General features: G+C 40.5%; 2 protein-coding genes and 1 long non-coding RNA gene across 4 annotated transcripts; 2 read left to right on the top strand and 1 right to left on the bottom strand.

The window, feature by feature from the left end:
- Nucleotides 1-5,623: 5,623 nt before the first annotated feature.
- On the top strand, nt 5,624-6,289 carry LOC128460501 (uncharacterized). The gene is made up of 2 exons (XR_008342218.1): nt 5,624-5,924; nt 6,065-6,289. It is a non-coding gene; the product is annotated as an uncharacterized LOC128460501 (long non-coding RNA).
- Nucleotides 6,290-18,886: 12,597 nt separating this feature from the next.
- ptger2b (prostaglandin E receptor 2b (subtype EP2)) lies at nt 18,887-20,899 on the top strand. Of its 2 annotated transcripts, none has more exons than XM_053445721.1 (2): nt 18,887-19,571; nt 20,395-20,899. In XM_053445721.1, exons 1-2 carry the CDS (start codon nt 18,921-18,923, stop codon nt 20,635-20,637), a joined length of 894 nt encoding a protein of 297 aa, XP_053301696.1. In that variant the 5' UTR covers nt 18,887-18,920; the 3' UTR covers nt 20,638-20,899. The 2 variants fall into 2 exon arrangements, with proteins under 2 accessions (XP_053301696.1, XP_053301695.1); XM_053445720.1 differs by having other exon boundaries at nt 18,887-19,703.
- Nucleotides 20,900-27,947: 7,048 nt separating this feature from the next.
- kcnk10a (potassium channel, subfamily K, member 10a) lies at nt 27,948-55,000 on the bottom strand. The gene is made up of 7 exons (XM_053445709.1): nt 54,946-55,000; nt 51,178-51,563; nt 34,689-34,806; nt 33,582-33,742; nt 32,593-32,785; nt 31,524-31,666; nt 27,948-28,616 (listed from the first exon to the last, which is right to left on the bottom strand). The coding sequence occupies exons 1-7, from the start codon at nt 54,998-55,000 to the stop codon at nt 27,948-27,950; spliced, it is 1,725 nt and encodes a 574-aa protein (XP_053301684.1).
- Between the last annotated feature and the right edge of the window lie 5,948 nt (nt 55,001-60,948).

The following is a 60,948-nucleotide window of genomic DNA, read 5'->3' as shown; positions in this document are numbered from 1 at the left end:
ACCTGCAATCACTCACCCATCATCCACTCCATAAAAGCCTGGTCCCGACTCCACTACTCTGCCAGATAATTCCGTCTTGTTCGGTAGCGTACCCATGACGACCTCTGATTCTCGCCCTTCGTATTTTGTTTCGTATTTAACCATTAGTGTTTTCTTTTGTTACACAGACTCCTCGGTGTGCCTTGTTGCTGCTCCTCGGTTTTTTCGCTTTCCCTCCTGCGTTTTCCCCCCTGGATTATTCGGCCAGCCAGCACCCTGCCTCCACAGCCTGCCTGCTCTGTTTTCTGGTGTTAAAATAAACCTCACTCAACACTAGACTGCTCTCTGTGTCTGCTTTGGGGTCCAACCAAAGAACCATCCGTAACACCTCAACCCCAATGACCCTAATGAATCACACAATAGCAAGGGTGTGTCTACAACTTACAGGTATCAACAGACATTCACACCTTGACTCAGAGGACCCCAATATCGGTACAAACCCACACAGGTTAAATACCTGAAACCTACCATTAGTCAGATATGAAGAAGCCTCTTGGATGAGAGGTGAAATGTCTTCAAGAAAGACAAGCAGGAGCAGTTGCCTATGTATACTTTACTTGTTCAACTTCTGTAGATACAACAACATTTATATTTGTTCGCATCTGTCTTTTTATAGTCATGTAAAGAATACTGTATAAAGCCAGCCACCACAGCCCCCACCTGCTCATCATGCATACTCAAAATAATAACAGCAGCTGATAAAATTCTAGTGTCATCTGCACAAAGCGTGTGTTCACCTTTTCACAATCTATTTCACAGCTTAGTCTTTCATAGTTCTGTTCACTGGATGCTGAGAGACAAAGTCAGAAGTTTTGAATGCCTGAGTGTGTTGTCCAATTAACAAAATTCCTCCCTCCCCTCTCTGAATGCTGTGGCTCTTTCATTGCTGTAAAATAACATGGCTTCTGATTTCTGGATGGCTGAACAGAAGTCCAAATAAACGTAGTGGAGTTGCCGCATTGAATTGAAGGAGCATGTCTTGTCAGTGATGGAGATTATACACTGAGAGTGTAGGCTGAATGAGGTCACGGCCAGGGAGGCCCGAAGCCTTCAGCACTGACTCTTGAGGGCTGTTTAGAAAGCAAAAAACAGAATCATGTGATCAGAGTCAGCTCTGATGCACTATTGGCTGCAAGCCAGTGTTTGGTGAAATATATACATTTTTGTGTATTGTGTAATTTTTGGCGCAAAGCTGAAAATTATAAATACACCTGTTAGAACTCCATGACATGCCCAGAGGGAAAATCTTTTAAATAATTACATTGATTGCACAAATGGCATGTTTCCTTTCATGAAATTTCATGAAAGAAAACAAGAGGAGCAAATATTAAAAAAAACAATAATGGTGTCTGTAGGTATTGAGCATATTTGATAATATGAGTAGCAATGCCATGTTAAATAGCCCATGCCATTGCATGAAAAGAAGAATTTGTGGCAGTTAATGTCGTAGGAAATTCTTGGAGAAATTTCTGTTACCAGTGTCTTGCCGTTTTACAAGCCTGAAAATGTTGGGAGGTGACCCCCCTTCTCCTAAGCCTAGGGGAGGCTTTCACATGCAAATGCCAATGCTCTGCGCTTTTCAAACGCAAATCAGGATAGTTTCCCTCGGAGCAGATAACACCTTTTTCTAAACTATCTGGAGTAAGTACACCAGGCTTAAAATAAATATAAAACCTGAAATTGTAAATTGATCTTAAGTAAGTAAGTGTGCTATAATTAATTAAATTGTATACCACGAGCAAAATCAATGCTATTAAAAAAAACTGAAACAATGCACATTATTTCAGCATTTTATTATTATCCAAAACACAATCCTAAATCTCAACCACTGTACAGAGTGGCATGATTACAGTCATTTTTTCAATTGTGCTGGTTAAATGCACAGTGGATGTGCATTCAACTATGAGGGCAGAAACACAGAACAGCACAAATCAGGTAAGTACAATAACTTAAAATCAGATAGAATAAACGGGTCCTCAGTCACATACTCATCCCATATCAAATTTAAATTTAAAAACTGTTTTAACTGCTGGATCGTGTGAAGTGTGTTCCGTACGAGTGACTCTGTTTTCGGGATAAATAACTTGCTGAAGTCGACACGACACTGTTTCCCTGGAGGAGAAGATGAGTGTTTTGGAAAGCAAAGCTGCGGGCCCGGTCTGGAGTAGTCGAGGCGGAGAAGACAGGCCCACAGTCCCTGAATTAAGGTGAGGCGAAGCTATTGCTAACTGCTAAGCTAACTCTCAGATTTGAAACACATATGAACCACTGGGATTAGCGCGACAGTTGCTAAAAGTAGAATTAAGCATTGAGTGCTTTAGCGGAGTTAGTGCATGATTAAATAGGTATGAACTAATTAAATCGAACAGTTTGTTCTTGGTAAGTTTTTTCAAAAACGTGACTTTTCTCGTTTTTTTATTTTTGTAGGAAGTTTCCGTCTCTTCACAGCTCTGATGAAAATGGCCGGCGGAGCGATGGTATGATTAAAGATGTGCTGTGCTGTTTAAAATACATCCTCCAGCTTTACTGATTCCTGTGCACAATGACTCACTGCACATTACCCTGAGACTCGCTGAAAGTCTGCATTTGCAGTGCGGAAAAACTACGCCATTGTACGTAAGTATCTGTTTAGGATTTTTGCTGTGGATCTTCCAAAGGTGATGCAGCAAGGCTATTTCCGTTTATTAATAATAAACTCATATTACTCATGATGTTTTCCAGCTTCCTGTACTATGACTTACTAAGACCCACTATGAGCCAGTATGAAGGACCTTGCATCAGTATTGAGGAGTTCAGGAGTCGGCAGAGAAGAAAGAGGGTAAGGTTAGATTCATTAAATCATTTTTCAGATACATGTGTAGGTGTATGTTGTCATTGAACTGTGCTAATTGTACTGATTGTGTTTACAGCTGATTGAAGCGGGACAGATGAAATGGATCCATCCTTCCACAGCCAGGAGCTCACCGACCTGTGTGCCACACTTCAAATAAGACTAGAGGCTACACTTGATCTCACAGCTACACACCACAGACGTCTACACACTGGGTTAGATTCGGACAGAGTCCCACAAAGAATATATGATCCAGAGGCTGCAAAGAGACATTTCAAGCTTCACCTGATTTGCTTTTCACTGGCTAGGCTAGTTGTGTTTGTACAATATTTGTGCTGTATGTAAATAAAGTTTGGACTCAACATATACCTTGTTTTTTCTTCCCTGCACAATATGTTCACATATAACATCAAGCATCACATGAATGAATGTGAAGTCTTAATTAACTGCATTGCTTTTGGTAAAGGCTTACTAATAAATAATGATTTATTATATATACAGTTGCAAGCAAAATTATTCAACCCCCATTGCGTATTAGGTTTATTGGCAGATTGTAAAATTTTTCAGCTGTTTGCAATAAACAAAATAGACAAGAACAGTTGAAATAGTTCAATAAAACTAATATTACCATGGTTTTCATCCAAATTCAACACTAAATGCTTCTTTTAAAGACACCCTTTTCAACCCCCTGTCTCAAGCACACCTGGTGCAACTAATCAAGGGCTTCATTAGTTCAGGTGTGCTTGAGATAGAACACATAAATACCTGGACTGGCTAGGGGTTTGTTGAGAGTGGCGTTTTGCTGCATGTTAGAAATATGGCTAAGTCAAAAGAATTGTCCAAAAAGTTCAGAGAAGAGATCATTGCCTTGCACAAACAGGGAAAAGGATACAAAAAGATAGCAAAAGCACTTAATGTCTCTAGAGATACAGTTGGAAGCATAGTTTGCAAGTTCAAAGTTGAAGGAACAGTGGCTACACTACCTGGACGTGGCCGAAAGAGGAAGCTATCAGCGGCTGCCATCAGATTCCTGAGGAGGCAAGTGGTCAAAAACCCTCGAGTGACTGCAAAACACCTGCAGCAAGACTTGGTTGCAGAAGGCACTGAGGTTTCAGTTTCCTCAGTAAGGCGCATACTACACACTGAAGGGTTCCAGCCCCGGACTCCAAGACGTACACCACTACCGACCCAAAAGCCCAAAAAAAGTCGGCTCCAATATGCTGGAAACCATATAAATAAGCCACCAAAGTTTTGGAATTCTGTTCTGTGGACCGACAAACAAATCTGGAACTTTTCGGGCCTATGGATCAGCATTATGTCTGGAGAAAGAAGAATGAAGCATATGCTGAAAAGAACACCCTGCCTACAGTGAAGCATGGCGGTGGCTCGGTGATGCTCTGGGGCTGTTTTGCTGCCTCTGGCACTGTAAACCTGCAGCGTGTGGAGGGCACGATGGATTCTGTCAAGTATCAGGAAATATTACGAAAAAATGTCATGCCGTCTGTGATGAGGCTGAAGCTTGGGCGTCATTGGACCTTCCAACAGGACAATGATCCAAAGCATACCTCAAAGTCCACCAAGGCTTGGTTTCAGAAGAAGAAATGGAAGATTCTAGAATGCCCATCACAGTCGCCTGACTTGAATCCCATCGAAAATCTCTGGTGGGATTTGAAGAAGGCGGTTGCAAAACGCACACCCAAGAATATAACTGAACTTGAGGCCATTGCCCATGAGGAATGGGCTAAGATTCCTCAGGAATTCTGTCAGAAGCTGGTTTCTGGCTATGCATCACGTTTGCATCAGGTCATAACAGCAAAAGGGTGTTCTACTAAGTACTGAAGATGCTTGTCATGAAGGGGTTGAACAATTTTGAGACTGCAGTAGTCATTAAAAGTAGCATTTTGTGTTGAATTTGGATAAAAAAGCTTGTAATATTAGTTTCATTAAACTACTTAAACAATTATTGTGTAATTTGTTTATTGCAAACACTTGAGAAATTGTATATTTTGCCAAAAAACCTAATTTGCAAGGGGGGTTGAATAATTTTGCTTGCAAATGTATATATTAATTTTTATTATTAATATTGTGTGGGAGGGGTTTACCCCACGTGTGTGCTGCAATGATCCAGGGTGACCAATGGCAACACTTCTACCAGCCAATCACGAGTGACTTTCCGGGTTGGTTTCCTCCAATGGGGAATCGGGAGAGGCTCAGCAGCGGCTTCGCCCTGAGTCATATGCTAATTAGATAACACCTTCGCTCCGCGGTCCACAATATACTGAATATCAGCTCTTCCGAAGCGAAACCGAGCATACAGCTCCTCATTAGTATATTTCTGCAGTGGATCTATACGCTCAACATACACCCTTTGACGGTATCTTCTCCTGTGGTGGCGATGGACAACACCTGCCATGTCACTGCCTCTCTGTGACCTTCTCTCTGAGTCCTCTGAGAAAGGCTGAATATACATATGGCTGTGTAAATTGGTCTTCCCAAACACACCTGTTAGCTTAATTGCTTTGGCTTGTGTTCAATTAATGGAATCATACCCAAGGCCTATAAAATTATGCTTGCTACATCAAAGCGGTGGAACCATGGACTCAAAAAGCCAGAATTTCGAAAATCGGAAGCTCTGCATGGGATCCAAGATGTTGCAGAGGATGGCGAGCCTGTGATGACAGCAGAAAGTGAGGCTTCTTCAGAAAAATGTATTCTTAATCTCAGCCCTGTAATCGAGGGAGGAGGTCAATCACAGGTGGAGCCAGAAGGCCTAGTTCCCACAGGACCCCCAGAGAGAGGCTCAAAGCACCCAAAGAAAGATGACGCCTATAAGGTACTTCTGCAAAAAGAGACTGAAAGGGCAGAAGTACAGATCCATCTAGCAGAGGAACAGCTTATTCTTGCCCGACTGCAGCAAACCAAGGCCAGACTTGAGATCCGCCTCCTAAAGGCCAAGCTTGGACAAGCTGGTCTCTCCACAGCAGACGAAGCAGATGATGATGATGAAGAAGAAGGAGAACTCATAAGAAGAACTACTCAAAACAAGAACTAAGAAGTAATTTATTTTGTTAAGTATTGGACATTTAAGCCTTTTTTTATCCAGCTCAATTCAATAAATCTTTGTTTGAAACCTGTTCGAAACATCCATAATGTATTTGTGAGTAAAGTATGTATTTATTTATTTATTTGTTGTAGGTCTCAGATGAGTGGACTGCCTGTTTCCAAGAAATGGACAATGGAGGGGGATGTTTATATTGTTTGTTTGCTGTTCCGTTCAGTCCTATTTTCTGTTCAAATAAAGCATATTGGAGTGACCCCACACTATTCTACCTGTTGTTCTTTACATAGCTACATTGTGATAGTCCCATTTAGACCACAGGTAATCCAGATTTGGTAATCCTGAAAAATTTGAATCCGGATCAGAGTAATCCAATCCCACATTGCTTTGAAAAACCAGCATAAAAATAAAATGGATTACGTGATCCTGGATAGCAGAAAAAGAGATTTCCAAATCTGGATCAGTTTGATCCAGATTAAAACTTTTGAAAAACCGGCCCCAGGGGATCAGGTAACTTCCATAAGATTTCCCATGACACTAATTCTGCCTTTCGCCTAGTGTGCAGTGATGTCACATTAGAACATGTTGTGCCTGCGTGCACTGGGATGCTGTTGTGCGCAGACCAAAGAGACGAAAGTATGCTGTCCTTTTCCCCCCCCTGTGAATATTAGCTACTAGAAGCTACTAACTAACCACTCTGGTGACTGTGATTTCGATCAGTGATGCCGGTAACGCGTTACTATTCTAATCTGACCACTTTTTTCAGTAACTAGTAATCTAACGCGTTACTATTTCCAGACCAGTAATCAGATTAAAGTTACTTGTCCAAATCACTGTGCGTTACTATTTTGTCATTAATAGTAAAATATATATTAGATTTCTTCTTGCGTCTCTGGGAGTGAAGTCATGTAGCCCAGTGATTTTCAACCAGCGTGCCGCGGCACACTAGTGTGCCGTGAGAGATCGTCAGGTGTGCCGTGGGAAATATCTAATATCTAGTGTTGCACCGATGTATCGGCCAAACATCGGTAGCGGCTCCGCCGGTGGCTCGGTGTGTGGCCCGCCTCAACGTTTTTTTTGGGGGGGGGGAGAGGTCCTCGTCCGTGGGGCCGCGGGGCGGTGTCCGTTGGCGGTGCGGAAGGTGGGGACCGGTTGGAGGGGACCGGGTACGGCGGTCGGCTGCAGCGACGCGTGTCGGGCCCTCCTCGCGGATCATCTCAGCTACAGCGCCAGCTGGGGGAACCCTCCGTTCGTGTGGGGGGCCCCCTCCGGCGGTTTCTAATAAAGTGAGTGTTGGCAAAACCAGTTGTCTTTTTTATGTTGAGGCGGCGGGGGTGTTGTCGACAGCTGCTGAATATAACTAATAAAGTAACTTGTAATCTAACTACTTTTAAAATCAAGTAATCTGTAAAGTAACTAAGTTACTTTTTCAAAGTAACTGTGGCAACACTGATAACGATAGACTGCTGCAGAGATGTCTAACGCTACAGGTTATGGTCCTAGTCAATGGGTGGGCAAACTTTTTGACTCGCGGGCCACGAAGGGTTCTAAAATTTGACAGAGGGGCCGGACCAGGTCCAGATGGATGGAGTATTTTTGTGAACTAATATAAACTAACTAATATAACCCTAAAATAGCTAGCTAGCTAGCTAGCTTAGTGTTAACATAGCTCATTACAATATTCCCTTCATTTGCCTCAAGTAAACCTAAATTTAAGCAGATTGCCACATTCTGTAACTACCTGCACTTACAATTTCACTCCGTGCATCATTTACTATGAGCTAAACTCCTTGGCTGTAATCCTCCTGTCTTGATGAGAGACGGTACTTGGCAGAGTGAGAAAGCCACCGCAGCAGCAATGCAGACTCCCCAAGGTCCTAGTGCCCGGTTTTGTATTGTTCAGTATGATGAGAGGCTATTGGATTGTAATTTGAAGGGGGAGAAAACATACAAACCAGAAACGCACACTCACATATGTAGCATGGTAGAGTTATAAATAACTTGTCCATATGTAAAACAATAGTTTATTTAAATTTTTTTTTTTTAATATTCGGAAAAGTTCGGCGGGCCGGATTAAAGAGCCCAACGGGCCGTACTTTGCCCATGTCTGGCCTAGTCATTCAAGCCAGAGGCGGTTCAGACTTATTCGACGGTGATGAGAAAAGTTACGAGCTCTGGGAAACGAGGTTCCTCGCGCATATGGAGTTACGTCGCCTCAGAGAAGTTATCCTGGAGGGCCTGCGGATAGACGAGGAGGACGAAGCAGCTCTCGCTGAAGATGAGGAAAAGAACGGTGAGGCATATGCAGAGGTGGTGCAATGTCTAGACAACAAGAGCTTATCATTGGTAATGAGGGACGCAAAACGTGATGGAAGAAAAGCACTGAATATTCTCCGCTAGCACTACGTGGGAAAGGACAAACCCCGCGTTGTTAGTTTGTATTGTGAACTTTCCTCGCTCCATAAGGCCAGCAATGAAACGGTAACTGACTATATTATTCGAGCAGAGACTATATTCACGTCATTGAGATGAGCTCAAGGGAAACACGTCTACTCCATCTGGTGCTCACTAGCGCCCCTCAGGGTAAACATTTTGAAGGATAACTTCAATACTATAGGTCAAGCAGTCCTGCTGCAATCATAGTCTATGGTCAGCAGCCAGCAAGATAATGATCCATCATCCAAGTCAGATCCACTATAGTCCACAGTCATTGTCCACTGCCGTTTATTAAGATCCATCATCAGGCGCCGCCTCGGTCCTGGTCCACCACCATTATATGTTGCCAACGCGACACAGGATCCGCCATTACCACTACGATGAGCCTGCACGATATTGAATCCGCCATACTGGATCCACCATTGCGACCTCTGATGTGCGGTCCACAAATCATAATCCATGGTGCGGCCACAGCGGGCCCGGATCTGCAGGCGATGAAGCAAAGGGACTCGGGGAAGGGGTCAAGTCAGTAACATGTACTGATGAGATATGACTTACTTCGATGTGATAGGGATGAAGAAGAGGAAGGAGAAGCTGGAAAGAGAAGCTCTGTGTGTAATGTGTCATAAATTACCTTTGCGTCTTAGCGTAAAAAATAATGTGCTCTCTTTTCTTGGTTCTCGTCAGGACACGTGCACCGGCATTTTGGACAAGCTGTAGAGTCTTTAACGACTTATTCTTGGAGCCTGATAATAATGATTTACAATAGTCCAGTCTCGATGTAACAAAGGCATGGACTCGTTTTTCTGCATCTTTTCTGATAGGACATGTCTGACAAATTTCCCCCCCATTTGCATGTCGTGTGTGTGTGCAAGTGTGTGGGACCATAAATGTAATCAAAAAAAAATTAAAAATCCACTTTATCTCTGAATTTATTTACTTATTAAATTAATTTTCCTCTCTTTCTTTTCTTTGTTTTGCAGCATTGTTGTATTTACATGTATTGTTATAATATAATATTCCTATGTACTTGTGTGTGTGTATATATATATATACAGTGCCTTGCATAAGTATTCACCCCCTTTGGACTTTTCTACATTTTGTCATGGTATAACCACAGATTAAAATTTATTTCATCGTGAGTTTATGTAATGGACCAACACAAAATAGTGCATCATTTGGAAGTGGGGGGAAATATTACATGAATTTCACAATTATTTACAAATAAAAATCTGAAAAGTGTTGAGTGCATATGTATTCACCCCCTTTACTGTGAAACCCCTAACAAAGATCTGGTGCGACCAATTGCATTCACAAGTCACATTTGCAAGTCACATAATTAGTAAATAGGGTCCACCTGTCTGCAATTTAATCTCAGTATAAATACACCTGTTCTGTGACGGACTCAGAGTTTGTTGGAGATCATTACTGAACAAACAGCATCATGAAGACCAAGGAGCTCACCAAACAGGTCAGGGATAAAGTTGTGGAGAAATATGAAGCAGGGTTAGGTTATAAAAAAATATCCAGAGCTTTGAACATCTCTCTGAGCACCATAAAATCCATCATAAGAAAATGGAAAGAATATGGCACAACCGCAAACCTACCAAGAGGAGGCCGTCCACCCAAACTGAAGAGTCGGACAAGGAGAAAATTAATCAGAGAAGCAACCAGGAGGCCCATGGTTACTCTGGAGGAGTTGCAGAGATCCACAGCTGAGGTGGGAGAATCTGTCCACAGGACAACTATTAGTCGTCTACTCCACAAATCTGGCCTTTATGGAAGAGTGGCAAGAAGAAAGCCATTGTTGAAAGGGATCCATAAAAAATCCCGTTTGGAGTTTGCCAGAAGCCATGTGGGAGACACAGCAAACATGTGGAAGAAGGTGCTCTGGTCAGATGAGACCAAAATTGAACTTTTTGGCCTCAATGCAAAACGCTATGTGTGGCGAAAACCCAACACTGCCCATCACCCTGAGCACACCATCCCAACAGTGAAACATGGTGGTGGTAGCATCATGCTGTGGGGATGCTTCTCTTCAGCAGGTACAGGGAAACTGGTCAGAATAGAGGGAAAGATGGATGGAGCCAAATACAGGGAAATCCTTGAAGAAAATCTGATGCAGTCTGCAAAAGACTTGAGACTGGGGCGGAGGTTCATCTTCCAGCAGGACAATGACCCTAAACATACAGCCAGAGCTACAAAGGAATGGTTTGGATTAAAGAATGTTAATGTCTTAAAATGGCCCAGTCAAAGCCCAGACCTCAATCCAATAGAGAATCTATGGCAAGACTTGAAGATTGCGGTTCACAGACGGTCTCCATCCAATCTGACTGAGCTTCATCTTTTTTGCCAAGAAGAATGGACAAACCTTTCCATCTCTAGATGTGCAAAGCTGGTAGAGACATACCCCAAAAGACTTGCAGCTGTAATTGCAGCGAAAGGGGGTTCTACCAAGTATTGACACAGGGGGGTGAATACTTATGCACCCAACAGATGTCAACTTTTTTGTTCTCATTATTGTTTGTGTCACAATAAAATGTATTTTGCACCTCCAAAGTACTATGCATGTTTTGTTGATCAAACGGGAAAAAGTTTATTTAAGTCTATTTGAATTCCAGTTAGTAACAGTACATAATGGGAAAAAGTCCAAGGGGGGTGAATACTTATGCAAGGCACTGTAGCTATGGTAGTAAAGGGGCTACCTGGTTCATACAAGCCATTCGTCGTGCACATCATCCAGACAATGACACTGTAACGTTCGGTGAGTTTAAAACAAAACTGCGGAGTTACAAGAGTACTGAAAAAAATGGGAAGAGTGACGTGAATGTTGAAGATGACCACGTGATGAAGATTAGCGGGGCAACAAGGTCACGAGGAAGAGGAAAGAAAATGGACCGGGCTGATGTTGAGTGTTACACATGCGGTAAAAAGGGACACATGGCCAGGACATGTCCTGACGAATATCAGGTAAGAAGAGAGGAACGAAGCCGTGACCATGTGAAGAAAGCTGATGGAGAGATGGAGGCAGAGCCTACACCTTTTTGTTTCTTCAGAATGAGTGACTGTCCCACACAGAGGAAACAAGAAGGGTCTCATGGTCGACTGCGGCGCAACAACACACATGATAAACGACGCCACAAAGTTCAAAACAGTTGACAAGAGCTTCAGACCCGAGGACCACATGATCGAGCTTGCCGACGGATCAAAGGTGAGCGGGATGGCGAAGATGAGGGGAGACGCCAAAGTCTGCTTGCTGGACATCGAGGGACGACCAGTGAAAACGAGGCTAAAGCAAGCACTCTACAACCCCTCGTTTCCACAAAACATCTTTTCAGTCAAAGATAGATAGATATATAGATAGATAGATTACTTTATTCATCCCCGAAGGGAAATTAAGTCGTCATAGCAGCCGGTACATTTTAATACAATAAAATACAATACAATAGAATAAAATAAAAAATATTGAGGTAGAAAGAATAAAAAACAGAAACACAAGATAAATAGGTAGATAAGGTGCAGTGGCAGATGATGGTAATAGTACTGATGATATGATGGTAATGTTATTGTTAGACAGTATATAAAAAATAGTACAGTATATATAGTATATAATATAAGATAATATATATTTATATATGATAGTAATTATACCAATATAATAGCAGTATATAGTAATAATAATAGTAAATATAATAATGATAACATGTACACATGTATAAATATGTGTATATAGACTTATATATACAAAGAATATACAAAGAGTATGATATAATATATGATATATAGTACGGGTATAAATATAAGTATTTGACGATACAATAGATAATATAATATACTATGAGTGTAAGAATATGCAGACAGAGTGTGCATAAGACAGTATTATTGTATAAAGCCTGATGTCCCCTTTAAGGACGGTAATGACTGGCTGGTCCACAAGGAAGGTACCAAGTTTAAAATGGACGTGTATGGTAGGTTGTTTTACCTTAGCACATTAGAGGATGAACATGTTGATGAAGTGTATGGTTGTCATGACATTCAAACGTGGCATAGGATACTTGGTCATTGGAATTTTGATGATGTTGCAAAATTAGAAAAGGTTGTTGAAGGGATATCTATAAAAGGGAAACATGACAACACTACGGTGACCCTGAGAGCTCAACCAACAGCAACTTAAGAAAACACATGCAAGTTAAGAAAACACATGCAAGTTGACAAAACACAGGCAAAGTAACAAAACATCTTCATCAAGTTCACAACACAACACAACACATTACAGAAACGTGCAGCAAATAGACACACGCGCTGCAAATAGACAAACGCGCTGCAAATAGTGAAACGCGCTGCAAATAGTGAAACGCACTGCAAATAGAGAAGAAACGACAATGGAAGTGTTTCCAGAGGACAGCTAAAAGTGATGGACACTGCTGCCACAACAGACACAAAAACGTCTAATACACCGTACAAATTCGATTCCACACAGGGGTCTGAAACCCGCGGATCTGGAGCCGAATGCGGCTCTTCAGCCCCTCTGTGTGTGTGTGTGTGTGTGTGTGTGTGTGTGTGTGTGTGTGTGCGAGGTCTGGAAATGTCTCGATTCTTAGATGCATCACGATGTGGACTCTGCATCGATGAAGAGACTGATCTCAATGACTCATGAGGTGCTGTCATTTGCCAGCACCTTGGCACACAAAACACACTGAGGACGTTGCTCAGTCGTGCCAGTGACGGTGAAACCAAAGTGCAAATAGCTCTCGTCATATTTGCAAAGCTTTGGCTTCTTCGCAACTGGCGCATCGGTTGCCTGACTTTTACGAATCAGAAACTTGTCCATGGTTGTGTTTGTTTGCTGTGTGATGTTAATAAAGTTGTAATTGCAACGTTGTGGTCTTGTGAGTGTGTTTGTATGTGTGGCTGGGAGCGACTTGCACATGAATAATGAATAAGGCTCAGTGTTGCCAATTCCTCAGTAAGGAAAGTAGCTATTGGCTGCCCTAAAAGTCGCAAAATGTCGCTAAATGACGTCATCGCCTAATTTGCATAATGTAATGGACTCACAGAAAGTGTGAAAAAAACACCCTAAATATGTTTAGAAGCTTTCTTCTACAGAAGCGTATTACATTCACTTCACAAAAAAAGTATCTGTTCTTCTGGGATAATTATCTCGGAAATTCCGAGATAAATGCCCCAAAAAATTCAAAACAAAAGCGAATGCAACACGCTCCCGTATTCTTCTGTTTGTTGTTATTTTTTTTTATCTTGCCATTGAAATAGGCCATCACATCTCAAAATAACTTCATGACTTTAATGCTGTATCTAGACCCAAATACATAAATCGATTTTGTCCTGTATTGTTAAATGTTAGAATATCAAATTTAATCAAAAGGTTGTTATGTGGGGTGGAACTTCTAGCTCTAGGTCCAACCCTCCTCCTTTATCCGGGCTTGGGACCGGCAAAATGATCCAAAAGAGATACTCTGGCAGAGCAAGTTATTTTTTTTTCTTCTTAAGTTTTGGTTTCGTTTTCAGGGCCCTGAAAGGGTTCAGTTTCACCTCGTTCCACACGGGAGATGTGGACTCTGCATCGATGAAGAGACTGATTTCAATGACTCATGACTCATGTTTTCCAGTGACAGTGAAGATACATTGACACTTACATCCCGCTATGTAAGCCAGGGCAGGATCAGCGATGGCTTTGCGCATGCGCAATTCATTTGCAGTCTGGAGGACGCAGAGTGTGGGTCTCCTCTCTGCTCTGACTGCAGGACTCCTGCGTAAGGCTACTGGGAAACTGACCGCCTGTGAGTGCGTTGGGACGGCGGAGGGACTCACGCCAGCACCCGCTGCTCGTTGAGGACAGTAACTGCAGAACGATACGTGCTTTCACGTCAGTCTCCAAAACAACAGAAAGTCTCCAATATCACCAGAAAAAGTCGCTAGATTTGTCGCTAGTAGCTTTTGACATAAAAAGTCGCCATGAGGGTTTGGAAAGTCACTAAGTTGGCAACACTGGTCTCTCCGAGCGAGTGGGCGGGGTCGGAGCGCCGGGACACACACACACACACACACACACACACACACACACACACGCAAACACACACAAACACACTCGCCCGCTCCTGGTATTTCATGATGGCCTGATACGATGATGATTTAAAAAATGAACGTGACGTTCACTCACGTTCATCATTACGTTCACGTTAATAATATGAAAACTGATTCGTTAAGTTCAGCGTTGGCGAAAAAATATGCACAACACTGTACAGTACAGCCACTGCGGAGGGGCTGAAGAGCCGCATTCGGCTTCAGAGCCGCGGGTGGCCGACCCCTGTGTGGAACCGAATTTGTATGGTGTATTGGACGTTTTTGTGTCTGCTGTTTTTGTGTCTGCTGTGGCAGCAATGTCCATCACTTTTAGCTGTCCTCTGGAAACACTTCCGTTGGACTCTAGATGCGAAAAGGGGATCCTTGTAGGCTATGACAAATACAGTCCAGCATATAACGTGTATTATCCCGAGACAGGAAAAGTCCTAAAACATAGGCTGGTGAAATTCATCACCAAAGGTAACGCAGATAGCCAGACTCAGACAGATTGTGACATGGGGAAAGACATTGAGAGTTATGGAGACACACCACCACAGATAGTCAACCAGGGTCAGGGACAGCCTAAGGAGAGTAAAGAGACCAAAGTTACAGTACAAAAGAGTGTAATGATGAGGAATGGGAAAATGTAGATTATTTCTACAGAGTGGCTTATGATTTACCTAAAACACTGAAAGAGGCAAGGGACTCTAAGAAGTCAAAAATATTGGCTGACGCGATGAAAGAGGAGATGAACTCTTTGACAAAGAATGACACTTTCACTCTGACCCCACTGCCAAGAGGCAAACAAGCAGTGGGAGGTCGCTGGGTATGTGCAGTGAAAGAGAGCCCAGATGGATCTGAGACTTGTAAAGCCAGATATGTCGCAAAGGGGTATGGTCAAGTGGAAGGGATCGACTATAAAGAGACCCTTTCACGTACAGCCAACATGACCTCTGTACGAGCAATAATGCAGGTGGCTGTACAGGAGGATCTTACTCTACACCAAATGGATGTGAAAACTGCTTACCTCCATGCTCCTTGGACTGTGAAGTATATATGGAGCAACCGGAAGGTTTGAGATGAACTCAAAAACAGGAGAACACTTAAGCCTGAAACATGCTTCTGCGACCTGGTCTGCGTCTTTTCACGCCGCTGTGGCACAAGACTCGTTGTCATTCATGCTTCCCCAACCGTTGCGCGTCTTACAAAGCAATTCCGCGCCAGAACACTAGGTGGAGTAATGCTTTTTGTCGAAGACGACCTGAGAGACGCCTTCTTTCTTCTTCATCGATTGTTTATTTACATAGCTACTGCGGCTCCTTGTAGCCTTTTTCAGGCGGACAAATACGCCAGTCAGTGACGGGTTATACAAGTGGACATACTTTCGGATCTCTTCTGCCAAACGCTCTTCTATTTGGTCCATATTCATTCTTCTAAATCTCCCGTTGTTTCTGCCTGTATTATGGAGCATGAAACCGGAAATACAGCTCCAGAAGGGATGTAGAGCAGACCAATCAAAGCCTTGCGGGCTGAGTGAGCTTGCGGAGCTTTGCCTTAAATTTTAGAAAAGTGGGGCGACGCCCGTCAGCACGTAAGAAGGGATACATAAGCACGTAAGGGACCCGGAAGGGCTCTTGTGCTTACGGGCCCGTGAAAACGCAGAAGCATGTTTCAGGCTTTAGTGTGTAAACTCAACAAGTCATTGTATGGTTTAAAACAGTCTGGGCGTAACTGGAACATGTTACTGCATTATTACCTTACAGTGAAAAATGATGCTGATCATTGTGTCTACAGCAGAAAATCTGAGCACCAGAAAGTGATTCTGTTAGTATGGGTAGTTGACCTAATCATAGCAGCGAGTAACAACACCTTACTCAATGATGTTAAAGAAATGTTGAAGAGAAGGTTTAAGATGAAAGATATGGGTCCACTTAAACACTTCCTGGGTATCGTTTTCATACAGAGTGACGGAGAGATCAAAATGACTCAAAAGAGACACATAGAGAAGATATTAACGAAATTTGTAATGTCCGAATGCAAACCGAGATCCACCCCATGTAAGCAAAAGTGAAACTTTGACAGTGAGGGTGAAGTTATTGATTCAACAGGATATAGAGAGATAATAGGTAGCTTAATATAAATTATGACATGTATCAGACCTGACCTGAGCTGGGCTGTTAGTAAATTATCTCAATACCTAGCAGAACCAAAGCAACAGCATTGGGCTACAGCAAAACATCTACTGAGGTACTTAAAGGATACTATAGATAAACAACTACACTACCAGAAATGTGAGGAAAACCTACTACAGCTGGAGGGATATAGTGATGCTGATTGGGCAGCCGATAGGGATGATAGGAGGAGCACAAGTGGATACTGTTTCAGCTTAACTGAGAATGGTCCAGTTATATCGTGGAAGAGTAGAAAACAGCCAATGGTGGCATTATCCACCTGCGAAGCTGAGTATATGGCAATAGCAGCTTCTACTGAAGAGAGTATGTACCTTGTACAACTACTTAGAGGAATAGATAGTGGTAACCAGCGTGTACCAATCAAGATATATGAGGACAACCAGGGGGCGATAGCTTCATCTAAGAACGCAGTATGCAGACAGAGAAGCAAACACATAGATATAAAGTATCACTTTGTACGGTCTGCACACGCAGAAGGAAAAATATCTATAGAATACTGTCCTACTGCAAACATGGTAGCTGATGTCCTTACCAAGCCAGTGACAAAGGCTAAGTTTGAGAGTTTCAAGGGGTATTTGTTTGGAGAGTAATGTGAACTGGCAGATGTAAATATTTTGAAGTTTTTATAACACTGTCAGTATGCCCAATGTTTTATTTTGGAGTTATGTATTTTTGGTTTTTATTTACCACTATAGAGAGCTATACACATGTCTTTGAGTGGGAGTGATGAGCATATTTGATAATATGAGTAGCAATGCCATGTTAAATAGCCCATGCAGTGATGTCACATTAGAACATGTTGTGCCCGCGTGCACTGGGATGCTGTTGTGCACATGCGCGGAATAAACGCTGTGAATATTAGCTACTAGAAGATACTAGCTAACCACTCTGGTGACTGTGATAACGATAGACTGCTGCAGAGATGTCTAACGCTACAGTAGGGTTATTTTTTTTTCAATTAAAAAAACAATATAACTAAATTCCAACAAAAAAATGTAATTTGCAAAAATGCGATTCAGTCCAAAGCATGATTTATCTGTACTGGTATACATCTATTTCGGTTTTGATTTACATGTGACAAGACTTTCCATTTTAGAAAGAAAATCTTTCCCCTTTTTTAATTAAACTTTACATTTTTACTGCACAAAAAATTAAACTTATTTATTGTGTCATGCTTGTGTCAGTATCCTCAGGGGCCTTTAATTATCATCAATGAAAGTCATTCAGCAGCATGTATCATTAACAGTACAAGACTTAGTTCAGCTTTTTAGCTTACAACACAAACGTATTGTACTACATTGGGTGAAACAAAAATCGTGGTCAACGGCGCCATCCAAAGGACATAGTGTGCCACAAACAAACCAAGCAATCACATTTTCCCCCTGCAAATTAAAATGCAGCTCATATCCAAAACTGACACGAACAGACAGAACTGACATCTTCAGACATCACAGTGAATAGTAGCTTTTTCCATATACTTGAATATTAGAACAAAGGATTTATTGCAGAGGTTTTTTAGAAACGTAATCCCATCAAGGTGATTTAAAAGCCAACTATTATGTAAGAGCATAGACTTCCACCTTAATAATTTGAGGTATCTAACTACCAGAGTTGTTGATGCCAGAACACACTGATTCATTAATGTGAGATTGGAAATGACCCCGCACGTACAGGTACAGCTGCAGTGTCAGATCTGCAGAGGAGTTCTCAGTGCATGATGGGAGTTCCCCCCAGCAATCTTGGCCTATTGCTGCATATCTAAGGGATGCTTCTGGAATCAACTGAGCCAGCCTCCACCATTAGCTTGATTGGGAGATTCAGGTTTTAAGCCTTACCTAAGAGATGGAGTCTATCACCTGAAGCCAAACTGCAAACTGGTTCTAAAGGAGAAGAGCCGGAAGCTTTCCTCTACGTTTTCCATTCCAGTCAGTTCTTACCCTGCATTGATAATTTCTCCTTTCAAGGCAATTGCATTCAAATGTGCAGAGAGATGAAACAAAATTGCCTGATGACCAATAAAATATACTTCTGAGTTCTCACTACATTGTCCCCTATCAGCAGCCTAGAATACACAGTGCAGTTACCGTAAAGGCTCTTCAGTGAGCTACATTTCAACATTGTCAAAATACAGTTTAAAATTACATTGCTTTTGGTTTAGATTATGTCTGAGTGATGCGCGTGTGTGAGATCGGATAAGGGGCGGGGCGCGAACTTAGTAGTTGCAACATGTGCACTGACTTTCAGCACACTACCACTGAACACTCGCTTTACTTGTGTACTCTAAATGTCTGTGGGAAATAACTCTAAGGGGAACAACGAGTGCCAGGACATTGACTTCGTGAACTCTGGACAGCCCTATATTTCGGCGGTGATGTTCTCTGCCGGTGTGTTCGGCAATATCGTGGCACTGCTCCTGTTAAAAGTCCGCCGCGGGAGGACCAACCGGTCCCTTTACCAGATCCTGGTCACTGCGCTTCTCCTGACGGACCTACTTGGCTCCCTGTCTGTCAGCCCTGCTGTGCTGGCCGCTTATTTTCACAACAAAACACTGGTGGCGATGAGTTCGAACAAAGAGGTGTGTTCCTACTTCGGCTTCAGTATGACCTTCCTGAGCCTATCCACACTGGGCATCCTATGCGTAATAGCGCTCGAGCGTTACTTCTCCATTGGCCACCCTTACATGTACGAGCAGCACTTAAGCACACGCTGTGCTTACGTTGTCATTACGCTCGTCTACACGGGCAGCATCCTTTTCTGCATCCCTCCTTTCATGGGTTTTGGTGACTACGTGCAGTACTGCCCGGGGACCTGGTGTTTTCTGCAGATGGCTCACACGGAGAGAAACGATACAGTTTACACCGTTTTTTACGCTTCTCTCATCCTCATCATGAGCTCTACGACAGTGGTGTGCAACGTATCTGTCATTTATCTATTGGTAAGGATGCACGGGAGGGGTAAGGTCCGCCGTCTCTTCCGGCACCACAGGTCCATGACAGAGGAGGTGGCTCATCTCCTGCCACTAGCTTTCATCACTGTTGTCTTCATCTGCTGCACCTTCCCCTTAGTGGTAAGAGCTCTAATGGTTAAAATTTTACAACAATGTGGTTCATCCAGAGGTATCAACAAGAAACCATTACAACACAGACGGTTCTTTCTGGTATAGAGTATCAGAGTATATTGCCATAGGAAACAAAAGAAACACAGACATCTCTGTTCAATCTTTTCCAGGTTGATATGCCGCTGTATTAGCCTTTTATGCTTCATCACTCCAGCTCACAAAGAAATGTTGTGCTCTGAACTACAACAATTATTTTACTGATATAATTATTTGTTTTTGTATATATATACTGCTTAATACTGCACATAAAATGGAAATAATATTATAATACAGTATCCCTCAGAATTTAACACTGCACTCTCCACAAATTTGCACGTTGCTCTGTTTGCTGGATTTCTATCACACCTGAGGGGAACTGCATTGTAAACATTATAGGCTCTGAGTATACAGTATACTGTCCTTGCAGTAAAGCCTTGTTGTTATGCATTGTTGAACAGTATTCACTTGTACATGGTTGCTATCGTGATGCAAGGTTAGGCCTAATGATTATATTATGTTGTAATTATGTATTTCCTTTTCTTTCCCATTCCCATTCCCAACACACACACACACACACACACACACACACACACACACACACACACACACACACACACACACACACACACACACAAACGTACACACACGCACACCTCCAAAGCTCAGAGTGTACATAAACCTAACAGGCAACCCGGATAAGCATTACACAGATGATCTACAAGCTCTCCGTTTGCTTTCATTCCACTCCATCATTAACCCATGGGTTTTCATCATCCTCCGCCCCTCTGCTCTGAAAATTATTTGGAAGAAGTTGCAGAAACCACAGAAGTCCAAACACGTGGCAGGAGGCCATGCATTACAGCTCAAGAAACAGGAAAATGAGGACAATATTGGACATGGATGAGTTGCACTAGGCCTCTAGGCCTGTTGCAGATTCTCTGTCTAAGGGTAGGTGAAGTGAACTGAAGAAAGGCTAAAACCAAACAGAGCCAATGTTGCCACATCTCATACAGCAGACACCAGGAAGCTCTCTAGATGATGTTGGAGTGTGAGGACATGTTATTTAGGCAGCTGTTTGGAGTGGGCCTGTCTCTTCTGTTAATCTATCAATCGTTGGGTCATTATGCACAGGTTTTGTTGCTAATAAATACAGAAATCTCTGTTTATCTGTGTGTCTGACTCTCTGATTTTCTGAACAATCACTCATCCCATCGACCCTAAGGAGCATGTGTTACTGAGGATTTCGGAGAGTGCAGAGTCAATTGAAGAGTTTTGGTGTGTTTGTATGTAATATTTCACATATGAAGGACAGTTTGTTGGCAGAGGGAAGGGACCCAGTTCCTTCAGCAGCAGCTGAACACAAGCAGTTCCAAAAAGGAACTGGTACCACTCCAGAGGTGTGTGGTGGAAATTTGGTCAACAAACGAGGTTCTGAGACAAGTTTTATTTGTGGTTTTATTTGTAAAAGATATCTGCAGAAAGGATCACACAGGCAAGGTGGGGGCTGCAAGTGAGATGAAATGTGAAGTGTCTGTGTTCATATTTAAGTGTTTTCTGTGTGGGTTACCTCCTGACCCCAAAGCACGCCTGATAGGTTCAATCTTTGATGAAGGTGAGATAAAAATGACAATCGGCTGCAGTAAGTGAAGGAGAGTTTACAATCTGGTTTAAACTGTGGAGGTTAGCTGGAGAAATACAGGTCCTTTGCTTCCTTTACCTTGCAGTTGTTTAAAGTAAGTATTTCTTTCAACAGTGAAAAATGTACCTACAATTTGTGAGAAGTTCACCTGTGTTCAGCTTTCTAATATGTGCAGGCTATATTATCTCCTCCATCCATGAAGAAGTTTTGACAGATATCTTTTTTTTCTCAGGAACAACAATGTTCAGTGTCGATAAGAACTATTTATTGAAGGCCTAGTCATTTGTATAAGAACAAATTAGCAAAAAATAGGGTAACACATATAAAAACTGGGTTTGGTGGCTTGCCAATGTGAAATTTAAGAACCACAGAGACCAAGAGTTCTGAACATTAATAAAGAAACTGTTCAACAATACAGACAACTGGAGTGAGATATGGACCTCAAAGCTAGCTAAATTTTGAACAAATATATGGCGACACTTATTTTCAGAAAATGATGGCAAGGCATACTTCAAGACCAATTGCCCTAGGTGAGCTTTTTTGAGATCACGTAGCTGCTCTGGACCATAATTCAAGGTAACAAAATCATTCAAAATAAAAGTTTTGTTCTCTACTCCTAGTAAATCATAGTTTTGATGGTTAGACCTGGGTTTCTTTAATGATTCAATCACAGCGGCAAAGTTTTACAGTGGAGAAGTATTTTTAGTCATCACACATGGATGTTATGTAACATGGATGTGAGGATGCAGATTTATGCAAACTACTTTTCTCTTTAGCTAACTGTAGGCTGCACAGTGGAGTTGAGGCCAATTTACATTTTTCTCCAAAGCTCGAGTGTTTTTGTTTCCTACATATGATTCCCGTCCTGTAGGCCATATGACCTACAGAGCACAAGCAGTGCATGTCAGTCACCTCTTGTCCTCAATAGTTTCTCATTCAATTCTTTTTTACAGCATAGAGGTGGAAATGGGCTTCCATAGCAGGACGATTGAAATAATCCAAAAGCTGCATCTTGATTCTTCATGCCAAGTGGCCACTACAGACAGTAGTAAATATTAGACTCGTTGATGCTCAGTCGTATTGTTCAATATGAATTTCTTGCCATTGTTCAATATTTATTCCTTTTTTTTTTTTACATTTCTGTAATGAGATGGCTCCATAATATATATAGAGAAAAGGCTGTGTCATTACGAACCACAATTTTGATTACGTAATTCATGCATTAGGCCTGTTTAGGATCATTATTATTTGCAAATTAATATTCATTTTATTATGATCGCACATGCTGGCCTATACTATCAACTGTTCAAAGTGACGGTTTACAAAATTAACACACTACTTGTCAGATGAGAGTGGATGAAATGAGGAATAGTTGTCTCACCCTAAAGAATGTGGGCCATTATTGATACAAAATCTAAATCTGCATCACAAATTAAATGAAAATGTGTTAATGACATTGCCCCATTATTGGGTGAACTAAACATGAAAGAGTAGACTTAGATTTCCCTGTTCATAACACATGTCTATCTTTTGCAGGACAGGCATACGTATGCGTAACATATGACAAAAAAGTTGTGGCATACATTAAGAATACACCCACCTCTCCCGGCACAACTCCACCCCTGGTAACTGCTGATGCTGTAACATTGTTGATGTTATCCTGTTCACCCAGTTGCCTATTTACATATTCAGCAGACAGAACAACATGACAACATATTGATCACAATTACAGCTCTGGGCTCTACAGAGGACAAGTTCCCATCACTTCAAGATCTTCAGTGGTGTCAAATAAGCAACAAAAGTATTTTCTAATCAATGTCAATGTCAATGTCAATTTTATTTATATAGCACATTTGAAACAACTTGGATGACCAAAGTGCAGTACAGGTGGAGTGGTACGACCAAAGGACAGTAAAACGTAATACATAAAATTTCAAGTAATACATTAAACATACATTAAAGTTCAAGTAATACAAATAAAATACAATTAATAATGTAAAATAAAAAATATAAAAAATATTAATACAAATAATAAAATAAAATATAAGAAATACGATAAGAAAATTAAAACAACGCACTCAACTGAAAGCCTGTGAGAACAGGGGCGTTTTTAATAGTGATTTAAATAGTGTTAAAGACGGGGCAGATCTAATGTGAAGTGGTAGGTTGTTCCACAGGTTTGGTGCGGCCACTGCGATTGCGTGATCTCCTCTCGTTAGTAGTCTTGTGTGAGGTTTTTCGAGTGTGCCTAATAAGAAGTTCTGATAAATAAGACGGCGCCAGTCCGTTAAGAGATTTAAAAGACAAACAGGAAGCCAGTTTAGGAGGCGCAACATGGGTGTGATATGGTCTCTTTTTTTTGTCCTAGTCAGCAGGCGAGAATCAGTTGTTTCTTTTCTAGCAAAACTTTACTGCTGATGCTTCCTCATTTGCAAAACATTACTGCTGATGATTCCTCATTTGCAACCTCACACACTTATCCAACAGAAGCTGAAGCTGCTCAGTACCACCACTTTACCACTGCTGCACATCCAGCTGTTCTAATCCAGTAAAGTCACAAATTCACCAAAAGTAGCTGTTCACAGTTTTGTCATTCAGGCTCCTTTAGCACAAGCTGTTCTCAGTCCCTGTGTCTGCGACATTTTGATGAGTAGTCTGACTTGTGGCAGATCCTGTATTGTGTTGGGATCCGATCTTTATGGTGGATCATGATCCTGGTGGCTGCTGACCATGGACTATGATTACAACAAGACTGCTTGATATACAATATGTCTACTCAGATTCTCTCCTATTACTGACAATAATCCATCAATTAATTTACCTTCCATTATGATACAAAGTGTTTATTCTAATCAATGCTACAAATACCTTTATCTTTCTAATGTTTTCCATTACACGTTACATCTATTGCACTTCTGTCCGTCCTGGGAGAGGGATACCTCCATGTGGCTCTCTCTGAGTTTGTAGTTTTTCCTTCACTCTTGTTGAGGGTTAAGGGCAGAGGATGTTACACCTTGTTAAAGCCCTATGACACAAATTGTGATTCGTGAATAAGGGCTGGACAAATGAAATTGCTCCACGTCAATATTCCCCAAATGTATTAATATGGTGCATGTAGAAGAACTACGGTAGCATAAACCTTGTAGAAATAAAATTGTGTTTTCCCGACTGAATACAATGCTCAGCTTATGTTGTGTTGACTCTTTTCAGCCAATGGGGAATTTGAATACCACACATAGTCAAATAGTGGGTCTGCAGGCAAGGTTGTACACATCTTCCCATAAGTATTCAGAGGCAAACATATAAAATAATATCCGGAAATCCAGGGATAATGTCAGTGACCAGAGGTCCCAGTCTGTGACTGTGAAAGTGATCTATCCTCCTCTCACTGCCCTGATGAAAGCCCCTGATAGTTGCTGTGAAAGAAGCACAAGAGACTCAGAGCCACCTTTGAGACCTGGAAATGTACTTCTCCAAACTCAGAAACAGCACTTTATTCAGTAATATTTATTTGCAAAATGCAATCAGTACAGTTAATGTAATGGTTGCAGGAGAAATACTGTGAGCAACGTTCAAGTACAGAGCACTAGCATCTTGTGCATCTTAACACAGGCAGTTACATAAAAATACTAAATGTGTCAGTAAGCATCATCCTGTGAAGCAAATAGTGGTATACAATCAACACCATATACATTGTAATATATTTTTGCAACATAGCATGCCTTTTTTGTTCCATGTCTTGGTTTTCTTTTTAAACGTAGACAGTTTGGTAGCTCTTAGAAGCGTTTTAAAACACATGTTAGTGATGATAGTCTTTGCTTTCGCTGCATTCAAACTAGCCTAGAGCTTCACTTAGTAATGTGAACAGTAGGATCACACAGATATGTGCATACACATATAGCGAGTACATTAACATGAATTTAAGAGAGGTTAAAAAGTGAATGGGATTTTATCACAGTAAGTGACATATTTTTATGCATTTGGTGTCATTTCCCTCAATGGTACATTATGTGAATGACAATGTTCTTAATTTCATGGGAAGAACATAGTTAGCTTATACAGCCACCACCATTTCTGCAGACGAAGATGCAGTACCCTTAATGGCCCTTGATGCTGGCTGTGAAATTTTTTCGACTGCATAGAATTCCATCAAAAATGTCCCAAATGTAATAAAACTGTTTTCTGCAGAATACGTGGTTATCACATGAAATTTGGGTCTACAGAGCTACTCTTCCTTCCTCTGTGACATCATGGTGAGTATGACAATTTACCAAAGCGGTATTAAGGCTTTTACAGGAGTATATAATGTGGTATGTTTGCTTGATTGACGGCCTTTCAAGTGTGTTAGCGATGGTGGTTGCTACTTGCTTATCCCAGCTTAACTCCATCAATGCTCCTTATACTTTGTTCATAATAACATTTTCAATTAAGATTCCACTGAGGGGTAAACCCAAATCCATGCTCCAGAAAGTCCCTTCAGGCACTTTCCGGCTGACTCTTACTTGTCTGTTGATATGTTTGACTCAAGTCCAATGAAAAGTACACAGTGCATGCTCACAGTGCTCTTCATAATCTCAAACCATTGCTTAACTGGTATTCCATGTACAGTATGGACCAGTCCCTCCTCTTGCATTATGGCTTATCTTCCATTCTGTTGTCACTCATTTTCATGGAGCATCGGTGCAGTCATTGTTCCGTCATCCTCTCAAAGTGTGAATGCAGCACTTTTCAAACAGTGTCATCAACAGACATTAGGACAACAAGCCCTGAGATAGTGTTCTAAGAGGTCATCATCCAATGGACAAGGTACAGAGAAAACAGCTTAGCTTAGGGACCATGCACAGAGAATGTGTGGCGTTTTCTCAGACATTTAAATCCAAGTTCTATCAACTCAGTTTTAGCATAGTGGAATTGTTACATTTAGATCAAGCCTCTCTTGTTTTACTATTTTACTCCTTGAAATGAGCTTTTTTGGGTCATGATCGTTTTTGTCTTTTACTTGTGTTCTGACTTTAGCCACATATGGAGTCACAGCACCGAGTTGGAGGTCCATAGTGTGTGAGACCTTATTTAAAATATTTACAATTATCTCATTGCCATCCATTAAATTTGAGATTAACACTTTGAGAACACACCCTATTTCTGTCCAGCCTTGTCTGATTTTATTTGAGTCTAACACCATGCTGACAGTGACATCATCTTGGATGTGACAAGCATCCTCTAGTTCTGTGTTAAAGGATTTTCCAGATTTATTCAAACACGATACAAGCTTTTAAGAAAGTGGTCATTGCCGTTTTGGCCATCATTTCTATCAGTGATGATGATAACAATGCACTCACCAAGTGAAATATTCAAATCTGGGACCATATCATCAAGTCTGATAACGAGAGAAGAAGTATGTCAGACATTAGGGAAGAGGTATTCTATTCAGCTTTGCTACCCAAATAGACAGCCCGACTTCATCTAGGAGGGACCAGTAACCCGATGTTTAAGTAAGGGTCCTATTTTCTCCTGAAAGTTAAATATAGTACTGGCCCAAGTTTTGGAAAAAATACCTAATATTTCCTTTCAAAATTGTAATTGTTACCTCTTTAACGAGGGGCGAACAGGTCCAGAGAGGATAACCAGTAGCTACATGTTGAATGTAAAGTAAAACACAAAACATTGAGGTATGTATACAAAATCAATGAATAAGTCAGTGCACACACAACTTTCTAAAGTGCAAGAAGGTCTGCATTTACCTCAACAAAATAAATATAACCTGGTTAATCAAAACGTAGACATCTTTGTGAAATATTCACCCATTGTTGAACCCCAGATCATTCTCCAGATAATAAAGGAAAACACCTGTCAAGATGTTTATCATGGACAGCAGACAATCCCACATTTTAATACCACACGCTGGATCTTCCTGTTTGTTGCCATGTACAGCTGTGCATACATTTTGGGCTGCATGTATACAGTCCAGACTCTTGAGGCTACACAGATAAACAAGGTATATTGTATGCTTGAATTAACAACAGCTGTCATAAAGGTAGCTTTATCATTTATTATACACGTGAACCAACAAGGGTGTGAACAAACAGCAAGTGTCATCTTCGTTTAATCACTATTTACGCATGATACAGACAATTCAAAACTGACCTTAAACTTTGGCAAGGGCTCATAAGACAGGCGCTGTTGTGTTCATTGTTGCTGGTTGACGTACACATGTGAGTGCGTCGTACTGAGATAACATTAGCTCAGTACAGTGTCAGCCTAACTGAGAGAAATGATGGCCACAGTTGCAAGGCTCTGACTTAAGTTATTTATCATTTAAACACCTATTAGCTGATGACTTTTTTTAATATGACCACCATTTGGCATAGCACAATTGCAGAGACCCCACCACGTCTCACATTTATAAAACACAATATGTGTCCATCAGATCCATAGGGCACAGTGAATTCTGTGAACATTACAATATGTAACACAATGGGACAAGTATAGTCCCTACTTAAGAACACACAGGAATAAGGGAGACCTAAGGCACTACCGGTGTTTTTTAAATCTCCTCTTGTAGAAGTACATTCTGTCTATGGGCCCATCTCAGTAAGCAACTCTCTTGCTTCAAGGGTTTCATTCTCTTTGGTCTGCTCTGATAAAAACCCATTCTTTGGCTTACAAACTTCAACAAACAGTGGAAAATCTGACAAGCTAGTATTGCACTCCTTGTCTTCATTTTCGTCCTCTTCTTCGTCCTTCCTTATTCCTTCATCTGCAAAGGGTATGCTGCAGTCAAAGGTGGGTGTGCTGCAGCCATAGGCCTCACTGTGAGGCCGGCGACCCTCATCTGGGATGTTCTTCTTCAGGTCACGATTCCTGTTGCGCTTGGCCAGCTTTGTGACAGAGCCCAGGCGGTTGAAAATGTTGTCCTCGGATGTAGTTTGGTGGTTGTTGTGCCGGTCGCACTGCTCGGCTCCGCGTAACCGGAGGTTGTTCAGCTTGGTGTCAATGCTCTCCTGCGAAGAAGTTTTATAGTTGTTGGTGTCCAGACTGTTAAAGATAGCACGGCGCTCTGGGGAAAGCATGTCTAGAGACACTGCACGCTGGTCTAGGCCCAACTGACGTCTCTCCATGCTTCGGATGGTGGCGGCTCGCTGCAGCTTGTCATGGACCTCCACACTCATACGTCGACGCGTCTCCCGGAACTCTGCTCGCACATTTGCTTTCCACTCTGCTGCGTGAGCCTTGATCCCTCCAACCTTAGCCAAACAAGGAGGAAAAAAGTTATTATAAAAATAATGCTGCAGTCCAATCAGGTGATTTTCGAAATGAATAACTACACATTTAGTATCTATGACATTTCATTAACCTTTACACTCACTAAAATTTTCTGCAACAGTTTAATTATTTACTTTGCTAACTATTAACAGCTCATAGGGGAGAGCGGGGTAATGTGGGACATTTTTTACATTTGCTCCCCTCTAGGCGAGTTAAAATGAATCAGTAAAATTTACACATTTCCCATTAATTCAGGATGTTTTCTAGAAGTGGAAATGATCAGAATGTCTTCGGGACAAAGGGCAGTGAAAATATGATTGTTTTAAAAAAAGTGGTCTTGTGTCCCACTTTACCCCAGCTACGGGGTAAAGTTGTCCACTTACTTTTTCCACTTTAAAACTACCAGAACAACACATGTTGTAATAGTTAAATCCCGACAGCTAGATTGACAACCACTAATATCGGACTAGTAACAGAATCATGGGGATTGGTCAATTAAGCCCATTTATGATTATTATGATTCATGTGATCTCTTGCACACCCTAGCTTACCGACACATTGTTTCTCTGTCCAATTGGCAGGGACAGGGATATTGTTTTTCTCTGCATATTCAAATGCCAGTTCACGGCACTTAACTGGAGCAAGGCCATGGAACTGGTCAGCTAGTTGTTTCAAGTGTTTGGCAAGCCCTGTCCTCCATCTCATCTGTGAATATTCTATTTGCCTCAGCTACTGCACCCCAGGCTACTGATTTTACTTTCCCTTTCTCTTTTTTCTTTATGAATCTTTTGAGGAGGACTTTTTTCCTTGCTTGACCTCAGCGGCTGCACTCTCCATCTCTGCGAGGGGTGTTTAGCCCCAGGTTGTCCTCCTGGTGTATAGTTTCTTGGCATGATGGCTTTTCTACAATGTTTATGACATTAAAAATAAAACATATATAATGTAATATAACACTAAAAATATATTTAAGACTAAACTTAACTTGTGCTTCATTTGTCCCACTTTACCCCACAGCCACCATTTTTGAAAAAACAACATCTCTTAGCAATTCAGGCTAATCTTCAGCTAGCATCAATCACATGGTTTTATATGTTTGAAATTCAATTGGTTTTGACACAACAGTTGATTAAGTTCAAAGCAAGAAAATTTACTTTTACATGGATAAAACACATTTTTGTGAAAAAACATACTTTCCACAGCACCAGCACCAACTTCTCCTTCATGGCAAGGGGGGAATGGGAGGGGCTTGAAAACATAAATGTGTTCCGTTGCCTAGATACAGGGGGTGTCTCACATTACCCGATGTCCCACATTACCCCGCTCTCCCCTAATCATACAGTTTTCAGTAATGGGTCATAGAGAAATGTTTTAGATTGTATAATGGAAAAAACAATAAATTCCCCAGTAAAATTACAAAGCATTTCCAACTAATAAGCTCAAATCCCTTTTTAATTGTGCCTAATTCAAGATAATGAGTGCATAATTTAATAAGTCTGTTTATTCTTACACTATAGTAACTGACAAGATTGACAGACCATTTATTATTTCAAACATTTAAATGTATTTTTTTTTTTTTATAATTCATTATCATAATGTATATCAATAATCTATGGCCATGTTCAGACCTGGTATTAACATCCGTCCTGACATATCAGATCACATGTGGACCTCAGTAGGTCAGTTCACACCTGGCATCAGAATGTGTCTCCACAATGGTCTCCCACTTTGATCAGATTTCACTTGTGTGTGAGTGAGGAAGAGAAATTGAGTAAAAAAAAGGATAATCATTATGTAGTGGTCAACGTATATATTGCGGCACAAATAAATCTAAAAGTGGGCCGCGGACCCGTTTTCACTGGGCATTTGCCTGGGCAAAAACAAATTGTGAGTTTGTGGATAAAAGCTGCTACTCAAAACACTGAATTTGTTCCATAGTGCACTGTTGGTTGTCAGAGATTCAGTGAGTGAGTAATCTCAGCTAAAGCTACATAATTTGAGTCTTTTTTAAATGACTTCTCAGTAGTTGGACTTATTTATTTCATGTTTGTGCATGAAAGCACTGTTGAGTCTGTTAAAAAATGCTGATGTTACTAAATTGTTATGTATGTTGTATAACCTTGTGTCCTTAAGATGCACATTTTGGTTTTTAATTAAAATGCAACTAATTGAATGTAAAAGGGACTATTTCCCTCTCTAGCATCGCCCCCTTCTGGTCGTTTTGGTTTATCATTTGAGAAGTTAAACATTTCCCCGATTTTGGTCACGGCTTGTCATTAAGGGGTGATGGTGGTTCCCGAAGCCAGACCAGTTGAGAACCACTGGGTCAGAGGACATCAGTTGAGGTGGAATTTGTGTTTACAATGCCAAAAGAAAGTGGCGACATGTGTTATGGGTGATTGGATATGTGATGCCTCCTCAATGGGTGAGTTCACAGCTGTACTTAGAGCTGTCCACTTGTGAGCAGAGCACTAGAGATGGATGTAAATACCAGGTCTGAGCATGGTAGGCCAGGCTGGCATACTCTTCGACAAACAGTGTCTCAGTGGGATAATCTCAAGAATTCCACTGCAAGGTGGAGGTCATGCGACAGTAAGAGTCATCTAGAGGCAACAGTTTATGGAGTGCTACTCTTATTCCGAAAATGAGATGAGACTCTTATTCCAGAACTTCTTGAATAACTTTGGTGATAAAAAATTCCAATAGAATATGATTAAAATAGAATCACAGGATAGATTATTCATCATTTAATTAACATAATAATATATAAATCATGAATTATGCAGTCACAATATCGCCATTTTAATAAATCAGAGGATGTCAAAGCCTGTGCCGTCCTGGTCAGAAATGTAGCATGGTGTCGGTATTAATCATTTCTTATGTGAGCATACCTCTTCTTTTGTCTTTTTGGACAGTACCCTCAGCCAGTCACCAATCATGTTCAGCACAGCAGCAAAGTAGGCTAAACCCCCCAGGATCCAGAACCACACCAATGGTCTGTACCACTTCCGGTATTCAATCCTCCGGTCTCCCCCTAATAAGACAACAAGGTATGAATACATAAAGAAGAAGATATCACTTCACAGGTGAATCTCAAAGAAACTTAAACAGTCACAAAATCACACAAAAGTTCATGGTAGCTGGTAGAATAGTCGTATTTGTGGCAATCCTCACACATGGCATCTCCATCAACAGAGTGGAGCCTGTCTCATTCCACTCATTCTCCTTTCTCTCCAAGTCAAACCCATGTCAGGCTATAGATAAAAGGCTAACCCGCAGCACATTTATAGATAAAGGGCCAACCAGCAGTACATTGTAGCGTCTATGCTCAGGGACTTTCATATCTAATCCAGATGCTGCTGTATAAAATGAATGCATTGCCAAATAAGCTGATACTAACACAAAGGGTGTATTGATGATTTACCAAATCTTTAAAAAAAAACGGAGGAGTTAGAACTAAGCAATCCACACATGCTTGTGAGGTTTCATCCTTGTCATGGTATTTGAAGGCAGGGGCGTTGCCTGGATTACAATTCATAGTGCACAAAACAACCTTCCACTTGTAACGTCGTCTCAACCTGCTCACACGAGCACTTATCAAGCAAGTGAACAAGCAAGACCGATTGATTCCATTTATGAGCTTATTTTCCATCTTGTTTACTGTGACTTAGCTCAGGGGTGGGTGCCTGAAGAACACAGCTTACAATAATGTACAATTAGTCACGTTAATGGACTGCAAATAATTGAATTGTTTAACACAAAACTCGCAATTGCATCTCTATCATTCTAAACTATATCAAATATTTTAATTCGATCTGTTAGTTTTTTCTCCCGTTTTAGTCAAATCAAATATTTTTGAAATAAATGAATCATAAATCAAGTTTAAAATCTGTAATCAGGAACTTCGAGGTCTGACATGTCAATTCAAGAATACAACGACAATGACAGACCAGTCCTTACCTGCCACATAGTCTCCTATTCCAACTGTTGTCAAAGTAATGACCACGAAGTATGTGGACTCCAAGGCTGTCCAGCCCTCGATGTGTTTGAAGATCACTGCAGGGATGGTGACGAAAAGGATGCAACCAGCCAGGATGAAGAGGAGGGTGGAGGTCACACGGATTTTAGTCTGACTGATCTGGTTGTGTTTATTCTATCAGAGAGAGTCAGATACAAATGTAAAGCAGTGTAAGCCATGACATCAGTCTCATTTTCAGCAGCTCTCAGATTGTACTCCTTTGTGAATGTCACAGAGCCTGAGAGAGGACAGTGATGCATCAGTCCCGGCAGCTTTATTATCCATTCAGCATGACACTGTGTTATCTGTAAATGTCTCTCAGTAGGATGAGAGTCATTAGTTTAACAGGAGATTTTATTTATGTTTAGCTGTTCTGTGTTGGAAATGTATTCATTTTTGTGTGTTCTGTTTGTGCTGGATGTAAAATGAGATTCTGAAACTAAAGACACAGATCATACACTTTTGTTTTTGTGTAATTGTCATCTAGCTGTCTCTGTGGCAGGAGAGATTCGGTTTGAATCAACACAGCTGGCTGCATACTCCATTTGTTAGTTCAGCTTCACATCAATCTTTTTCTGATGCAATCTCTTTGCCCATGACTTAGAACAGCTGTGAACTGCTTCACTGTGCAGAGTGCAAATGGAACAGTATCTGCCACCTTAAGAGTGAAACTTAATTCACATCTTTGCCAGGTTCATTATTTTGTCTTTCATATGTTCCCTTTGCAGCTGATCACTTCAAACTAAAATAATATGTACAGTGTAAGTAGCCTGCAGAGACTTCTGAGCAGATTGTGCTTTGTGTGTCTCACTAGTAAAATATTACCTCTTGTGTGTTACTGTCCCCCAAACGGATAGACCAAATTCAAAATGTCCATATACTTTCAAGAAAGCTGAGTCATAGATCAAAGGACCTTTACAGTGTGACTCACCCGGAACATCTTTTCCACCTTGGCAATGCTTTTGACAAATATGGTACCGAGCTGGTCCCCAACCCCGGCCAGCAGGAATCCAAACAGTGGGATGCCAAATATTGCATACAGAATGCAGAAGATCTTCCCTCCCTCAGTGCTTGGGGCAATGTTACCATAACCTGGATGACCAACAGGAGACAAAAAGTAGTTTTATAACATTTACTTTTTATAATGGATGTTCTGTACAAGATGCATGCAAGTTTTTAATTCTAATAACATTTCACAGACTATTCTGTTCATCTATTATTATGAATGACACAGGGTGTAGATCACATCTGCAAAATAAAGAAAGTCTGTTGTCAAATTAAAAACCTCATCAGCTGCTCTGCTGTGAGTCCTCTAGAGGTGTAAACCACTGGCTCTGATTTTCAAGCTTTCTTTAGCTCGATAAAAACAACTGGGAAATAATGTTAAAAAGTGAACTGACATCCTTGGTCTATTCTGAAAAGAAAATAATGGACTTTTCTAGTCTTAGTGACCACTCAAAGCCCTTTACAGTACAGTTTTACATTCTCCTACTCACATCACACACTGCATCTAATTGCAGATTAAGTTCAGTATTTTGCCAAGAACACTTTGGCATGAGGAATGGGGAAGACTGGGACTGAACCATCGACCCTACTGGGTACCTCTAACCCCTGTGCCACAGATGCTCCCTAAATAAGGATTCTAGGTAGGGCGTTAATGTTCATGATAAGACTGTGAACATATTATATACAGATTATGTTGTTTTACTTGGTGAATATGAAAAAGATTTGTAGACTCAATTGAGTATTGCTGCAAAATTTTGCTGGAAGTAAAGATAAAACACAAATCGTCGGGTTATTATATACTGTTCAGTGCAAATATTGAGCATTAACACTGAGCATATGAAAGAGGCCGTAGATGTCTGATCAAAGTTGAAAAGTAAAGTTGAAAGAACAGACGTAACTTGTTTTTCAGCGCACTAACCTTTTCTGTTGTGTCCCACATATAGATAAGATTGGTTTGTTTATATATGGTTTAAGCAAAAAAAAAAAAAAAAAAAAAAATATATATTATAAATATATAATATAATTACTGTACCGATGGTTGTGATGACAGTTCCAGCGAAGAAGAAGGCACTACCCAGGTCCCAGTGACTGGAGTTGTAAGACGTGTCACCAATGGGACTCACTCCGGCGTTCACAGCCTCCACAGAGTGCTGGGAGGAAAATCAGAGACAGAGCAACATAAGAAAATCTTGGTCCCACTCAGGTGTCTTTGGATGATGTTAGATTTACCGTGTCTCCACTCCTAGGTGTCTTTTAGGCTCTCTTTGCTGCTGTGATTGTTGCTACTGCTTCTGTTTTGTATATGTGCGTAGTGTTAACTAATACTGACATATCTTCAATCACACTATCAAATTGATCAATCAATCCAAATACATTTATATAGCCTATATTAAAAAATGCCTAATAGGGCTCAACAATGTGCGCCTCTGCCTTTAAAACTCAAACTGCAATAGAAACAACACATCATTCTCAGCTGTGTGACTCCTTACATTCAGTCATAACTGATCACACTCATCAATGTGGTTGCTTCTGACACACACCATGCTTCCTGTTCCGGATGACTTTATTAAGGAGTAAATAATATCAGGGAGCAGCTGGCGTCACCACTGTCTGGGTTGATAAAAACAGCTGGCCGTTCAGATGCTGTAGGACAGAAGCCAAAGAAGATTACTCACTGAATTTCAACTCCCCATCTCCCTATGAGTTTCTGCTGCTGTGCTGCTCATACTCTCATTGATTGATGGTGACATAGCATTTTCTTTCTCAGTCATTTTAGTGTTCCCATGGCAATGCAAAGGAGCTAGAGACGACTACAATCTCAGGTCGGTTTTGCTGCTGTGCTGTCACTGGTCCACAATCAGGATGTGATGAGTATGAATTATAGGCATTGATTTTTTTCTGCCTGCCTACAGGTAATGCTGTTCTGCTGGCCAATTAGTTTGCTGTGCTGCTAAATCTCTAACCAACAGGAAACAAATCTGTATGGGCTTAATTGATTTGACCTTTTACTCCTGTGGTGGTTTAAAGTTGTTTTGAGTGTTTTCTTACAGCTCATGCGGTCTCAAACTGATAATTACAGAATACTTTCGACACACTTTGATAACAGCTGCTGTTTGTATTGAAATACTTATTGCATGTGGTTAGCTAGAGAGGAGGTCTGCCTTGTAAGAGTTTCTCTGCATAACCTAAGTCCATTTATACTCACCTTGCTGCATTCTCACATGAGATTAACCTACAGAGATGAATCTAGGAGTTTGACGGCATTCAAAGGCAATCAGAACATTGTTGTGAACTAGATTCCAGATTTTGTTTTGGAGTTTTTGGTGAGCTTATTCAACAGAAGTCTTGTCACAGTTCAGATTCATTAAGGCTTTGCTCATACTAATAAGTGAATACTATCTCTAACAAGTCGAGCATTTCAACTCTGAATGAGACATAATCTCCTTCCATAATGACACAGCTGAAAACACATATCACATAATGGGATTGCTTGATAACAAAACATAATATGAATCAGGATGAGCTATGCTGAAAAAGTAAGAGCAGGGATATCTTCAATCAACTGTTACAGACAGTAAGTGGGGCTGCTGTGGCTGAGGGGTAGAGTAGTCGTCCTCCAACCTGAAGGTCGGCGGTTTGACTCCCAGTCTGACCTATCTGCATGCAGAAGAGTCCTTGGGCAAGATGCTGAACCCCGAATGGCCCCCCATAGAATAACAAAGTGCTGTGATTAGATGCACTTTATGAATGTGTGTGTGAATGGGTGAATGTAAAACTGTACTGTAAAGCACTTTGAGTGTTCATCAAGACTAGAAAAGCGCTATATAAATACAAAACAAATATCTTCATGAGAAATTCTCAAATACGAGGGGTCAAATCTAACCGCACAACCAGTTGTTATAAGGGTTGATTCCTTCGCTGATTTATCTCCAGCTGAAATAATACTTTCTTTCCGACGTACAGCCCAATGTCAGAAATTATTATACTAATGAGATTTGAAGAGGAAAGCTCTTTTTTTCATTTAGTTCATATTATTTTATCTCATTGATGACCGACCAAACCTCAGTTTTGTTTATTTATTACAACTCTGTTAACCCGCAAAATATTTGTATAAGATATATTTAACATATGACGACTTTGATAACAATTGGGCAGGTTCTAGGCTTGGATTGGGCCACTCTGTCTTTGTCCAATCCTGTCTTCAATTGTTTGAGATGTAAAAGCTACTTAATGCCAGCTCTTTAGGTTTAGTTGAGGTGTGGTGAGGAGATGCAGAGTCGAAAACATCAGTGATATCACACCCAGTACCATTCTGCTCTGCAAGTGTCCATCCGAGCAGATGGAGACTCAGTGTGATGAGTCCCACTCAACGTGTGGCAGATAGCTGTTTGGCTGGCTGAAGGGCAAATACACAAGGACAACTGAGTTGCTTCATTCACTGAAAGTCAGCCTCTGATCAAAAGTTCTACTTGGTTAAGTGTGTAGATCAGGCCCCCTGATAAAGTAAAGGCTATTATCAGAGTTTTTAAGTCTTAGCTGCTACGCACACAAGCCTCAGTCCATCACTTTGGAGATCATCAAAATAATTGCAATAAGAGTTTCACTGCTTTGACAAACGGCTAAATGTAAGGCCCTAGACAGTGGTGCATGGGTTGCTTCAAGCTTGCCGATGGAGGGAGGACAGTGCTTTTGGTCCAGTATTCATGATTAGTCCTAGTCCCTCTGTACAATGTTAAATTTTGTGATGTTTGCCAATTATTGATGACATTGGAAAAGAGACAAAGCATTTTCTCCATCAGGGAAAATGAAATGGTTTCTGTTTGCTAAAGAAATGAATAATTGAACTGTCTGACATTTCTGTTTGTATAACCTAATGAGTATTTACTTTAATAAATCGGGTTGATCTGATGGATTATAGAAGATATGACATTTCATTATATTATAAGAATCTTTATATGTTATTGTCTCACCTTGAGAGTGCATATGTGTGTGTGTGTGTGTGTGTGTGTGTGTGTGTGTGTGTTTGTGTGTGTTTACAAGATACAGTCGAAACTTGTCAGGTTAACAGGTGTGTAACTGAGATGACTACTAAGTGCCAATTTAGTACAGTAACTGAGTGTATTGATATATGATGGGTCACTGGCTAGTTTGTGAAAAAGTGATGACAGGAAAGAAATGTGTGAAATTCACCAGGGAGGCCTTCAGGTTCCAGTGCTTTGTTGACATGTTGTAAATTTCACTGCAATTCTCTGCTAATGAAAAAACATAATAACCCATTTTAGTACTTTAAGAATTACAGTCTTTGAAGAAGACATATATTGTCTGTTAGTTGTTTCTTTTAATCATGACTACCATTGTCCTATTTTTGGCACAGACAAATGATGGGATACAGCTGATAGACAGCAAGGATCTGACTGAGCTGTGAATGGACTGTGCTCTGAATCAGAGTATATTTAGTAAATGGTCTGTACTTACTGTATATAGCTCTTTTCTAATCCTGATGACCACCTAAAGTTCTTAACAGTACAGTTTTCCATTCACCCATTCATTGATGTGCTTTAAAAAAAAATACTCACTGCTAAATACTTTCTTGAAATGCTATGATCTAGTTCATTTTCTAAATTTTAAAGGACTGACATCTATATTTTGGAGTTAAAGACATTTTACATTTGGAGTAATAAGAATCCATCAGTGAAAGGGAATGTTGATTTTGACCATTTGGAAAAAACTTAAAGTCAACAACAGCACCGAATAAAACCGTTAATATGTTTTGGGCATCCCAGACTTTTAACCCAAATAATTTATTAAGATTTATTAATAAATACATGCACATGCACACTCGTAGGGAAATTTAACCTCTGTTTTTAACCCATCTGGTGCAGGACACACAGAGCAGCGAGCAGCCATGTACGGTGCACGGGGAGCAGATGTTGGGGGAGTAAGGTGCCTTGCTCAGGGGCTCTAGACAGGGTAGGGAGAATCCTCTTGGATTTTTGGACAGATCAATCCAGGTTCATCTTTATGTTGTTTCTCCGTGGAGTCGAACCAGAGACGAACCAGAGACCTTTTCTGCCCATAGTCCAAGTTTCTGCCACTAGTCCACCGCCTCTCCTTTAGGATCCCCATCCCAAACAGAAATAGTTCTTGCATGCAGACCATTCCTAAAATATATTTTGCAAGTGCATTGCTCTCAGCAAATATGTCCTGGAATGGATTTTTTTTTTTTACAGTTCTTACAAATCTCAAATGCTATGCATGATAGGAGTATATATCTAGACAAGTGTACTGTCTAGATATAGACAAGTGTACTATATACTCCTATCATGCACCCTATTCACCGTCTGCACACAGCATGCAAGCCGCTAGTATTCAGTATTCAACAATACATCAGGAGGACACAGCTGGATGTTGCTTCACATTAGCATCTGATGTAAACACAGAGTAGCAGAAAGTGTATGGCTCTATTATGCAGGTCAAGAGAATATAAACTGAAAATAATGAATCATCAACATCATTGCATAGTCCCAAGGGAAACAGTGTGATGCAAACTAACAGTAAATACAAGAGGAACTTGCAGACGCCTGTGATGGCCAGAGATCGATTAGCTAAGCTATTTTTAGGCCCTTTGAATTCTGCCAAATTTTAGGCAGTCAACCCAGACCGTCCCTTTTCCATAGTAATATATTTCTATAATGCAGCCAAAATACACAATCCCTAAAAGACAGCTACACTGTTCATTAAAAATGTTAAATAAAAATAATATAGTTCATCGCATTTTAAGCACGTTCATTTGACCTTTAACAAATTTCCTGAATATTGGTGCAGAATTTCAGACGAGGAAATTGTCACCAGGATTTCATGTTCTTTAACATATTATCAAATTCAAAATGAAAAGGATTCCTAATTACAGTTTTTTCCTATCGTTTTAGGCAATTTACCTAAACCATGTTCACATTCCCTAAACACTTCACACAGTGAGCATACCAGTAGACCATGTGAACCAAACTGTGGTTACTTGCCCCTATGCTAAGATACAAATGCTGGCAATGACGCCTTCTTCCAAATTTCATGGATACCTGCCCCAGTCAATGTTCACTACCGGCAAAACGCTGTGGAACTACAGCATATTTTACCAATGTTTAGATACTCTGTTCAAAACAGTGAACTTTCTGTTCAAAACCTAACTTATCAGTAATTTAGATCACTGTAGATGGAAAGATGCTGCATTTGGACAGACAAATGAAGTTACATGTTTGAATAAGAAAAAATATTTAGTTTATAGTTTATTTATTTTATTTTACAGTAATTTAGATTTTTTTCCCCCTGTGCACCATAGTTCTTGGTGAATTGGCATGGAATTACTTTTTTTACGTAAAAGCAACACTACATACAATGATCTGTACAAAACACAGAGGATAAGTTTTGCAATGCAAAACACCTGGTGGTCATTTCAGCTAAAGACCTACTCAGCTAAAGACCTACTCAGGTGTTTTACATGTAATTTGTGCCTCGTTGAAAAAGGGCCTTCTTTGGCATTTGCTTTGGACTTCTTTACGTAGTTGGTATAGGAAAATGGATGCAGCAAGAGCAAGAGCAAGAGGCAGAGGCAGAGGAAGAGGCAGAGGAGGAGGTGGAGGTGAAGGTGAAGGTGGAGGTGGAGGTGGAGGTGGAGGTGAAGGTGAAGGTGAAGGTGGAGGTGGAGGTGAAGGTGGAGGTGGAGGTGGAGGTGGAGTAGGAGGAAGAGGAAGAGGTAGAGGAAGAGGAAGAGGTAGAGGAAGAGGGAGAGGTAGAGGAAGATTTCTGGATCATATATTACGTACTTACTGTATGTAATTTGCATTACAAAAACTGAAAATTGTTATTCTCAGTTTCTCATAAAACACTTACAGTATTTACTGTATTTACAATTACAGTACATTTACCACACTCAATTGTGACATCTTTTGTGGGAGATAAAACCGACATATGAACACTGTCAGCAGATACTTGGCTTGGATTGTCATACTGTAATATTACAAACTTTATTACTGTAGTCCAAAGAAGTGTTTGTCTTTGTGTTTTTTCTCTTTTTTTCAATGCAACACTACAGGAAATCTATGCCAAACTGGAGGACACAGCAACATTTTATATATGCAATTGGCAATGCTTCAAGATGTTAGTGTTTTTTAGGTCATAGTGTTCTGAGAGGAAACATGTGTTAAGTTATGGCAGCATTGTTTGTGGTGTGGTTGTTGTAGTGCATTTTGCACCAAAGGTTAACAGATATGCAGAGGTGTGTGTCTCTAAAGCCCACTGTGTTAAGTGATAGGGAAAAGTGACCATAGTATGGGTACATGACCGAAAACGATAGGAAAAAACTGTAAAACAGTAAAAACAACTTTATAATTGACAATACTCTTCGAGGCTGTGGTCTTCTGCACGCGTTCCTTCATTAAATATTTTCTTCCGCCGGGTTCACACCGGACGCGGAAGCGACGCCGAAGCGTGGCGTAAGCGCAGCGCCAAGCCTTAAAAAACAGATGGCTCCCATCCACTCCTATGTTAAACCGTTGTGCTGGCCACACTGGAGGCTGAAGCGCCGTGCCGTGCCGCGGCTGCCTAGCACCATGAAGCGATCGTTTCGGCATCGAGTCTATTTTTTCCGCTTGACGCGAGCGTATTGCGACAGGAAACACACTGAAAAATGATTTTAAACGATATTGATGAAATTTTTTATATGATATAAATGATCAAATATGCATCCCATACTTTGTATTCACTTACTTAGCCAGTGAGAGCTCAACCTGAGCATGACTGCCAGCCATAACCTGTTTCTGTTTAGCCATATAGAAAGGCAAGAAACCGATCGGAAATGGTTCAATTACAAATGCATCTGATAAAATGGTAAGGAATCAAAACAAATTTAGAAAGATTTATAAACATGCTAAATGTTTGTTTTAAGGCTTTTTGTTTAGTGTTTTGTTATATATATATATATATGTTATATATACCTTTATTAGCCATTATCACTAACAATAGGATTCATCATGTTGAGACTTAAAAGAAGACGAAGAAAGAGTTTTTGGAAAAGATTGGGGGAACAGTATGATGCAGGAAGGACGAGTTTGTGGCAGCAGCCTTTGTAGCACCCAATCTATACAGAATATAAAAAACACTTTAGACGTATATTATCTAGTTTACTTCAAGCATAGTGAAAGCCCCATATTTCAAGTAAAACCTGCTTTTTGGGTGCAAGCACTCTTATTTTTTAGGGTATTTCTACAGTTGTTGCTATTACCACTGGACCACATAATAAATTATTAATAATGTGGCAAAAGCTTCATAACCTGAAGGCTTGATTTTGCCGCTTTGAGCTAAATATTTTACAATTATCACTCGATATGTCACATGTATTGTTTGCAGGCCTTAGGCACCACAGCAACAGCGTGAGTGCTCTCTCTAAGATTAAGATAAGAGCTGGGCGTAAATGAGGTGGTGCACAGAGAATGTTGTTGTCCCAGAGATACAGTATATGGAGCAAAAAAAACTGTACTGCAGCATGCACACGACATACGAGATATGGCGGCCCTTAAAACTAAAAGCTTCTTGTTTTAAATCTGTTTTACTGCAAGAGCATGCTTGTTAGGTAGCAGCATCACACCTCCCAGCATGATTATATGAAATCAGTGAGCCTTAGCAGCTGCACTCAGCCTGTTTCCCTGCAGGCTGTAGCCGTTAGCTCATTCCCCAACTCATCTTCTCTCTCAAGGGAATTGATCTGATAACTGATAGCTCTCTGGTTTTAAGCCATTTTCTTACTTCGTCTAAACAAGATTAATGACCACGTCAGTGTTTGCTTTTAGAATCAACATGCAATTGCAGAACTGACACTAACTGCGGTATATGTGAGATGGTGCTAGCTTGTCAGCTATTTTTAGATTCAGGTTAGAGTAAAAAAAGACAATGGAAAGGGAGATGACAATCTGATTGTTTTTGTAACCAAATTAACAAATGCAATCTAAATCATGCACTATGGCTAAATTAGATGGATGGAAAAAGAAAAGCCTTAACAGTCAAAAGTTGAGTAGGGGAGAGCGGGGTAATGTGGGACATTGGGTGATGTAAAACACCCCCTGTATCTAGGCAATTGAACACATTTGTGGTCATGTGACTATTATGTTTAAAAGCCACTCTCATTCCCCCCTTGCAATGAAGGAGAAGTTGGTGCCAGTGCTGTGGAAAGTATGTTTTTGTAAAAGTAAATTTTCTTGCTTTGAACTTAATCAACTGTTGTGTCAAAACAAATTGAATCAGGTAGAAAAACTTATATCATACATGTTGGTGAACTTCCAACATATAAAACCATGTGATTGATGCTAGCTGAAGATTAGCCTGAATTGATAAGAGATGTTGTTTTTCTAAAATTGTGGTTTCGGGGTAAAGTGGGACAGTGTCTCACTTTACCCCACCATGAAGCACAAGTTAAGTTTAGTCTTAAACATATTTTAGTGTTATATTACATTTTATATGTTTTATTTTTAATGTCATAAACATTGTAGAAAAGCCATCATGCCAAGAAACTACACCAGGAAGACAACCTGGGGCCAAACACCCCTCGCAGAGATGGAGAGTGCAGCCGCTGAGGTCATGCAAGGAAAGAAGTCCTTAAGAAAAGCTGGAAGGGATAGAAATATTGATAAGACAACCCTCAAAAGATTCATAAAGATAAAAGAGAAAGGGAAAGTAAAACCAGTAGCCTGGGGTGCAGTAGCTGAGGTAAAGAGAATATTCACAGATTAGATGGCAGAGAATTGCCAAACACTTGAAACAACTAGCTGACCAGTTCCATGGCCTTGCTCCAGTTAAGTGCCGTGAACTGGCATTTGAATACGCAGAGAAAAACAATAACCCTGTCCCTGCCAATTGGACAGAGAAACAATGTGGAGGTAAGCTAGGGTGTGCAAGAGATCACATGAATCATAATAATCATAAATGTGCTTAATTGACCAATCCCCATGATTCTGTTACTAGTCCGATATTAGTGGTTGTCAATCTAGCTGTCGGGATTTTAACTATGGTAGTTTTAAAGTGGAAAAAGTAAGTGGACCACTTTACCCCGGGGTAAAGTGGGACACAAGACCACTTTTTTAAAAACAATCATATTTTCACTGCCCTTTGTCCTGAAGACATTCTGATCATTTCCATTTCTAGAAAACATCCTGAATTAATGGGAAATGTGTACATTTTACTGATATATCAGTTTAGCTCGCCTAGAGGGGAGCAAATGTAAAAAATGTCCAACATTACCCCGCTCTCCCCTACTTAGCTAGGTCCTTTGAAGCAGTGCTGTCAGTGCGCTCATCGTGGGACTGCTGGTGTGCAGTATCACCAGAAAGATAGTTCAAGGGCACAGGAACAGAAATGTGCAGTGTAGCCATAGTTAGTGTTGTAAATGGGAATGTTTACAATGCAGTTCTCTGAGCCCATGAGTGTGTAAGGCAGTTGAATAAAGCTGGCACTGATCCACAGCAGCTTTCTACTTTCAGCTGCAGTGGTTGTGCTCTGCATTATCCTGTCCATTATCATACATGGTTTCACTATTGCTGAGGCCAATAACAACCCAGGAAAAACAGCTGGCTGTTACTATGCTGCTTTACAAGTGGCTGTGAGCATTTGGCCATGAAAAACCTTGGTGTTAGCAGAAGAGTGTTGTCACAACAGGGGGAAACTAGTTTTGATAGTTGTCTTTGAGATTTATTTTCTTTTGCATAAGGCATCAAAACAAGTAGGGATGGGATATACGAGGATATATCTTGCTTAAAATGTAATTTACACTTTCTATTCTTTGTATTTCTTTAATCAAGCATATTTCTTTGTTTTGACAGACAGTTGTTGACTACACACAGATTTAGAGTCATCTAATTGAATACTCCTGCCTTATAGCGGTGTGGCTGCAAGGACACACGCACACTTTCTGCAGAGCCTCACATCGACCCTTTTTGCGCCATGGGGACCCTTGTATATGTCAGGGCTGGCAGAATGGCAGGCGTGAACCCAAAAGCAACGACAATGAGGCAGAGTGGGAATAAGCAATGTTCGTGGTTTATTGGAACGTAGCAGGGGTCAGATACCAGGTAGTCAGTCCGATGCAAACAAATCCAATAAGGAGCAGGCCAGAGATAATCCAGGGTAGACAGAGCAGGGGTCAGGAGCCAGGTAGTCAGTCCGAAGCAAACAAAACCGACAAGGAGCAGGCAGAAGAGGAATCCAGGTGAAAAGCAGACAGGTCACGGTGGAGATCAGGCAGGCAAGGAATCAGGAGGTAAACGCTGGAAGGACACACTAAACGATCTGGCAGAGGACAAGGGGAACAGGCATGCAGATATAGAGGGGAGACTAATGAGATAATGGAAGACAGTGGCAATCTGTATACGTCACCTGTCCTCCATTTGAAACAGAGGTTCTTACTTGGTTTGGATCACAGCAAAACTAGGATTCATCTTCATAGCATTTTGGAAATCTAATTTTAAACAAGAGCTGCTCTTAGTTGTTGGTGAATGAAGTCAAGGACCTATAAAGTTGACAATGCTACTGCGCTGTCAGACCCATTTGCTCACACTCTTAGAGCTGTGGAATGGGATGCCATGTTGGCAAGCTGATCTCCCCCGAGTAGAAATAGTCCTCTATCTTTACCACAGCTCTCTATTACTTTGTTTGAATTTCATGCAGCCAATATCACACACCCTGTGCTACTTAATTGTTATCTTTTATGTGCATCAAACTCCCTCCTTTGGTTTCCTGCAGACTTGCTCTTTACCTTTCCTTTTCGGTGAGATATGGTAAATTCTGAATAAATTCGCAGGTCAAATCTCTGCAGTGTTCACGCAATTTTATCGGCTCTGGCTCCAGTGATCGTGATATAAGTATGACACTGTGTGTGTTTGAACTGTGTTTCACTGCATTTAATATCTCTCCATTACACTGCTCATAAACTGAAAACACCACAATAACACCTTATTTTGATACAGTGTATAGACTACACACAGCATGTTATGGCAAATGTAACAACCACATACCAACTAGCTGCCATGCAAGTGCCACTGATCCATTTTTCAAGCCTGCTTGTTAGCTAGCTGCTCATTGATGAACATATTGTTGAGGATGTGAATAAAAGCGATTTTAAAAACTATTAAAACCCTTATGCTGGAATTCAGTGATGAATCTACTCGAGCAGTCACAAACGTCACAAGTAAAGGCCGGCGCATGCTTCTGCGTTTTCACGGGCCCGCAAGAGCCCTTCCGGACCCCTTACGTGCTTATGTATCTCTTCTTACGTGCGTAGCCCCCTTTTTCTAACTATACATATGCATGTGAATACAGTTGGATAACTATAGCCTGTGCTTGAACTTAAAACCCTTCATTGTTTATTATATAATCATTAATATTAAATATTGAGATTATTAATTTAACTTTTATAAACTGAGACTGATCTTTACCACTTGACTTGTTGGTCCCTGTAACCAGGGTGGTGCCCTGCGACGATAAGTAATAATTACAGATTGTATTATTCTTAATGGATAATTTTATTGTTTTCGTTAATTATTTTACTATTCTTAATTGATAAGGGTATAATTTCTAATTAATTATTTAACTATTCTTAATTGATAGCTTTATCATTTTTAATAAATAATTTTTATTATTTTAATAATCATTTTTCATGATTATTAATAATAAGCCAACGTCAAGTCTACTACAATTGCACAACACACAGTTTATGTAATTGAAAAGTGTGTTTGACCCTAACATGATTGAACTGAACCTAGAACATTTTCCTAAGAATACAGAAGAATTGCCAGTTTTTTTGCACATTTACTTTTTGTCATATAATAAATCAAACAGGACACTTTGTTGAATTCATGTTTTCCACATAAGGAAAGTATTGACTAATATCTTTCTCAATTGCCAATGCTTAATTAGTTAAAAACTAAAAAGTCTTCTTAAAGGCTTGATTAATTCCAAACTCTGACAACACGTCCATCAATGTGTTCTTCTATGATACTGTACATGTTGCTGCTGTTACTTTAGACAAGATGTGATCCCTAAAATTATGATTTAAGCCAAGAGTTTCATACATAACTTTATTACAAATTGACTAGGTTATTTATTTACAATCAACCAACAAAAAATGAGGATCAAGGTAAACATTATCTTAATTATCAAAAGAAGATTAATCTCTAGTGCTTAATATTTAGTGAGTAGAAATGTTACAATTTAGAAAGAACAATAGTACGGTCGTACTTCATATAAACCTTACAGTACTTGGTGCAGTAGTCTCATCACTGTAAGAGTTAGGTCCAAAGCCTGGGGGGAGGAACAGAAGCTGCTCTTTCATTTAAAATGAGCAACAGCATGTAGTTAGACTGTAATGATGGTGATAGCTGCTCTGACGTCTGTTCATGTTCTGCAGATTAAAACACTGTTGGCAATATTTTCCACACTAACACTAACACTTTTACCATTGATATAAGCATTTACCATGCCTGTTTCCAAAGTGTAATGTTTAAATGCATCAAAACTTACTATGTCAGTGAGCATATCACTGTCACCTTTGCCCAGGTGCAACAGGGAGATGTTAGCTTCAATCTGTATCCTGTCCGTTAAGTGGATGGTGCTTTGCCCCTGTTGAATAAACTATAAAAACAGGAAGAAAATAAAGCTTATTGGGACTGATGAGTGTAATAGGAAGGACAATGGTTGGGGTGTTTTCAATGAAGACAGGAGGGAGGGAAGATGACTGAGAACCTGCACAGACTTTGGGCCTCATTCACCAATACCTTGTAAGGTTTATAGAAAAATTGTTCTTGAGAATGTTTCTAAGAAAAATCTATGTTAGATTCATAAAGTGTTCTTAAACTGCAGAATTGTTTGCACCTGCACCCTTGAACTGATAATTAGCATAGGATAACGCCCACAATGCCCACAAAAGGGCATGAAATGAGCGTGCACAAAATAACTTTAAAAAAACGCTACGAGGGATACAGTAACATGTTGACTGAAAGCTGTCTGGAGAAAGACAGCTGAAGTAAAAGAATACTTTGATCTCAAATCTGAGGTCAAAAGAAATATTGTCAAACACTGAAGAGAATGGAGGACAGGCTGCAGCGGCAACCGAAATGGTGGACCTCCACATGCGCAGAAGCACCTCAGCAGGAACATGTGTAACACAGACCTTCGCGCTTGACAGGAAATAATGCGATTGTAGCAAAAGATGATTGTCTTCTTCTGTGGTTTTCTCTCCCGTGAAGTGAGGGTTCAGCTGCAGCTATACTTCTGTTGACACCAGTCATTCAGTTTTCAGTGAGAACACCTTTAAAATGACAGAAAAACAATTTAGTCAAGACATGATGGATCACAATGAAGGAATCATCTGAATTGAATGTAGTAAACTTAGTGTCTGGTGTTATCCCTACATAGTCAGTACAATCTGACAGATACACTAAATAACTAAATTGACTTACACATGACCTTTTTTCACCCGCTTAACTTTAGAAATACTGCAGGTAATTACACGACCAGGACAAAACACAGACAGTTAATGCTAAAGTTTAACAACATTTAAAACGATACCTACACATTATAAGCTTGTTATGTTAAACTGAACAAAACAAGCTTTGTAATCTTAACGTTGGTTAAATCAAGTTTAACTTTAATAACTGGTTAACACAGGTAAGCAGCCCTGAGGGAACTGCTATAGCAATGCTATCATCTTACTAGCTAGCTTGGATGGCATCATGTTTCACATTCATTGTGACAGTTATTAGCATGCTAACAGTTTCACCTTCTCCGGTCAGAACACATAGAAAAAAACAGCTTTTGTGAAGCATAGTGAAAACATGTTAAGATAACAGGAGTTCACTCACCAAACAAACTGGATATCAGCTCCTCTGTAATTATTGGTCCCTCTCCATGCAAACGTAAAGGTAGCTTTTGCAAATGCTCTTACGGAGGCGTCTATTGTGTCTATTGCACATGCTGATGCGGAGATCCGCCATTATGTCTGCATCCAGGTCCCTCTCTGCTGCACAGCTATCTGAACTGGAGCAGCACATCATTGGTTTTATGGCACTGCATCTGCACATTTTGTCTGAGCCCTGTCCATGTACCGTCAGAAATGTTTTAAATAATGGGAAAACAAGCTATAGCCTTTGTCAGGGAGAGAGGAACACAAACTCACTGCAGCCCTAACCCTAACCCTAACCCTTACATTATCTGCACCAGGCACGGGTCAGACACAGGTTCATTTCAGACTCAGCACACATTGAGCCCACTGCCCACATGCACCCAGCCTCTCCTAAGCATCTCCCATCTCAGGGTCAGAAAGTCAGCTGGTTTTTCAGAATCAACATGCAAAAATTGGACGGAACATTTGAACTAAAAGCTGTAAAACCATGAAACATTTGATACAAAACTATGTGTAAAACTTAATGACTTTTTTTGAGTTTTCCCCTTCATATCCATGTGTCTGACATCTCTGAGACACTTTGCAAGAGTAATAATATGCACTGAAGTCTTTTTTAGAGATAAAAATGATTAAATATGATGATAAATTAAATCTTATCATACAACTGCAGAATAAAAACATGATTATTTTGCACAAGAATCTCAATAGTCAAGTGTACAAAAGAGTAATCTTGAGTATTGCGTACATTCGGTTCTTACATAAGAACAAATCCTAGATAAGAAAACATTGATGAATGTCCAAATCTTCTTAAAAAATGTTGGTTTTAAGAAGACATTTTGGTGAATGAAGCCCTTTGTTGCCATCTTTTTAATTTAGTGATGGGTAACAGGATACGTTTGACAGGTGCCACATTTGGCCTTTGCTGGTTTTATAAATGACTAAGACAATACAATGAAGAGGCAACAAAGGAAAAAAAACTACTACTGAAGACCAGACTAGAATTTGGTTTACAAATAATTTTACAAAAATTGCTCTTAATTTTTGTTTGCAAGACAAAATATAAACTTTTCTTTTCAGTGCAGCAGTTCCTTCTCCTGTGCTGCAGCCTGCAGCTATCTACCTGTCCGGTGTTATGTCACAGAGTTTCATTGTCATAGTATTTTGCTACTGTAGATTTGTAAACCCCACAGTCCTGAGCATTGTTAAAGTAGAATTTATTGTAGGGTTATTGTCCAAGGTTCTTTTGTTTCCTCTGGATTCTCGGGGTTTCTTTTATCTTACAAATATCAATGGTTGACTCATGTTGCAAGAGTTTGATTGAATTTGATTTTCTATTGTCGTTGCTTCTATCCCGACCTCACCTCGTGTCGAGATGTATTGCTTGAATATACAACATCCAACTGGACACATTCTTATTCATACGTCCTGTCTGTTTTTGCATTTCTTTCCGCCAAAATGTATTTGATGAAGTTTGCTTGACTGGAATGCTCATTCTCGTCTCCACCAAAACTGGAATAAAATCTCACTTTTTATCAACTAATCTTTACTAAGTAATTGAAACGTAAAAAAGTGTGGTTGACTAAATGTTAATAGAACCAACATTAACTTTTATTAAATCTCAGGAAAATCTCTTTGTTCAACCAGCAAACCAAAACCTACAGTTCATCAGTTGATCAACTTGTCATTATAAAATAAGTTTACATGGACACCAATATCTCGATATCAACCTGATCGAGATAATAGTCTGAATAAGAAACTGCCTTGAAAATAGCAATTTTTGATGACATTAAACTGAATAAGGTTATAGTAGGAATGAGAAACAATAAAATTTAGACATGTGGAGTATTCTGATCTAAGGGCCATTATGTGTATGTCTTAATGATATTATGATATCCTATCTAAGTTTTCAATGCATTTGCAACATCGACAACAGCAGTTAACAACTGCTTGATGACTCATACCCTGGATAGAAAAAAAGATGGAAAAAAAAAAAAAGTTGAAGCTTTTGCAAACTTAGAAAGAAAACATCTAAAATAGTTAACGGTAGCATAGTGCACTCTTTCAGGTTAAGGTTTTTAAAGTGGCAAGACAACGTTGGACGTTAAGGTGTAGTGGACAGAATGATGTGAGTCATCATCGGCCTAACTCTGTAACATGTAAACGGGAATGAACAGAATATTGTATTACTAACTCTATAAGTGTAAAAAACTATAATTGAAATAACGTCTTATTCTGAATAAGTTCAATAGTTGGAATATTGATGTCCATGGAAACATGTCTATAGACTCAACAGAGCAGAAGTTAAGTTTTTTACCCACACAAAAACATCTCAGGGAATATTACACCAAGGAGTTTCAAGGATGTATGGGAGCCATTAATACATTGAGACGTTTGTATATACGGGACAGTTCAGTGTGGTTTGTATCCAGTTCCAGGGTGTCTGGCCGAGTGTGGAGTGAGCGTGGAGCTTGAATGGCGTCTGATCAATGTGAAGCTCAGGTTGCAGATTACCTGAGTCCCCACTGGGGACCACATCCAGGCCTTAGGAAAGGCTGGGGTATCGACCGCCAGATGCTCTTACCTTGATGATAGCCTCCAGCTCATCTGGGGACACACATAAGTGTTTCTGCAGGAAGGATGCTTTCTCTGCTGTGATGGTGATCTTCTGGTTGTTTTCAAAGGGCTGCTCCATAGCTTGGAACACCAGGCCCCCTGCCACCAAGTAGGCCACCACCACCACAAACACAGCCAGCACCGTCTTCAGTTTCATCATGGTGAATGGGGCTGAGCCATCAGCCAATGCCTCCATGCTAACCACCATGCTGGCAGGGCGGGACGAGACAGAAAGCCTCGGCACTGCGCAGCCCATTGGGTTCTGCATGGTGGCCAAGCTGGCGTGCACCAGGCTGGACTGCAGCATGCCTGGCTGCACCTTCTTCGGGGGGACCAGGTTGGTCTGTACTTCCACTGAAACAAAGGACAGTAATATGTGTGTTACATAGTGATGTTACCTGCTGGTGAACAGCCTAAGGGAAATAATTGGTAATGAGAATCTTAGCTGCTTTCGTTAAAAATATCAGAGATGGACTGAATTCATCTATACAGACAGTGAGAATTTAACAAAGCTTATCAATCTACTTATTCCAGACATTTCTGTCTATCTGTCCATCTGTCTATCTGTATATGGAATGCATTTCTTGAGAACCATTAATCTTATCAGCTTCAGACACATGTTTTTTTAGGGGACCAAGAAAGTGCACTATCAAATTTGGGGCAATTTTGACATGACTGTTCAGTAATAACAAGCTTTACATATACAGGTGAGCGGCACTCTAGCAGAGGCAGCTTAGAGTCATCAGTAAAGTGACATTGTCGATCATGACAACAGGCAGTTTGAAGACAAAGGCTGATTCTTCACATCTGGGTTTTTGCGTAAAGTCATACTACTGCAGGTAATTTCAAAAGTTTTAGAAAGAAGGCTGCAACTTGTATTCCTACAGGTATGCTTGAATTTGACACTGCACTAACTACATGTAATCTCAAAAAGCCATTTCTCCCCAGGAATATGATTTGCCCGATTGATGTCTGTCTCTTCCAAAACTGATGGAACTAAAGAGCAGACAGGCAGTAGATGGAAGACTCTAATGTGATTCAAATTTGTTTTACCAACAGCTATTAATCACAGCCTTATGGTGAAGGGATGTGACTCACATTAAACACATGTAGATGTTTCTCTCTATCTAAGCCTGTATCATGATGAAGTGACAGAAATTATGAATTTAATAAAAAACACATTTATTTCCCAGATCACTTCATCCCAGATACCTTTGCCCTTTCCTCTGAATGAGACCTGCTCTGTATGCAACGGGTGTCAATTTGTTTTAAATCATGGGCGCAACGTGATGAAGTTGTTGTGTGTTGCACTCAAATGTCAGGATATCTTGCCTCTGCAGGCTCGTTTTTTTTTTACATCTTTCTTGCAAGTTTATACAAGCGCTCTACTTAATCAACAGTGGAGAGATCCCTGGGGTGGCAGTGGCTCAGGAGTCCCAGCAGGGCATCCACTAAACGGGAGACATGGAACTCCAAACTGCCCCTGATGGCTGTCCCTTCAGTGTGAGTAGAATTTGTGAGTGAGACAGAAATGTTGTATATGGAAGTGGTGTGTGTCAATGCAACTTCAAGTGCTTTGAGTGTTAGGAATAGAACAGTGCTATGCAGTCCATTTAACCCTGTAATCAACAGAATCACCATCACAACAAATACCCAAAGACCCTGGAATAACAAATCAACAATCTCTATGTTTTTGACTGGTGATCAATCAATCAATAAAATTGGCTAAGCTTTTGGGTTCCTTTGAGCTTGGGCACATCAATCAATCAATTGAAATTGTATTTGTATAGCCCATATTCACAAATTACAATTCGTCTCATAGGGCTTTAACAGGGTGTGACATCCTCTGTCCTTAACCCTCAGCAAGAGTAAGGAAAAACTACTAAAAACCCTTTTAACAGGGTAAAAATACGTAGAAAGCTCAGAGAGAGCCACATGTGAGGGATCCCTCTCCCAGGATGGACAGAAGTGCAATAGATGCCACGTGTAGGAGAACATCATCAAGATTAAAGTCTTCAAGATTAAAGATTAAAGTCTCTAGCAGCATTTGATGAGGGTAAATATCCCGAAGGACAACCCCAACATGACATGCCAAGCAGTCCCGCTGCGATCACAGTCCATGGTCAGCAACCAGCAGGACCACGATCCATCATCCAGACCAGAACGCCACTCCAATCCTCAGTCACCGTCCACCGCCACCCACCACGAGCCGCCGCCGCGGTCCTGGTCCAATGCCCGTACCCGATGCCAACGCGACACAGGGTCCGCCACCACCACCTCAATCAGCCCACACGACACAGAATCCGCCACACTGGGTCCACCACCACGACCCCCGGTGCGCGATCAACAAACCGCAATCCATGGTGCGGCCACAGAGGCCCTGGACAAAATAAACATACTGAAGAAGTCACCTTGGGCCTAAACTATTTTCTGACATTTTATAAATTAAAGGACTCATGGGTTGATCAAATAAAGTGATGGAACGGTCAAAAATCAAACCGCGCAGTAAAGTACAATTATAGAAACATTTTATATAGGTTTTCTAGGCAGACAATCTCACCTCAGTGACTACTAACTAGCTTTAATCTGAAATTGTACAGCATCTCTTAATCTCCATCAACAGATGAAGACCAAACAGAAATTCCTTTCAGGTGAAATAAAAGCTGGCTAGATTGAGAGATGCAGTTGAAAGCTCCGGACAAAGCATCCTTGATTTGATAATTACTCTAATAGAAATGGCTTATATCTCACTGGTGTACCTGTTTAAAAGTGTTCATCTCCAAAAGATATTGCTACATATCACATCTTTTCCTGTGAGGCTGCTAATGATCAATACATGTGTTAAACTCGAGTAAGTGTTGATTGGGTCCCAGAGGGACTGACGGCCCAAAACACATGGTACTTTTTATCATCTGCTCACTAAATAATGTTATGTAACAACAGGCTGGGGAATCGTGACTGTTGGGTCTCATCCTGAGGACACTTGTAAACCAGTGGAGTGCTTTGAATGTGTCTTTGCTAGCATGCAGGTGAGGTGATGAACGGTGGGCTTCAGAGTTGACACGATGAATGGTCTGAATATCACACATGTCTCCACACGGCCATGTGCTGACCGTGTAAATCACCCACAGACTGTAACGCCCGGGCTAACATGTGCTGAGGCCAACGCGCTGGGAGGACGTGATATACATGTAGGATTTGTGGGCATCTGCCCGCCGCTGAATGAGGTAATGTTTCACTCAGACCCTGTGTGCACCCCCACCCCCCACTGCATCACACTGAAGCATGTGGTGACTATAAGGTCTATGGTGGTGACTGACAGCTCCAATTCACGTTTTCCAATGTAGTGTCGTTGTGGCCATGATTTACTAATGTAAATTCCTCGTAGTGTGTCCCCGTGTCAGCAAAAGTTCCCCCATCCTCCTGAATAAAACTTCAGCATCAGCCTCTGCTGTGCCGTTTTTTTCTGGAAAGTCAAACTGTGTTCAGCATGAATTTTCTAAGCCTGCTGGAGATGCATGGAAGGCTACAGGGAGAGCCCGTGCGGCAGCAGGTAGTTTGACAGACTGCAGCATTTCATTTCAAAACACACATAATGAGATCATGTGGAAATGAATTGTCGCCATATATATTGCACTGTAGAATCTAATCGGGAATTCAGCTGGAGCCTCGGTCCTTTACCGTACAGCAGCCTCTGCAAAAAACAATGCACTATTACAGTAATTGATGGTCTAACCTGGCGGAGGGTTTATGTTCCCTGGTTTTCTTGGATTCTCAGTCGGAAATTTCATCTTGTTTCTCTGGCTATTGCTGCTGCTGCCGAGGGAAATAGATGTCTTCAGTCTCTCAGGTTCCCATCAGTCGACTTTAACCGAGAGAGGATGGAAAACGGCAGGGTGTAAAAACACATCCTCAGCGGCATGTGCTGCTGCTGTAATGTCTGTCAGGCTGGCTGGATGCAGCTCCTCTTCTGTCTTCAGGAGCTCACACCCTCTGATCGCCGCATCCCAGTCTGCATTGTGGAGTAGTAAACACCGTGGGCGCGCGCAGCTCGAGACCTTCTCCATTGAAGAATGCAACGTTTACATGGTGCTAGATTTAGTTTTCGTCTTGTATTTACTTCAGTATGCCTGAGCGGCGACTCTATACTGCCAGTTAAAAAGATCGGGCATCCACGCCACGCACCACCGGTTACCAGGCTGCTGCGCACTATCGCGTCAGTTCAATGGAAAGGAAGGAGAGGAAAGAACCAGTTCAAACCTTAAATTAAATGCACCCATTAATCTAAGCGTTGTGCGTTTACAATATTCTTAAAAAATACAATGAGCAAATTCTCCATAAATCGATGGCTGTTTAGGGTTAAGGTTTTATTAGTGTATCTGTGTAACCATGCATTCCAGCAAATGTGTGTGTGTGTGTGTAGGATTATCCAAATTCTACCACATTGAAATAAATTGGTAGATTGGTAGAGTTAAGGTTCAGTTACACATCAAATATTTTGAAATCCCATTCCAATTTAAGACATGTTAGATATCTTTTTCTTTTTATCCTGATCTACGCTTTTAGTATCATATCTTGTGTGTATCCTGTATCATATTTTAAAGCCCCTACAATTTTTTTTTAACTGGGTATAAAACGGTCTAATTTTAGTATTGCTGCCTCTTTATGACCTACCAACAGCAAATGAGAAAATCAGGGAGAAAATTGGCTTTTTCTATAAACTATTCTCAATGTCTGTTGCCGGCTGTAAGCTATAGGCTAACCCTTGCAGCCAGCATGCCACTCCTCGCCAACTCCACGTCTCTTACAAAGAAGATGGATACGATCAGAATTAGAATTACAATACATTATATCATCGCTACGCATCCTGCAAAGAAATGTGTGTAATGGGAGTTTCCATTTGCCCACATTAAGAGGAGGGGAGAGTATAACTTTCTTGTATCTGTATTAATTTAATGTCAATTGTTATGTTAAATCAGTTCTAATAATGTTAGCAGATTGTCTTACTGACAAATGGGTTTATATGTTATGTAAATTTATTTTATATGAATATGTTGTTTATTTTGATCTTTGAACCCACTACCTGTGGCGATTTGGTATTTGCCAAGGAATCGCTCTCTCAATCTGCTGAGAGAGACAGTGGTCTGGGAAAAGGATGTAAACTGATGCATTCCTTGTTTCATGTTATATCATGACAGTTAAATCAATCTAAACATAGCTGTGGTGTCGCAGTGTTTTCATGGAGTGTGTCTGGAACTCGCTACATCTGTGTCTTTTTTTCATTCCTTTTTTCACAGCAAGGAAACCACTTTTGTCTTCCAGTGCTTCAAAGAATTACAATATTGCTATATAAAGTGTATTATAATTTGTATGAACTGAGCACTTCTCTATCTCCCATATATCACATTACTACATATCTTTAACTTTGCATTTTCTCTTTCCCATATTTTGTGCTTTGCCTCTAATTATCCTATTACAACAACCAGTCTAACAATTCTAAAAAAAAACTACTCTTGGTCTCTCTCTCTTCTCTTTACATTCTCCCCAATGTTCCCCTGACCCAGCCAAGGAGTGTCATTCATCTGGAGTCTGTTTCTGTTGGAGTTTTCCCTATTAAGTTTTCTTTCTCCACAGTTGCCAGAATCAAATGAATATTTAAAGTAAAATAGTTTAGAATCAAATAGGAGACGAACACATATATCAATATCACATATGTGACACAGGAATAGTTAAAAAGTAGAGCCAAGGTTGCAGGTTAAAAGATCAAACCTGTTACAGTGACAATGAAGTGCATGCAGATAGGAAACTATATACAATTACTGTGTGGTTCATGATCAAGTCTCAAGAGCATAGAGGAGATACAAGGAGACCGGCTGGTACACAAGGAGAGCTTGACAGGGCCGTAGAAGGGCATCAACTCAGCAGCAGGACCGGTATCTGCTCCTTTTGCGAGCAGGAACAGGAGGAGCACTGCCAGAGCCCTACATAATAACCTCCAGCAGGCTACTGGTGTGCATGTTTCCGTCCTGGGAGAGGGATCACTCAGATGTAAATGGTCTGTATTTATATGGCACTTTTTTAGTCTTGATGACGACTCAAAGTGCCACACCATATTAAGCCCTATGAGACAAATTGTGATTTGTGAATATGAACTATACAAATAATATTTGATTTGAAAATTAAATGATGAACAAAAGACAAAGGAGCACATTGTAGAATTTATTAGGATTTCTTTGAGGAAATGGGATATATTTCATGTACTAGTAACTGTGTAACAACCCTAAGTTTAAAATCCATCACGTTTAGATTTATCCTTATATATATATATATATATACTGTGTCTCAGGGGTTAGAGTGGTTGTCCTCTAGCCAGAAGGCTGGCGGTTTGATCCTAGTCTTCCCCATTCTGAATGGCGAAGTGTCCTGGGGCAAGATACTGATTCCCAAATCCTTATTCTGATTTTCCCTTTGTTACCTTTTGAATAAAAATCATTTTTGTACCACTACCGTTCTAATGAACAACATGACCCTTATTCATTACCTACATTATTTAATGCATTTGCTATATCAATTAAATAAAAGTATATTATCTCTTGTTTTTAATATCCTGTTTTCGATTACCACTAATCATTATTTAAAATGTTTCCTTTCTTACTTTAGGAAAAAACATACATTTTATATTTCTACATCACGTTTAAACACATACATACAGTATGTATTCACTATAGAATACCTGCCATTTATTTCACACTTCTGCTTTTGCACTTCTGATGCATGTAAGTCTTTTTTTACAATTCATTACTGGTAAGAAAGAGAAAAATGTACAATACTAGCTAGCTGTTATTTGACTTACCAATACTGTTACTAGTCTTTTATAGCTGGCTAACCATATAAAAATTAACAAAATAAAACTCGGAATAGAACAGTACATACTAAATAGACTGATATGTGCATTTGAAAATATTCTTGGCTTTTTATATTCTTTATTCAGAATGTTAGAATGGATGGTCGCAATTGACGAACAGGATGAGGAAGATGAGGATCAAATTCCTGGTCTTGATTCTGTGTCTAAAATCTCTGATGGTGTTTACCTATACTATGTTCCACAGGATCAAGCTGGAGTTGTGGGTGTGTCTTGGAATTCCGCTCACCAAAATGAAGAAGGCTCCTTTGATGACATAGAAGACTCATCTGATGTTCTCTGAAGAGGAAACTCAGACCCAGTCCAATAGATTGAGTAAAATGGGTCTTACTAGAACGAGCGTCCCTCCACTTAGGGAAGAACAAGAAAGCCACAGCATCTGTGTGAAATGTATGGCAGGTGTTCTGTAGTGAATACAGACTGTATGGGTAATTTTTGACCCATGTACGTAAAATTGATGTAGAAATAAAGTAATTAAAATACTGATTTGTGGAAATCCACTTAACTAGTACATGAAGTTATAAAATACATTTATTTCAAAGATAAAGCAGAGCCATGCATGAAATAACATGGGTAATGTATGTTCCACATGCACTGGTAGTGTTCCGGTAAACCCCTCACCTGTCTCACTTGACCTTAAAGGGGACATATTATGAAAATTCCACTTTTTTAGTGCTTCTACACGTTCATTTGAGTATCTGGCATGTCTACCGACCCAAAAACTCTGGAAAAAACAACTCCCGCGATTTGTTATGGTTCCTCTAAGTCAGAAACGTCTTGCTTGAGTGACTGCAAATGAGCTTCCGTATCATTCTCTCGTCACAATGAAATGGGACTCTCTCTTACATGGCCTTGGCCCGCCCTCCCCATCTCATCCTCCCGCCCCCCTACACTCATTATAGACACTATATTTGCCAAAGCACTTCACTTTGTTTTTGCAAACCTCGGATACACCTGGAATAGCTAGCTAGCAGCATAAAGCAAATTAAGCACTCAAGATGCGCTGTGGATACACACAGATCTGTACGTAACATCCCAGCCTCAGATGACACAAGAGCGAAATGGATTGAATTCATATTTGAAGGCAATATCCCTGAAAGAATTGGCAAAAGTCTGTTGGTGTGCACCCAGGTAAGCCTGTCTGAGGGTTGCTTTCCAATCACTCGGCTACCCCTGTGTCCCCGCCGCAGAGACCCCTGTGACACAGTGGAGACCCCCGCGGTGGAGTTTTTATGGTTTTGTGTGTGTTTTTATGTCTCTCACCATTTTATATATATTGTATCATTATTGTTGAATAAGTATCCATTAACAGTTAGATCCATGTCTCTGTAATTCATTAATATTTAAGGGGAATTCATTTATGTAAAAATACATCTTCCTGGGGTTCCAACCCCAGGTGGCGTTGTTTAATCTCAATTTACCTTGGTTACACTGATAATTTAACATTCATAACATTACAAATAGTTGTCATGGGTTATCCCTATTGTAATCTCATCATTCCCAAGATCATAGTTGTAGTTGTTAAGCCAACCTAGATTTGTTTTTATTCATATTTTTCGGGATGTTAATGTCTCAATCAGATCAACTGCAGATCTAGAGGCCTCCCACAATTATATTCTGATGTACGCAAACAAGTGCTACGCTTTCAGTCCCCTTGTTTATGTGGCAGGACTCCTGCCACAGGAGTGCTTTTGGATTCTCTTGACTACAACGTCCAGCAGAACAGAGCAACAATGACAACTTCAGAAGGCAAGGATTAACGTTTTATACTTCAACTACTCTCACATTTTTAGTCCATATTTTGTGATTATATTCATGCACAATCATCGCTCAAAACAGTTCAAATGCATATCCGATACTGAATGGTTGAAAACTGTGAGTTCAGTTACAGGCTATGCAAAATAGAATACCAGGCAGCTGAAAAAAGCTATGCATACAATTGAATCCCAAGTGGCGTTTGGGCGCTTCGAAGTAGAAGCCTTCATCCAGATGACCCCAGAGGGCTCGGTTTGTTACTCCCCATACCTGCACCATCCACATCAGAATTGGTGCAGACACAACTTCTGTAAAGTGTATATATATACAGATGCAATCAGAAATATTCAACCCCCCAAAGATTTTAATGATTTATCAATTAAAGTTGACAGAATCTTGCTCTTTGAGAATCTTGCTCTTTGAGCAAGATTCTGCTCTTTGAGCAAGATTCTGCTTCGGATGACTTCTTTATGAAATTGCATGATGTAGTATTTGTGTGTAGCAGTATATTTTGTTAAGATAGCCATGTCACAATTATTCAACCCCTATATAATATTGTTGTTTTTAAAGCTGTCTGACAGTTATTTTGTCCTAAACTTGAGTTGAAACATTATTAAGCCTTTGGGAACTCTATACTGATCCTTCATTTGCTTCAGCTGTGATGCATATATAAACCCCACCCATGAAGGTATTCAAGGTGAGTTGCAATCATGGGAAAGACAAAGGAGCTTCCACAAAAGCTGAGAGAGAGGATTATTTCATCACACCTGAAAGGCCTTGGGTAGAAGAAGATTTCCCCAAAAAATTATATTCCAAGAGACACAATTGGGAACATTATAAGGAAGTTTAAAACTGATGGAGCAGCTTCAAACCTGCCTGGCCGTGGAAGAAAGCCCAACATTTCATCAAGGACCCTCAGCAACTTAGTCAGAACAACTCAGATAAACCCCTGTGTGACTGCAAGACACCTACAGGATGACCCGATGAAGGCTGGTACAAGTGCTTCAGTGGCATCTACAAGACGTGCACTGAATAAAAAAGGACTTCATGGCCGGCTTCAAG

The sequence above is a fragment of the Pleuronectes platessa genome, chromosome 17 (assembly GCF_947347685.1).
Source record: "Pleuronectes platessa chromosome 17, fPlePla1.1, whole genome shotgun sequence".
In the NCBI taxonomy this organism is placed as follows: Eukaryota; Metazoa; Chordata; class Actinopteri; order Pleuronectiformes; family Pleuronectidae; genus Pleuronectes; species Pleuronectes platessa.
The sequence above is the reverse complement of the archived record's forward strand: the minus strand, read 5'-3'. Positions and strand labels throughout refer to the sequence as shown.

What these genes read in the sequence shown, in the direction of transcription:
- ptger2b (XM_053445720.1), top strand. Translation starts at nt 18,921, where the DNA reads ATGTCTGTGGGAAATAACTCTAAGGGGAACAACGAGTGCCAGGACATT. An exon ending in GCTGCACCTTCCCCTTAGTG is followed by an intron (nt 19,704 to 20,394) that starts GTAAGAGCTCTA and finishes ACACCTCCAAAG; the next exon opens with CTCAGAGTGTACATAAACCT.
- kcnk10a (XM_053445709.1), bottom strand. Translation starts at nt 55,000, where the DNA reads ATGAAATTTCCGACTGAGAATCCAAGAAAACCAGGGAACATAAACCCT. An exon ending in GAACATAAACCCTCCGCCAG is followed by an intron (nt 51,564 to 54,945) that starts GTTAGACCATCA and finishes CCTTTGTTTCAG; the next exon opens with TGGAAGTACAGACCAACCTG. An exon ending in AACTGTCATCACAACCATCG is followed by an intron (nt 33,743 to 34,688) that starts GTACAGTAATTA and finishes TTGGTCATCCAG; the next exon opens with GTTATGGTAACATTGCCCCA.